This window comes from Hemiscyllium ocellatum, chromosome 7 (genome assembly GCF_020745735.1).
Source record: "Hemiscyllium ocellatum isolate sHemOce1 chromosome 7, sHemOce1.pat.X.cur, whole genome shotgun sequence".
NCBI lineage: Eukaryota > Metazoa > Chordata > Chondrichthyes > Orectolobiformes > Hemiscylliidae > Hemiscyllium > Hemiscyllium ocellatum.
This window is the reverse complement of record NC_083407.1, coordinates 106794458-106866546: the sequence shown is the minus strand read 5'-3', so window position 1 is coordinate 106866546 and position 72089 is coordinate 106794458. Positions and strand designations below refer to the sequence as shown.

The 72089-nt window shown below is 44.1% G+C and overlaps 1 protein-coding gene across 3 annotated transcripts; it reads right to left on the bottom strand.

Moving 5' to 3' along the window:
• Window positions 1–35858: 35858 nt before the first annotated feature.
• Window positions 35859–66634, bottom strand: zdbf2 (zinc finger, DBF-type containing 2). Of its 3 annotated transcripts, none has more exons than XM_060827633.1 (6): window positions 66581–66634; window positions 58469–58551; window positions 50557–50608; window positions 47214–47319; window positions 41140–41267; window positions 35859–39010 (listed from the first exon to the last, which is right to left on the bottom strand). In XM_060827633.1, the coding sequence occupies exons 3-6, from the start codon at window positions 50571–50573 to the stop codon at window positions 36082–36084; spliced, it is 3180 nt and encodes a 1059-aa protein (XP_060683616.1). In that variant the 5' UTR covers window positions 50574–50608; window positions 58469–58551; window positions 66581–66634; the 3' UTR covers window positions 35859–36081. The 3 variants fall into 3 exon arrangements, with proteins under 3 accessions (XP_060683616.1, XP_060683617.1, XP_060683618.1); XM_060827634.1 differs by having other exon boundaries at window positions 58469–58546; window positions 66581–66626; XM_060827635.1 differs by lacking the exon at window positions 47214–47319.
• Window positions 66635–72089: the final 5455 nt, after the last annotated feature.

Genomic DNA, 72089 nt, shown 5'->3' with positions numbered 1-72089 from the left:
ACATTACAAACGCATACACACAAAGTGCACACACAAACCCACACCTATATACACACACTCACACACACTGCAAACACAAACACACACACACACACACACACACACACACACACACACACACACACACACACACACACACACACACACACACACCCTATGTGAGAGAGTAACAGTAGGTTGGGTCAGTCGGGGTGAGGCGAATTGCCATGTAGTCATGGGAGTGGAGTGAATGAAGCCTCTTTCCATTTTACAACCAGTCTTAATGAAATACTTCCTTCTCAGTGTAAAATGAGCCTCTAATGGATGCCACTTTGATGATGGAGTGAGAGACAACCTCTATAACAAAATGCGATGTCAATTACTGCGAGGGGAGAATGAAAGTGTAAAACACTTAGTAATCAAATCCATCCATCAAGCAGCTCATCAGCTCCACCATCCAACTCAAGATCCAAAGATCCTAATGTAAATCTGATCTGCCTTGGACTCTCCAGAAAAAAAAAATCTGCAGGACTTTGCTGTGAGCAAAAAGACTAGGATTAAAAAAAATCATTTCTCATGACCAATCCACCTAACCTGCACATCCTTGGACATCACTGGTAATTTCTCATGACCAATCCACCTAACCTGCACATCCCTGGACATGATTAGCAATTTCCCATGACCAATCCACCTAACCTGCACATCCCTGGAAATTTCCCATGACCAATCCACCTAACCTGTACACCCTTGGATTGTGGGAGGGAACCAGAGCATCCAGAGGAAGCCCATGCAGACACAGAGAGAAGGTGTGAACTCCACACAGACAATCACCTGAGGGTGGAATCGAACACGAGTCCCTGATGCTATAAGGTAGCAATGCTAACCACAGAACCACCATGCCACTCTGGGAACTTGCTGTAACTATAACGTGATGTGTATTCCTTGGGGTCTGAGGCACCTTGTAAAATGTACCAGTCATGTCCAGGGATGTGCAGGTTAGGTGAATTAGGTAGAGGGGTTAGTTCTGGGAGGGATGCTCTTTGGAGGGTAGAACATAGAACATTATAGCGCAGTACAGGCCCTTCGGCCCTCGATGTTGCGCTGACCTGTCATACCAATCTGAAGCCCTTCTAACCTACACTATTCCATGTACGTCCATATCTATGTACGTCCATATGCTTGTCCAATGACAACTTAAATGTACTTAAAATTGGTGAATCTTCTCCCATTGCAGGCAAAGCATTCCATACCCTTACTACTCTCTGAGTAAAGAAACTACCTCTGACATCTGTCCTATATCTATCACCCCTCAATTTAAAGCAATGCCCCCCTGTGCTCGCCGTCCCCATACTTGGAAAAGGCTTTCCCTGTCCACTCTATCTAACCCTCTGATTATTTTATATGTCTCTATTAAGTCACCTCTCAACCTTCTTCCCTCCAACGAAAACAGCCTCAAGTCCCTCAGCCTTTCCTCGTAAGACCTTCCCTCCATACCAGACAACATCCTAATAAATCTCCTCTTCACCCTTTTCAAAGCTTCCATATCCTTCTTATAATGCGATGACCAGAACTGTACACAATACTCCAAGTGCGGCGGCACCAGAGTTTTGTACAGCTGCAGCATAACCTCATGGTTCCGGAACTCGATCCCTCTATTAATAAAAACTAAAACGCTGTATGCCTTCTTAACAACCCTGTCAACCTGGATTAGTCGTGCTGGAAAAGCACAGCAGTTCAGACAGCATCCGAGGAGCAGTAAAATCAATGTTTCGGGCAAAAGCCCTTCATCAGGAATACAGCCCGAAACGTCGATTTTACTGCTCCTCGGACGCTGCCTGAACTGCTGTGCTTTTCCAGCACCACTACTTCAGAATCTAGTTTCCAGCATCTGCAGTCATTGTTTTTACCTAACCCTGTCAACCTGGGTGGCAACTTTCAAGGATCTGTGAACATGGACACCGAGATCGCTCTGCTCACCTGAGGGTGGACTTGATGGGCCAAATGGCTGACTTCCACACTGTAGGGATTCTATGATTTAACCACAGTCTCTTTCCTTGACCATTTCATATGTACACAGGGTTTCAGAGCAGGAGTTATCCATTCAATACAATCATGACTGTAGACCTTACTCCACTTTCCTGTCCTCCCGCAATTTCTTTCAACATCTCTGTCTATCAAAAATCTAACTCAGCCTCAAAAAGGTGCAGTGACCCTCACTCATTTCTGGGGAATGAGAATTCCATAGTCTCTTCCACAACACCAAAAGGAAAGTGTCTCCTCATCCTTGACTTTAAAGTGAGATCTTTTATCTCCAACCTACCTGTGAGGTTGCGGATCCTATAACACTGGAAGTTGCCTCTTGATTTGCAATGATTCCCGTTTCGCAACCACATTTTGCTTGGAACTCAAACTGTCTGGCTAAATTTTAGATTTGTCTCAGTAGGACCCTAGCCGGCAGAACCATCTCTCCTCCCTGAGCACTGCGACAGGCTAAATCAGGCACTTCATAACCTCAGCATTTTCAATGACCCTGAGTTGAGCTTCCAACCTCAAGTCCATTGTGTCAACCCATCAAGCCCAATGCTGGCTGGCCTAACCATCTAGCAATGGTTTGATCATTCCCATTTTTGTCTTCAAACCTCTCCCCTGACTTCAGGAGTCAGTCACATGAATTCTCACGAGCTGAAGAGAAGGAACAGAGCTCTCATTGCCAACGTTCCCAAACCCCAGCAACACCTGAGTGCTCAGCTTCAAGCACGATAGCAACGTACACCAATTGGCTTGATCCCCAAGGCCCACCTTTTAGGCAACTTGAGACTCATCCTTCCTCAGCTCAGTGGGCAGATTGATTTTTTTTTCAAATGATTTCAAAAAGCAACGGGGACTTTAGAGCCTTCCAGAGACGGGCTTTGATTCAGAGTCAGTGTTCTTGTGAGGAAAGTTTGCACCTGTACCAGGTTGGAGTTTCCAAGAGTAAGAAGTTGGAACACCCCAGCACAGTGGCTCAGTGGATAGCACTGCTGCCTCACAGTGCCATGGACCCTGGCTCGATTCCAGCTTTGGATGACAGTCTGTGTGGAGTTTGCCGTTCTCCCCATGTCTGCTTGGGTTTCCTCCCACAGTCCAAAGATGTGCAGGTTACGTTGGCTGGCCATGCTAAATTGTCCATAGATTGTTGGTTAGCCATGGGAAATGCAGGGTTTCAGGGGTAGGGTATGGGTCTAGGTGGGGTGCTCTTCAGTGGATTGGTGTGGACTAAGAGCCATAGAGCCATAGAGGTGGCATGGAAACAGACCCTTCTGATGGGGGTATTGGCCTGCTTCTGTTCTGGAGGGATTCTTTGAGGACGAATGCTGAAAGAATGTCTCTCCTTGTGGGGGACAACGGAACCAGGAGCAGCAGTTTCAAATTGGTTGTGGGGGACAGGGTCACTCTCCCATTTAAGATGAAGATAAGGAAGAATACCTTCTCCTTCCCCCTCCCCCTGCCCACAGGATCTTTGGAAATCTCTTCCTTAGAGAGCATAGAAGACTGAATCAATGAATACATTCAAGGCTGTGTTGACAGAACTTTGATTGACAAGGGTGTCAAAGGTTATCAGGGATAGGCAAGGAAGTGACAATAAAGACCCAACTGGCTGACTTGAGCTCTTATTTCTAATGATCCAATGAGTGCTCATTCTCACTTCAATGGGGTGGGTGAGGAGGAGACACAGAGGCGGAGAGGCTGAACAGTGCAAATACTGACCCTTTTCTTGTTTACTCTCAGCTCCCGCCATTTCAAATCTTACATTTAGCAATTGCTTTGAAGGTATTTATCTAACCGCGTTAACCTCAAAAGAAGTCAGCTCCCCCCCCCCCCCCCCCCACCGCTTCCCCACCACCACACACACCATCTTCAGTTTCTGGCAGTAAGAAAAGTGCACTTTTCACAAGTTCACACCTGGTTCACGTGCGCTGGAGGTAATAAATGGGGTGGACTTCATTTTAATGTTTTATGTTTTCAAATGAGATTCCTTCACCATAAGCATAGCAGAGTGAGAGTAAATTCTCCTCTCTCATAGCGGCAGTTAAAGCTGCAATTAAAATTATTTATTCTTAATTTTATTAACACTGTCTCAATTATACCAAACTGTTGAGAATCAGAGCAAATCCCCATGTGCATGGATGTTGGCATTGTAAGCAGTGGGTCTGTGCACAAAAATTGCAGTCATACACAGAAAAAAAATCTGTGGTGTCTATTGTTCAGTTGTAAATAAGAGTAGTGGTCTTTGAGGAAGAGGACAGCGCAGCCAGTAAAGATCACAGTCAGGAACCAAATAATCCATGATCACAGGGGTCTTCAGACTAATAGAACACAAAGGAAGATAAACCATTAAGGGACAGATGTATGTAACCTCGCTTAATAGTAACACTCAATTTTATGGATTAAAAAATGTCGTAAAACTTAGATCTGTCAGTGTCAGTAGGCAGCAATTTAATTAAAATCAGGTCAAAACGAAAAGAGAAAAGGGGATATGGAAACATGAGAGGAATTCTACAGGCTGAAGTGGGATTTAAATGAAGCAAGCCCTCATATTGATTGCATCGTGTCCATCAATCCCTCCATAGCACCACCACCATCCATGCTATAAAAAACAACGCAGAGGCACAAAGCAAGTAATAAAAAGGACAGAAAGAAAAGGAAAGGAGAAATCACACAGGACATCAAATCACACATCAAACTGTTTACAGATCGGCAGGCCTGATGTGAAGGGGTAATAAGGAAATGGCACATGTATGTTGTATCATAAAATCCCTACAGTGTGGAAACAGGCCATTCAGCCTGTCAAGTCCACACTGACCCTCCAAAGAGCATTTCATCCAGACCCAGTCCCTCTACACTATAATCCTGCATTTCCCATGGCTAAGTCTGAACGTCCCTGGACAATATGGGCAATTTAGCATGGCCAATCCACCCAATCTGCACATCTTTGGACTGTGGGAGGAAACTGGAGCATCCAGATGGAACCCACGCAGACACAGGGAGAATGTGCAAACTCCATACCGAGGGTGGTGTCAAACTTGGGTCCCTGGCACTGTGAGGCATCAGTGCTAACCACTGAGCCACTGTGCATCCCTGGGTTGAGTGGTGTTGATGAGTTCATGTGCAGAGTCTGGGTTACGTGCTTGTTGCAATCAGGAGCTACGCAGAGTGATGGCTGGGGGTCCACCTTCCTTCCCATGGCACGGCTGACCAGGAAACTCTCTCCCTTTTACCAGTGCAGTGCATTGGAAAGATCTGGAGGTTGATACACATCCTGTTAGGCTGTGGAATTAATGCACCCTCCTTGTTAGCGAGTAGATCTCAAACCTGCAGGCTCTTGCTGCATGGCCACCTAAATCCTGTCATCTTTCCCAAGGCTGCTGTACCCTTTGTGAGGTTCCAGTCTGAATGGAGTACTTCAAATGAGGCCTAACCAAATTGAATGGCTTGTTTAGTTATGTCTTCCAGCACCTAAGAGAGCACAGTCATTTCTCAATAAACCTTTTGAGTTATTTTTGTATCTGTGCACTAGTTTGTAGTGATATGGTCTACCTGACACACAAATGCCTTTGTTACTCACAGTTCTTCATCACTTGTTGTTATAAAAATATTCTGGTTTGTTTTTCCTGGGTCCAAATAATCCAAGATGGCTCTGAAGCATGGCAGGCTCCTTACAGCAGATCGAATTCTTACACACCTTACAATCATTCTATTCTTTTACAACTCAACTCTAAGTCTCTTTGTGCACCTCCTCTGTAGCTGTAACATTGTATTCCTCTCCCTCTTCTATTACCCTAATTCGCTTTGTACAGCACGATCTGCATGCAAAACAAAACTGTTCATTGTACCTAGGTTTATGTGACAAGAATAAATCAAATCAAACCAAAATCAAAGTGAAAGATCTCATAATGTCCCAATATTAAATTCCATTGTGAGATTTCCCCTAACTTTAGATGGGTTCTTGGGACAGGACAATGATTTCAGTGCACCAAATTAATAGATTTTGACAAATAAACACATGGTGTTGCCTCCATGCTCTCTGATGTTTTCTCTTCTCTGCTTCCTCCTCTTGAGCTGAGATCCTCAAGGTCTGTAATTTTATCGCCCTACTCAGATCTGCCTAGGTGCCCTCCTCAAATAAAAACATTCTTCTTCAATCACTGTCTGCAGGTAGCTTGGGTACATTTTGTGTTTGCCTGTCTAAGTATGTGAACGACTTCTGTCTATCATAAGGCCAGGGTGAGAATGTTTAGGAATGCTTACACAGTGTTCACCTCCACTTGCGACTTCTCAGATACTGAAGCTGTTCATGCCAACCCACCTAGCTACCCTGGACAATATCTGGGGGACTTGGGCTGATAAAAGGCAGGTTACATTCATGCCACCCAAACACTAGGCTATGAGCGTGTCCAACGATGGATAATCTAACCATCGCTCCTTGACTCTCAACAGGAGTATTATCATTGAAATACCATATTCAATATCTGGGGGTTACTATTGACCAGAAACTCAATTGGACTTGCCATATAAACACAGTGGCTGCAACAGCAGGTCAGAGGCTCACCTCTTGATTCTCAAAGCTATCTACAGGTTGACAGGGCTGTTAAGAAGGCATATAGTGTTTTAGCTTTTATTAAGAAGAGGGATCGAGTCCCGGAACCATGAGGTTATGCTGCAGCTGTACAAAACTCTGGTGCGGCCGCACTTGGAGTATTGCGTACAATTCTGGTCACTGCATTATAAGAAGAATGTGGAAGCTTTGGATATGGTGCAGAGGAGATTTACTAGGATATTGCCTGGTATGGAGAGAAGGTCTTACGAGGAAAGGCTGAGGGACTTGAGGCTGTTCTCGTTGGAAAGAAGAAGAGAGGTGACTTATTAGAGACATATAAGATAATCAGAGGGTTAGATAGAGTGGACAGGGAGAGCCTTTTTCCAAGTATGGTGACAGTGAGCACGAGGGGGCATAGCTTTAAATTGAGTGGTGAGAGATATAGGACAGATTTCAGAGGTTGTATCTTTTCTCAAAGAATAGTAAGCGTATGGCGTGATTTGCCTGCAAAGGTAGTAGATTCGCCAACTTTAAGTGCATTTAAGTCGTCATTGGACAAGCATATGGACGCACATGGAATAGTGTAGGTTAGATGGGCTTCAGATTGGTATGACTGGTCAGTGCAACATCGAGGGCCGAAGGGCCTGTACTGCGCTGTAATGTTCTATGTTCTACGTACAATGTAAAGGTCAAGAGTATGTTGGAATGTTCCCATTTGCCTTGGTGGATGCAGCTCCAACAACACTGAAGAAGCTTGACACCATCCAGGAGAAAGCAGCCCACTAGACTGGCACCACACCTATAAACACTCATTTCCTTCCACCACCGGTGCTCAATAGCAGCAGTGTGGACTACCTACAAAATGCACTGCAAAGCTCCTTAGGTAATCACCTTCGAAACCCAGGACCACTTTCATCTAGAGGGACAAGGGCAGCGGATACAGGGGAACACCACCACCTGCAAGTTCCCCTCAAGCCACTCACCATCCTGACTTGGAAATATATCACCCGTTCCCTAAGTGGGTCAGAATCTCTCCCTAACACAGTGGGAATGCATTCAACACACCAACTCGGTGATTCAAGGAGACAGCTCGCCATTACTTTCTGAAGGGCAGTCAATGCCACTGCTGTGTACCCTGTGGATGAGAAAACCTTGCAGTCTCACTGGGTGTCAGCATCAATTCAGGGCTATATGTTCTGGAGTGGACCATGGGTTCGTTTAATCATATTGCTAGCCAAGGCATTGTCCCATTCCTTGCCGTCAAGCTGAGGGGAACACAAGTAGAAGAAAACAATGAAGGAGAAAGCTTTTCAAGTGGAAGGATTGGTTGGGTACAGATTTAAAATGACTGAAGAAAATAATTTTTTTTCACACAAAACTTTTGTGATGCAAGGGTGGCAGATCCAATTGCAACTCTCAAAAGGGATGAGAACATGAAGAGAAAATATGTGCAGGTCAAGAGGGAAGTGCAGAGGAGCAAGGGGAAAGGCTCTTCTATGTGCATGATGGACGAGTGGTTTTCTTTTGTGCTGCACCATTCCATTACATCTGAGCAATTCTTTGTTTCTGCAATGGAAAAGCTGCCCATAATTGCCCAGCTCTTGCCCATCAAAAGGAAATTTGATTACGTGAATCCACAGACCATTATCTGATTACCTGTTATCAGAGCCTTGGCATTTTCAAAAGCACTTCTATTTCAGCCTAACCCAATTATGCAGCTTCGTTTTATCTAGATTCATTAGACTTTTGGGTAATAAACACAAGACTTGGCTAGGAAGGTGTGGGGAGATGAATGGAAGGGTTGGTCAACATGAGACTGATGCTCCATCTAGTGGATAACCTTGTTACAGCAGGCATCTTTTTTTTTCGCTCTCCAGCTCTCTGCTAATTGTACCCTCATCAAAAGAACACAAGCTTAGGGTGTTTCAAAAACACCTCGCAGCCCACTTTCGAATTGCAGTCTCCGCTGTAATGAAGCAAACAGGCTACAGAATGCAGAGTGAGGTCCCACAAACAGCAGCGTGGCAGTGACCCAGAAAATTGACTTTGAATTGAGTTGAATTGCATTAGCTTTATTGTCACATGCACTCAAATGAGCACAGTGAAAAGTTTACAGTCATCACATTACAGCACCATCTTAGGAATGAAAGTATCTAGGTACAGGTTACTTAAAATCAAATTCTTCAAAAACAAAACAAAATTAGAAAACTAAAGAAATTGATAAGTAGAAATAAATAAATAAAGATTTTTGCTGCCACACACCAACTGGGGGGTGGAACATTAGGCTGGAGATCGACCAGTGGGAACTCTACTGTTCTTCTTCCTCTCCTTCAAGTGGTGAATTTTTATGTTCACATGACAGAGCTGTGGTTTAGCATCTCCTCCACAGGAAAGCAGATCTGGCACATTCCCATAGCACAGCCTTGGAACAACAGGCCATCTCTGAACCAGCAACTTGAACCTGCCATGTACCAACTCACTGCTGTGATTACAGCTGTGTGTTATAGACCGGCCAAGACCCCCTCAAAACATTACAAGTAGGTAGCCCAGACCCTAACTTTGCTAATTGTTTTAAGCAGGTGTAAAGTGGATATTCCTGGAGAGAATCAGCTGGTCAAATTACAAAATTACTGAATTAAACACAATAAACAGAAAACAGAATATCGAACTTAACCTATCCAAAAAACCCAACAGACTGTCCCAACTTAATGATGCTGTTCCAAATACTTGTAACAATCCCCACAGACACTGCTTGGCACAAAAGGAGAAATCAAACACAGGTTCTTACAGGATAAAAATCAGAGAGAGAGTACCGGCCCGGATCTGTTTCTTTTGGTCCAGCAGCCTTTCCTCACACTAAAAAACAAACCAAACCAGAGGAAACCTGAGCTGGGAGAACTGGCCACTCCCCTTTCATTGTACAAGTGTTTTTCTTTTAAAACTCAAAAGTCTTCTGCCTGAGGCAGTCTCTGTTAGTTATTATAAAATTGGCCCTAAAACCCTTCACCTCCAGATGTTTTGGAGTCTGTGTCATTTAAAACCTCTCCGAAAAAACCTAAGGACTGCATAACCTTCTTCAAGGAGCAGCTTCGTCACAAGTGTGCACGGGCGAACTGGCGCCAAAGGCAGCAAAAACCTTTATTTATTTTTATTTATCCATATCTTTGGTTTTCTAATTTTGTTTGTACTTTGGTGCTGAGCTACCAGTGATAACAGATAGTAGTGAGATAGAGGAGCAGGTGGAAAGGGACACCCCCTATCTGTCCCCCCCAACCACCATCACCACCACACACACACGCACACACAAGCTTTGGCTGAAGTTCTGACCCATTCCTATTATAGGAATAGCTTGCCTGTCACTGGTCAGAGACACATCTATAAAATTGCACCCATGGGTTCCTGCAGCCCAATGGTAGTGTTGCTATCTCTGAGCCAGAAGGCCAGAATTCACATCCAACCTGTTCCAGCGGTCTGACATAACTTGCCTGAATAACTTGGTTTAAAGGATATGTCCAGTTCTGGTCGCCCAGTTATAGGAAGGAAGGATATTATCAAGCTGGAGAGGTTTCAGATCAGATGTACCAGGACGTTGCCGGGTGTGGAAGGTTTGAGTTACAAAGGAAGGCTGGATAAGCTGGGAGTGTTTTCACTGGAGCGTAAGAGGTTGAGAGATGATCTGGTAGAAGTTTTAAAATCATGAGAGCTATAGATAGAGTTGATGGTAGTTGGCTTTTCCCTAAGATGGGGAATTTCAAGACTTAGGGGACACATCTCATTTCATCATTTTCATTCATTCATTGGCAGTCCCTCACAAACAAAGATGACTCTCTTCCACTCTCAGGATAAATCTGGAGGTGGCTATACAGACTGATGCGACTTCCAAAGGCCCTGTTACACTTGGGGCAGAAGGTCACTGCGGGAAGGGATGGGTGAGGTGTTGGTGTGGCTGTAGGAAGGGGTGTGTGGGGCGTTGGTGTGTCTGTGGAAGGGGTGTGTGGGGCGTTAGTGCGTCTGTGGTAGGGGGTAGGTGGGACATTGGTGTGTCTGCGGGAAGGGGTGGGTGGGGTGTTGGTGTGGCTGTGGGAAGGGGTGGATGAGGCGTTAGTGTGGCTATGGGACGGGATGTGTGGGGTGTTGGTGTGGCTGTGGGAAGGGGTGGGTGGGGCGTTGGTGTGTCTGTGGTAAGGGGTAGGTGGGACATTGATGTGTCTGCAGGAAGGGGTGGATGGGGCGCTGGTGTGTCTGCGGGAAGGGATGGGTGGGGTGTTGGTGTGACTGTGGGAAGGAGTTGGTGGGGTGTTGGTGTGGCTGTGGGAAGGGGTGGGTGGGGCGTTGGTGTCACTGCGGGAAGGGATGGGTGGGGTATTGGTGTGACTGTGGGAAGGGGTGGGTGGGGTGTTGGTGTGACTGTGGGAAGGAGTTGGTGGGGTGTTGGTGTGGCTGTGGGAAGGGGTAGGTGAGGGTTTGGTGTGGCTGTGGGAAGGAGTTGGTGGGGTGTTGGTGTGACTGTGGGAAGGGGTGGGTGGGGTGTTGGTGTGACTGTGGGAAGGAGTTGGTGGGGTGTTGGTGTGGCTGTGGGAAGGGGTCGGTGAGGGTTTGGTGTGGCTGTGGGAAGGAGTTGGTGGGGTGTTGGTGTGGCTGTGGGAAGGGGTGGGTGAGGGTTTGGTGTGGCTGTGGGAAGGGGTGGGTGGGGTGTTGGTGTGGCTGTGGGAAGGGGTGGGTGAGGGTTTGGTGTGGCTGTGGGAAGGGGTGGGTGAGGGTTTGGTGTGGCTGCGGGAAGGGGATGGTGGGATGTTGGTGTGGCTGTGGGAAGGAGTTGGTGGGGTGTTGGTGTGGCTGTGGGAAGGGGTGGGTGAGGGTTTGGTGTGGCTGTGGGAAGGAGTTAGTGGGGTGTTGGTGTGGCTGTGGGAAGGGGTGGGTGAGGGTTTGGTGTGGCTGTGGGAAGGAGTTGGTGGGGTGTGGTGTGGCTGTGGGAAGGGGTGGGTGAGGGTTTGGTGTGGCTGCGGGAAGGGGATGGTGGGATGTTGGTGTGGCTGTGGGAAGGAGTTGGTGGGGTGTTGGTGTGGCTGTGGGAAGGGGTGGGTGAGGGTTTGGTGTGGCTGTGGGAAGGAGTTGGTGGGGTGTTGGTGTGGCTGTGGGAAGGGGTGGGTGAGGGTTTGGTGTGGCTGTGGGAAGGAGTTGGTGGGGTGTTGGTGTGGCTGTGGGAAGGGGTGGGTGAGGGTTTGGTGTGGCTGTGGGAAGGAGTTGGTGGGGTGTTGGTGTGGCTGTGGGAATGGGTGTGTGAGGGTTTGATGTGGCTGTGGGAAGGGGTGGGTGGGGTGTTGGTGTGGCTGTGGGAAGGGGTGGGTGGGGTGTTGGTGTGGCTGTGGGAAGGGGTGGGTGAGGGTTTGGTGTGGCTGTGGGAAGGGGTGGGTGAGGGTTTGGTGTGGCTGTGGGAAGGGGTGGGTGAGGGTTTGGTGTGGCTGTGGGAAGGGGTGGGTGAGGGTTTGGTGTGGCTGCACGCTCCTTTCACTTTTTTCGCCTGGTTTCTGCTTTTTCCCAACAGCAAGTCTCCTGGATGCACCTCCTCCCCCACTTTGGACAGTCCTGTGCCAATGATTCCCAAGTGTCTGTGGCAATGCTGCACTTCACCAGCCAGGTCTTGAGGGTATCCCTGAAGTGCTTCCTCTGTCCCCCTGGGGCTCGCTTGCTGTTTCGGAGGTGGGAGTAGAGCACCCCTTGGGGAGTCTCATGTCGGTCATGGGGATACTGGGCCCAGCCCATCGCAGCTGATCAAGGGGGTGGGGGGTCAGTGCCTTGATGCTGGGGATGTTACCACCTACGTCTACATCAGTAGCTACATGTCAGTAGAATGCTGTCTTCTTCTTGAAGTTATCTAATTTTCTGCACTAAATAATGAGGCCAGTGATGTGGTAGTTTCAGACAGCCTGTGCTCAATCCCACTTGATCCAGGTTGATTTAAAGAAAAAAAATTGTAACTGGGGTCAGAGGACATTGTCAGGAGATACAATCCCAACCAATGCTTCTGCTGTTATTTTCTCAGGCTGCAATCAGAACTCCTGGAGATACAGGTTGGGATGATGTTCAGTATCCTGAGGATAGGGAAGTTACTATTGTAATTATTTTGTGTTTTATTAAAGTTTGGTTAAGATCAGGGTGGATTGAAATGATAAAACAACAGTGTATTAAAACAGAGATTGCAAGGATTGCTACATGGTGTTGAAGGAAATAATGTTACACTCCTTGTGAACACTGTTTGGTACAGTTGTAACTACAACAGTGTTTGCAGATGAACTAGAGCCAAAGTGCTCTGAACAAATGGAAATCTGCCTGGCAACAAATCGCAGATTACTTTGTGGATTCGTGACCAGTTACCAATGACAAAGGCCTTCTGCCTGCCAACAGCAAATGTGATTGGTTCTTAGATAGCTGAACATTTTGGGGCTGTTAATAAGATACAGAGAAGCCTTCAAACCAGCAGCAGCTCAGGATCTCTCTCTCCCGCTCTGTGTTCTCTGGAGTAAAAGCCATTTTAACGCTGAAGAAAACCAGTTTATCTTTACTTCAGCAGTTGCTGTAAGCTGTAAATTTTAGTTAATCAGGCCTGTTATCTGTGAACCAGCCTCCCTATTCCTCTTTGTAATTCAGGGGAAACAGGGAGAAGTCCAGGAAACAGCATTTATGATCAGCACAAGAAACATCTCAACGGATTTTGTGAATAACTGAAGTGCTTCCCTACAATTCCCTCCCTTTTTGGCGCCCATTCATACAGTGGTTGCAGATGAACTGAAACCAAAGCACAGTGGTAGTGTTCTCACCTCTGAGCCAGACGCCTGGGCTCAAGAGCCATCTGCAGGAGAGGTGAACTGTAACATGTCTGAATAGGCTGGTAAAAAATATCTGTAACAAAGCCAGTCCCACAACTGCCTGCCTCGTAGATTCTTCTTTTCAGTTTCAGTGATACTCTATCACATGACATTGCATGTCTGCCAATTACACAACCAGAGCTGCTCCATTGCTTAATTTTCATTGATACATTTCCATCTTTTGCCAGCACTGATCCAAAGTATTTGAAACAGTTCACTATCCACCACATCTTCCTTAATTGTCTATAATAGACTTGTCTTCACGTTCTCTAACTCGAACTGACAGAGCGTACAAAGGATCTTCGGTTTACTGATACCCATTCTCCAGTACTTTTGTTCAGTTGATGCTCAGTCAAGTAATCAACATCAACACGACCTAGGTCATTGTAACTTGCAAAACTTCATTGACCGTGCCACATCTTGTTTCATTTGCTCAGTTAGAACAGCCATGACAGTGAAGAAATGGATGGGGTCCACAGTCAATCCTTGGTGCAACCCACCTTAATCTGTCCATATATTTTGAAATGTTATACTTCCATCCATTTGCATACAATTCTGTACAATTGGCCACCCTTGACCTTCTACATGGTAGTGTCACAGATTTGGGAACTACCCTTGAAGGGGTCTTGGTGAACTATTGCAGTGTATCTGCCACTGTGCACTCGTAGTGGAGGAGATGAAGGTTTAAAGTGGCCAATCAAGTAGGCTGCTTTGACTTATTTGAACAAAAAGTGGTGTTAATTTTGAAAAATCAATTGCAAGTTTCTCCTCATATTCACTTGACTTTTTCCTGCTCATCAGGATCTATGAGTGGCATGGTGGCTCACAGCACGAGGGTCCCAGGTTCGATTCCAGTCTTGGGTGATTGTCTGTGTAGAGTTTGCACATTCTCCCCTCACGGTGGGTTTCCTCTGGGTGCTCTGGTTTCCTCTCACAATCCAAAGATATGCAGGCAGGTGAATTGGCGATTCTAAATTGCCTGTAGTGTTAGGTGCTTTAGTCAGAGGGAAAAGTGGGTTACTCTTCGGAGGGTTGGTGTGGATTTGTTGGGCCGAAGGACCTGATTCCACACTGTAAGGAATCTAATCTAAACTAAGTTTTATTTTGTATTTTGAGTTCCTTGATGTTTTATCTTTCAGTTTTACAATTTCCCCTACCTCCTTGGTTGTCCAGAGCTATTCACCTTTGGCAGTTGACTTGTCATGTTTTAAGGGAAGAAACTGGTTTTGTGTCAAGTTAAATTATTTTTGAACAGCACCTTCTGTTGTTTTATCCATTAACAGATTTGTCTCATACCACTATCTCCATCTCATTCCTCTGAAGTCAGCCTTACCCAATTTCAGACTCTTGGTAGTTTTTTGCATTTTTGCCCTTCCAACACAATATTTAAATACATTCACATTATGATCACTTTTAGATAATTGACCATACATAGAGTCATAAAGATGTACAGCATGGAAACAGACCCTTTGGTCCATGCCGACCAGATATCCAAACCCAATCTAGTCCCACCTGCCAGCACCCGGTCCATATCCCTCCAAACCCTTCCTATTCATGTACCCATCCAAATGCCTCTTAAATGTTGCAATTGTACCAGCCTCCACCACATCCTCTGGCAGCTCATTCCATACACGTACCACCCTCTACATGAAAAAGTTGCCCCTTAGGTCTCTTTTATATCTTTCCCCTCTCACCCTAAACCTATGCCCTGGACTCCCCAACCCCAGGGAAAAGACTTTGCCTATTTATCCTATCCATGCCCTTACATAATTTTGTAAACCTCGATAAGGTCACCCCTCAGCCTCCGACACTCCAGGGAAAACATCCCAGCCTGTTCAGCCTCTCCCTGTAGCTCAGATCCTCCAACCCTGGCAACATCCTTGTAAATCTTTTCTGAACCCTTTCAAGTTTCACAACATCTTTCCAATAGGAAGGAGACCAGAATTGCACGCAACATTCCAACAGTGGCCTAACCAATGTCCTGTACAGCCGCAACATGATCTCCCAACTCCTGTACTCAATACTCTGACCAATAAAGGAAAGCATACCAAACGCCTTCTTCACTATCCTATCTACCTGCGACTCCACTTTCAAGGAGCTGTGAACCTGCGCTCCAAGGTCTCTTTGTTCAGCAACACTCCCTAGGACCTTACCATTAAGTGTATAAGTCCTGCTAAGATTTGCTTTCCCAAAATGCAGCACCTTGCATTTATCTGAAATAAACTCCATCTGCCACTTCTCAGCCCATTATGATGTTAATGAATTCTGGGTCATTAATCGTTAAATCCAATATGGCCTGGCTTTCATAGTTTTCTGCAACATGTTGTAGAACCAATCTTAGATACTCAAACATTCACTACTAGCCCATCTACTTTACTTTTGATAATTCTAGTATTATTCTGAATGGCTCATAAACTTGAGCTTTTCCAAATCTCTGCTACCTGCATCAGAACTCACAAGTTCCAGTGTATCATCACCTCAGTACTTCTTGTCCTACAAGTTCATCAGAACCTCCTTTATAAAATTCTAATGTGTTCTAAAATCTCTGTAGCCACAGCTTGCACAAGCCTCCCAATCCTACAAACTATCCCAATCTCTATATGCAAAGGGATATTCACAAAGGGATTTTTTTTTGTTGTTGTTTGGAAGTTGGCCTGCACTGATGGTTCCCAAGAACCACTTTTGGGTCCGTTACTTTTCCTGACTTTTTATAAATGGCAGATACTGAAGTGTAGAGAGTAGCATTATAAAGTTGGCCGGCGACAAAATTTAGCAACATGATGACTTCAGGTTGATGGACAGAATCCAATGCAGCCAAATGTGGGTTGATGTTCTTTGAGAGAAGTATTATGGAAAGACAGTAGACAACAAGTGGTCCTGCAAGTTACTTGTGTCTATAAACAGATGAATAGAATATAAAAGCACAAACATTTCCCTTACAAATCACTGGTTACGTCCCAACTAGAGTATTGTGGATAACCCTGGGCATCAAACCTCAGTAAAGATGTAACGTGTGAGAGAAATTAGTTTCTGAGAACTGGAATCAGGAGGAAGTCATGACTCTTCTGAAGCAGGGAAGGAGTTCGGCGATGACTTAGCAGAGATTTTCAAGAACCTGTACGACAATGCTGTGTCTTTAAGAAATGTGTTTTGTCCTGGTTACTTTCAGAGTGAGATTGGGAGACCAGTGGAAAGCAGTCTATGAGAAGATAAACAACTTGTGAGGCCTTAGCTGTTTTCTTCTAAGGTTGGAACAATAGGAGCAGCCTGAGTGGCTGTGGTCAAGATCCCATCCACAGAACTGGGGTTTTTAGTTTCAGCTTACAGCAGGGCTGTTGGGGTCTGGAAGAAGTGAAAGCTATTTTTTGTCCCTCCCATGCTTATAGCCAAAAGTTGGAGTTGCTCTACCTGTTACGGGAGTTAAATGTGAGACAATCTGTGTTCTGAATCTGCCTTTTGCCAAGGATGTGTTTATGGGATGTCACTATTTTGCAACATTATTATTCTGTTAGGTTTTCCACTGGAGTTCAGCTATTCTAATTTCTTCTTTCTTTTGTAGTATTTTAACTATAGTGGATGAATAAAGTGCATTTTGCTTCAAATCCAGTTGTTTGACCAATCGAATTGCATGTGGAATGCAACACCTCAAAGTTACCTTTAAAATAAGAAAAGGTTAGGGTCAAGACTATCTTCTGAATATTTTGACAGGGTTTGATCTGGTCCATTGCATCTACAATTCCTGACACATTTTTCTTTGGCGCTTATAGAACTTTCTGCAGATGCACTCTTTGTGAAATGCCTTACCAGGGAAAAGGAAAAAACATAGCTGCACCCAAATATCAGAGATCAGAAATGATAGCATCAGCTGCAGCAAGCATTCAGCTCCTCCCAAGACTCCTGGCTGTGGCACAGAGATAAGACTTAGATAAGATTTTAATATCTGTACGTTTCTCATTTCCTTTGACCTTGTTTCCTTTATTTCTGCTATTTTTTTATTCTGGTTTTGTAAGCAAGTATGTAACCATGATGGTGCTGATTACATTGGTGGAGGCAAGAAATGATCAGGTAAGACCAAGGAGAGCCAATTCATGTTATCTACCTGGACTTCAAGAAGGCCTTTAACAAGGTGCTGCACGGGAGGCTACTGATTAAGGGCCCATGGTGTCAGAGGCAAGGTGCTGGCATGGATAGAAGTCTGGCCATCTGGCAGAAAACAGAGAGGGGGATAAAAGGGTCCTTCTCAGGATGGCAGCCAGTGACAAGTGGTGTTCTGCAAGGCTCAGTGTTGGGACCACAGCTTTTCACTTTATACATTAATGATCCAGATGAAGGAATCGAGGGCATTCTGGCTAGGTTTGCAAACAATACAAAGAGAGGTAGAGGGAGGTGGGGGAAGCTGGGGAGGCTGCAGAAGGATTTGAACAGGTTAGGAGAATGGGCAAAGGAGTGGCAGACAGAGTACAATGTGGGAAAGTGTGAAGTTATGCACTTTGGTAGGAAGAATGGGGCATGTACTATTTTCTAATTCGGAAGTCTGAAGTGCAAAGAGACTTAGGAGCTCTAGTCCAGGATTCTTTCAAGGTAAACTTGCACACTGAGTTAATAGTTAGGAAGGCAAATGCAATTATGGTACTTATTTCCAGAGGACTTGGTTATAAAACTAGAGATGTACTTCTGAGGCTCTATAACACTCTAGTTAGACCACATTTGGAGTGTTGTGCACATTTTGGGGACCCATAATCTCAGGAAGGATGTACTGGCCTTGGAGTGTGTTCAGAGGAGATTCACAAGAATGGTCCCAGGAATGAAAAGCTTAACATATAAGGAGTGTTTGAGGACTCTGGTTTTATACTCAATGGGTTTAGAAGGATGACGGGGATCTAATTGAAACATACCGAATACCGAATGGCCTGGACAGAGTGGACATTGGGAAGATGTTTCCATTGGTAGGAGCCGAGGGCACAGCCTTAGTATAAAAGGGAATGGAGATAAGGAGAAACTTCTTCAGCCAGAGAGTGGTGAGTCTATGGAATACATTGCCACAGACAGCTATGGAAGCCAAGTCATTGAATATATTTAAGATGGAGATAGATAGGATCTTGAATATCAAGAGGATCAAGGGTTATGGGGAGAAAGTGAGAGAATTGGATTGAGAAACTTATCAGCTATGATTGAATGGTGGAACAATGGGCTGAATGGCCTAATTTCTACTCCTATGTCTTATGGTCTGAGATGGTGCTCAAGATTGATGATTTAGTGGTGCGGGAGAATGGCAACACTATATAACACTCTTCACTGTATTTTGTAACAAGTTACAAGTGACAATAAATATATCAAAAAAAATCAGGATAATGAATGAGGGAACGGGATGGATGGAATGACACCTCTAATAGGGGTACTGTACACATGTGGTTTGCACATACACACAGAGAGCATTTGTGGACAGTCTGCAGACATTCTCTTTTGAAAACAATGACAGGGTTTCGAGAGAGTCAGTGCAGAACTATTCACTCTAGTGGTGGGATGAAGAACTAAAGGTTACAAGATTCAAACTCATTGTCACAGGGAAGACTAGGGGAGTTTTCCAGTCCTAAGCCACTGGAATTGTCAGAATCTGGAATTTTGTATCCAAAAGTTGGTGGAAGCTGATTGTACAAATAATTTAAAAAGCAATTTTGACTGTTATTTGATGCTGAGGAACTTACAGGCACTATAAGTGGGGATATGGAAACTATTCTTTGAAAGACCCACCACCAACATGATGGATTGAATAGTTTCCACCTGATTCATGTGTACAACTAAGAAATGCCTTGTGTTTGTTTGCTCCTTACAGTCACACTGCAATCTTTGTTTGTTTCTTCATATGCTACTGTACAGAACTGAACTGCTTCAGTGACTATGCTTGCATATAAAGATATTTTTGCAAATAAGATATATTTTGAAATTCAAAAAAAGATTCATCTGTATTCCTCCAATTCTGGGATCAGTGTTTACTTCCACCATCATTAAACCCAAAAATCTAACATTCCTAACCTTTCCCCTACATCAAACCTGCCTCTTAAAACAAGCCTTTAATTGTCTGTTCTAACAACTCTTAATGCAGCTTCATGTCAAACTCTAACTGAGAACTTTCTGTCCAGCACCATGGGATGTTTCACTTTGGCAACAACACCATGCAAGTGTAACGGGACTAAGTGCTAAATGCTTCATCGCTATCTGAATGCATTGGTTTATCTCGCTTTAATGGAACAGTGAGTATCATTTTTGTGTGAACTAGATGTTTGTGGTCTTTGGTCCCTGAGATCTAACAATGCAACCAATGAAGTATTTTTGAAGTGTAGTAAGTGTTGTAGAAAACATGGCAGTCAATCGCTGCACAGTGCAATCCCACAATCTGCGGGCACCAGTTGATGCTTCAGTAATAGCAGTTGTGCGCCATCTATTGGTCAGGGAATGAGGGGGACAGCTACTCACTTGAAAGAAGGCATTCCCAATTTTGGGAATCATCTGAATATTGCTTCAAGTTAAACTGCAGACATACAGTTAGCAAAGACAGGTTCAAAGCAGAAATAATTACATATATCAGGGAATTCTCATCACACAGAGTCAGTGGCATGTGGATGAAGCTCCCAGATTAACGAATGAGTTAAAACTCTGCAATAAATTAAGATACTGGAGTAGGGTAAGGGGTGGCAAGTGATTATGGGTGGACTAAGATGGGCAAATAGTCTTCATCTACAACTTTGCATTATCTCTCTTGTGTCAAGACACCTGGAAAGTGAGTAATATTCAACAAACTACTGCATTGACTAAAAGGAAATTTTAGCCTGTACAACAGGGCCATCCTGTGGAGACAGGGAATCATAACCAGTACCATACTGACCGTAGAAAGATGCTAACCACACAATTACAGGCAGGCACCTTCTGTGTTTCCTGCTGATCCTAGGTGAAACTAATCCCAGGAGGCCCATGCAATCTGCCCTCTTGAGCATTCTTCCAATTACCCATACCTTGCCCCTTGTGCACATCCTGCCCAATCACACTCTTTCCTCATGCACATTATGTGGTGTTGCAGGTGTTGGACTGGGGTGGACAAATTAAAAAATCAAACAACACCAGGTTATAGTCTAACAGGTTTATTTGGAAACACTAGCTTTTGGAGCATTGCTCCGTCATCAGGTAGCTAGCTTCATCAGCGACCTGACGAAGGAGCAGCACTCCAAAGGCTTGTACTTCCAAATTAACCTGTTGCACTATAACCTGGTGTTGTGTGATTTTTAAACCTCATGCACATTAAAATCATAGAACCGCCACAGTGTGAAAGCAAGCCATTGAGTCCATCGAGACTACAGTGATCCTCTGAAGAGCATCCTACCCAGACCCATCCCCTATCCTATCCCTGTAACCCTGCACTTGCCATGGCTAACCCACCAAGATTGCATATCCCTGGACACTATGGGCAATTTAGCATGGCCAATCCACCTAACCTGAACATCTTTGGGATGTGGAAGGAAACTGGAGCACCTGGAGGAAAACCACATAGACACAGGGAGAATGTACAAACATTATGCTCTCTCCATCCAAAGGTGTATCCTGCCCATTCACACTCCATCTTCCAGGACTGCACGCCCACCCCCCCCCCCATATTTACACTCCTCCTTTGAACAGTGATTAAAGAAACAATATTGACTCTGTATACAGTCACAGTTATGTACTTCTGCATTGTGACATTAGGAGATTAATGGCAACTGCATTACATTAGTAACACAGAAATCAGGCTGATGCTCTAGAAACATCACTTCAAATCCACTGGTAGAATCTAAATTCATTAATAAATCTGAAATTGAAAGCTAGTTTCAGCATGGCGACCACCTTTGTAGGAACTCTTCTGGTTCACTCATGCCTTTTGGCTTGGCATGATCTCAATGTGGACTTCTGGTCTCGCGATGCTTCCAGAATGGTTTCCCAGTCTCCAGAACCTCGAGGTGAAGCCGGCGCAGTCTGAACTCAAGACCCTGTGTCGACTGGAGGCCAGATGCAGGTGTGGACTGGTTTGAAATGAATATTTGCTTAATTGTTTATTTCTGTGATTTTCTCATTTATTCCCACAATCTGCCTTGCTGGACTTTCTTCTTTATTTTTCTAATTTTCTTCCCCCCTAAGAAACGGTGGCACTGCTGCCTCACAGCGCTAGAGACCCGGGTTCAATTCCCGCCTTAGGTGGAGTTTGCACATTCTCCCCGTGTCTGCATGGATTTCCTCTGGGTGCTCCGGTTTCCTCCCATAGTGTTTGGTGATGCGGTAAATGTAAGGGAATGGGTCGGTGTGGACTTGTCGGGCTGAAGGCCTGTTTCCACACCGTAAGTGATCTAGTCTCGGAGCCCATTGTGATTTCAAGATTAGAAGAAAGCTGGAGTAGATTTCGAAGTTGTAAATTTAACACACAAAGATGGACAGGAATAGGCTATCAAGTGTACAACATTCAGTTGCGATTCATCATGCAGTATGGCGCATATGCTCACTTGGGTGGCACGGTGGTTGTGGTTAGCACTGTTGCCTCATAGCACCAGGGTCCCAGGTTCAATTCCAGCCTCGGGTGACTGTGTGGGGGTTTACACATTCTCCCCATTTCTGCGTGGGTTTGCTCCGGTTTCCTCCCACAGTCCAAAGATGTACAGGTTAGGTGATTTGGTCTTGCTAAATTGCCCATAGTGCTAGATGCATTAGTCAGAGAAATATGGGACTGGGTGTGTGTTACTGTTCAGAGGGTTGGTGTGGACTTGTTGGGCTGAAGGGCCTGTTTCCACACTGTAGGGAACCTAATCTAAAAAAAACTCATAGTGAAGAATTTGTACCTAAGGTGGCAACTTGTAAACTTTTCACTGTATTCATTTGAGCATATAACAATTCAGCTAATTCTGTTCAATTCAATTAAGTCTTTTAAGGAAGGGGAACTGTTGTCCTTACTTGGTCTGTCTTACACATGATTCTCAATGCACAGCAATGTGCAATGGCCTAGTAATTAAACTCTCAGTTCAAGGGGAGGGCTTATATAATTAATGGTAAGAACAGAGAGACCAAGGGGTTCAGGTTCCTAATTCTTTGAAGTGTGTGTTACATATAGACAGGATGGTTAAAAAAGACTTTTGCTGTGCTTGCCTTCATTGCTCAGTCCTTTGAATATAGGAGTTGGGAAATCATGTTGAGATTGTACAGGATATGGGTGAGGCCTCTTAGAGTCATAGAGATATACAGCACAGAAACAGACCCTTCGGTCCAACCCATCCATGCTGACCAGATATCCCAACCCAATCAAGTCCCACCTGCGAGCACCCAGCCCATATTCCTCCAAACCCTTCCTATTGATATACCCATCCAGATGCCTTTTAAATGTTGCAATTGTACCAGCCTCCACCACTTCCTCTGGCAGCTCATTCCATAGATGTACCACCCTCTACATGAAAAAGTTGCCCGTAAGGTCTCTTTTATATTTTTCCCTTCTTATCCTAAACCTATGCCCTCTAGTTCTGAACTCCCCTACCCCAGGGAAAAGACTTTGTCTATTTACCCTATCCATGTCTCTCATGATTTTGTAAATCTCAATAAGGTCACCCCTCAGCCTCCGAATACTGTGTTGTAATTGTGGTTGCCCAGTTTCCGAAAGTATATATTTAAGCTGGAGAGGGCTGTGAGGAGATTGATCAGGATGTTGCCAAGAACGGAAGGTTTGAGTTATAAAGAAAGGCCAGATAGGTTGGAACTTTTTTCACTGGAGCGGAAGAGGTTGAGAGGTGACCTGATAGAAGTTTATAAAATAAAGAGGGATAAAGATAGAGTTCTTGGTGGATGTCTTTTTCCTAGGATGGGGGAGGCACATTTTTAAGGTGAGAGGAGAGAGATTACAAAAAAGTAATGAGGGGCAGCCTTTTTTACACATAGAGTAGTTCATGTGTGGAATGAACTGTCAGAGGAATGATAGATGCAGGTGCAGTTACAACATTGAAACACATTTCGATAAGTTCATGAATAGGAAAGATTTGGAGGGATATGGCCGTGAGCAGGTACGTGGGATGAGTTCAGTTTGGGAATAGGTCGGTGTGTACTAGTTGGACTGAAAGATCTGTTTCTGTGCTGTATGACTCTATGACTCGGTATAACAGCCATAACTCAGCAGTAATGCTTGCGCCCAGGTCAGTCTTAAGGTTCAAGGTTCAAAACTCACTCCAGAACTCTACCACAATACCTCGGCTGACACTTCAGTGAATTACTCAGGGAGGGCTGCATTATCAAGGTTGACATTTTTTGGATTAATTGTTAAACCAGACTTTAAGAGGGAGCTAATCAATATAGAATATAGTCTGTACTTTTAACCTACGGCTGTAAACAGAGAATGCGACCTTTTGCACAAGAGGGAACATCCCTCTGATATTCTAAATACCCCATCCTGGCAACCAATCAAAGCCATTCTGAAGTCAACAATGACTTTGAGGTTACATAGAACATAGAAAAATACAGCGCAGTACAGGCCCTTTGGCCCTCGATGTTGCGCCGACCAAAGCCTACCTAACCTACACTAGCCCAATAACCTCCATATGCTTATCCAATGCCCGCTTAAAGGACCATAAAGAGGGAGACTCCACCACTGCTACTGGCAGGGCATTCCATGAACTCACAATCCGCTGAGTAAAGAATCTACCCCTAACATCTGTCCTATACCAACCTCCCCTTAATTTAAAGCTGTGTCCCCTAGTAACAGCTGTCTCCATTAGCGGAAAAAGGTTCTCACTGTCAACCCTATCTAAACCCCTAATCATCTTGTACACCTCTATCAAATCTCCCCTAAACCTTCTTTTCTCCAATGAGAACAGCTCCAAGTGCCTCAGCCTTTCCTCATACGATCTTCCTACCATACCAGGCAACATCCTGGTTAACCTCCTCTGCACTCGTTCCAATGCCTCCACGTCCTTCCTATAGTATGGCGACCAAAATTGCACACACTACTCCAGATGAGGCCACACCAGAGTCTTATACAACTGCAACATGACCTCAGGACTCCAGAACTCAATTCCTCTACCAATAAAGCCCAGTACACCATATGCCTTCTTCACGGCACTATTTATCTGGGTGGCAACTTTCAGAGATCTGTGTACATGGACACCAAGATCCCTCTGCTCATCCACACTACCAAGTATCCTACCATTAGCCCAGTAATCCATCTTCTTGTTACTCCTACCAAAGTGAATGACTTCACACTTAGCTACATTGAACTCCATTTGCCACCTTTCTGCCCAGCTCTGCAACTTATCTATATCCCGCTGTAACCTGCCACAACCTTCTTGACTGTCCACAACTCCACCGACTTTCGTGTCATCCGCAAACTTGCTCACCCAGCTTTCAAGCCCCTCCTCTAGGTCATTTATAAAAATGACAAACAGCAATGGTCCCAAAACAGATCCTTGTGGAACACCGCTAGTAACTGCACTCCAGGATGAACCTATACCATCAACTACTACCCTCTGTCTCCTTCCAGCCAGCCAATTCCTAATCCAAACCTCTAATGCACCCTCAATGCCATACCTCCGTAGTTTTTGCATTAGCCTACCATGGGGTACCTTATTGAACGCCTTGCTAAAATCCATATACACCACATCTACTGCTTTACCCTCGTCCACTTCCTTGGTCACCTTCTCAAAGAACTCAATAAGGTTTGTGAGGCACGACCTACCCTTCACAAAACCATGCTGACTATCCTTGATCACATTATTCCTATCCAGATGTTCATAAATCCTATCCCTTACAATTCTCTCTAAGACTTTGCCCACAACAGAAGTGAGACTCACTGGCCTATAGTTACTCGGGCTATCCCTACTCCCCTTCTTGAACAAGGGGACCACATTCACTATCCTCCAGTCTTCTGGCACTATTCCCGTAGACAATGACGACATAAAAATCAAGGCCAATGGCTCCGCTATCTCCTCCCTAGCTTCCCAGAGGATCCTAGGATAAATGCCATCAGGCCCAGGGGACTTATCTATTTTCATCCTTTCCAGTATTCCCCAGACCTTTTCCCTACATACCTCAAGGTCATCCATTCTAATCACTTGTGACTCAATATTCACATCAGCAACATTGTCCTGTTCCTGACTGAATACTGACGAAAAGTATTGATTTAGTGTCTCTCCAATCTTCTCCGCCTCCACGCACAACTTCGCACTACTATCCTTGACTGGACCGATACCTACCCCAGTCATCCTTTTATTCCTGACATACCTATAGAAAGCCTTTGGGTTTTCCCTAATCCTACCAACTAAGGACTTTTCATGTCCCCTTCTCGCTGCTCTTAGCTCTCTCTTTAGATCCTTCCTGTCTACCTTATAACTCTCAATCGCCCCAACTGAACCTTCACGCCTCATCTTTACATAGGCCGCCCTCTTCCCTTTCACAAGGGATTCCAATTCCTTATTAAACCACGGCTCCCTCACAAGACCCTTTACTCCCTGCCTGACTGGTACATACTTATCAAGGACACCCAATAGCTGTTCCTTGAACAATCTCCACATATCATTTGTGTTCTTCCCTTGAAGCCTATTTTTCCAATCCACGCATCCTAAGTCATGCCTCACCGCATCATAATTTCCCTGCCCCCAGCTATAACTCTTGCCCTGCAGTGCACACTTATCCCTCTCCATCACTAGAGTAAAAGTCACCGAGTTGTGGTCACTGTCCCCGAAGTGCTCACCTACCTCCAAGTCTAACACCTGGCCTGGTTCATTACCTAGAACCAAATCCAGTATAGCCCCATCTCTTGTTGGCCTGTCTACATATTGTGTCAGGAAACCCTCCTGCACATATTGGACAAACACCGACCCATCTAACGAACTCGAGCTATAGCTTTCCCAGTCAATATCTGGGAAGTTAAAGTCCCCCATAACAACCACCCTGCTACTCTCCTGAATCATCCTCGCAATACTTTCCTCTACTTCTCTCGGACTATTAGGAGGCCTGTAGAAAACTCCTAACAGGGTGACCTCACCTTTCCTATTTCTAACCTCAGCCCAAACTACCTCAGATGGCAAGTCTTCCTCCATCGTCCTTTCCACCGCTGTAATACTATACATTACGGTATGTTGTACATTACTCTGAAGGTTACATACACTGGGCATGAAGATCCTTTGAGTATAAGAGTTGGGAAGTCATGTTGAGATTCTATGAGACATTGATGAGGCCTCTTCCGGAATACCATGTCCAGTTCTGGTTGCTCAGTAAAATGAAGGAAATTATAAAGTTGCAGAATGTACAGAAGAGATTTACCAGGATGTTGCTGGGTGTGGAAGACTTGTGTTAGAAGGAAAAGCTGGATAGACTGGGACTTTTTTCACTGGAGCATAGGTGTATGAGAAGTGACCTTATAGAAGTTTATAAAATAATGAGAGGCATAGATAGAGATGATGTTAGTTGTCTTTTCCCTAGGATGGGGAATTTCAAGATTAGGGGGTACATTCTTAAGATGAGAGGAGGCAGATTTAAAAAAGACTTTTTTACATCAGGTGGTTCATGTGTGAAATGAACTTCCTGAGGAAGTGGTGCATGCGGCTTCAATCACGTTTAAAAGATACTTTGAATATGTACATAAATAGGAAAGATTTGGAAGGATATGGTCTAGGAGCAGAGTGGTGGGAAATGTTTAGTTTGGAATTATGACTGGTTGGACCAAAGGGTCTGTTTCTATGCTGTTAGACTCTATATGACTCTTTGTAGGGCCTTTTTGTGGCAGTGAGAAAAACTAAGAGGGTCACAAGCCTAAATGGAATCTAAACACATTTCCATTGTGCAAGCTGCATTCTACATCACTTTGTTAATTTGCTTCTTCAGAGTCCAATATTGACAACTGGCAATAACAGCAATGTCCTATTAAAGCATCCTTGTATTAATTCCATTCCTTCTATGTTCGCTGCTCATTTTTCAAACCCAAAATACATTAAGTGTAGGAGACAAAGATAATTTGCCATTTGTCTGCCCGGTAACATAAGTTAGCATAATTCAAGTTTTTCTGCAAATCATTACATGCAGCCACTATAGCTACTGCTCCCCTTATTTCAGTGTTAACTGCAAATTGATAAAAGGTGTAGAGTGATAAATGGTTCCGGATGGGAAAGAGTCCAGAACTCCCCTGCATCAATATGGAACACAACTTCATGATGGTCAGCAAGAGGGCTAGAAGTGACATGAGAAGAAACTTCTTTACTCAGGGGGTTATCAGGATTTGGAAGGCACTGCCTGGGAGGCATAGAGGTAGATTCCATAGGAGGTTACAAAAGAGAGTTAGAGATGTATTTGAAAGGGATGACGTTAGAGGGCTACTGATAGAGCTGGAGAATAAGATGAGGTGGGTAGCTCTTTCAAGAGCTGGTACAGAAACAATGGGTCAAATGGCCTCCTGGACTGTAAAATTCTATATCTACAGAACATAGTTTGAAAAAAGGACAGATAAGATGTTGTGGTCAGATTGAACAACTGATGCTACTTACCCACTAATTTATGTGCATAGGAAAGCTATTGATGAAATAAAGGCACACTATATATCAGATTAGCCACAATCTCATTGAATGGCAAATTGTACACGATGGGTTGAATGGCATAGATTTGCTCTTAATGTCTTATGGTCCTGTATGGATACAGGTAGATAGGTATATGATAGATTCAGAGAAGACCTATAAAAATAGCACATTATAAATAAACACAATATGCAGAGGGATCACAATACCAAGGTTTGCAGACAACATGCTAAAGCAATATGGTTAACTGTGAACCTTAGCAGACATCGGGAAGAAGAACAGATTAGTACATTTGATGAATGGATGTTACATGAAACTTAGTACAGAACAAATGTGAGGTGATGTTCTGTGGAAAAGGGAAAAATGAGAGGAAAATGCACATAAATGGTAGAACTTTGGAAGATGTGTAGAGGAGCAAAAGATGCACACACAGAAATATTTTACAAAGGGAAGGTGCAATCAAAAAGCTGTTTAAAATGTGTGTAGGATCTGAAGCATGGAGCACAAAACCAATGAGATGATGACAAACATGCACACATTACTGGTTAGGTCATTTAGAATATTGTGTTCAGTTTTGGCCATTTACAAAAACAGATGAAAGGATTGTGATGCCCAATTAACCCAAGCCCGTTGACTACAATCCAGGGAGCATGCCAACTTTATGTTGCCTGGTCATTGAAATGATCTGTACCCAGCTAGCGGTAACCAAATTATTTCATCTGCTGAATGCATCAGTGGGGAATCAATACTGTGCTCATCTCATGCCAACGGAAAGCTATATAGTAACCTTCTGAAGTGCAATGTTGCTGCCAAGAGCCAAATTGAAGGGAAGGGATGAGAATCACAGGGGACATCGTGGGTTCCAGCCACTTCAAATACTGCACTAGATGCTCCAGTAAAGAGGTAGGATGGAGAAGAGTCATCTACGTTTGCAAGAAGCCCTCTGAATAAATGCAAAAAGGCAGCGGGAACAGATGGTAAAGGCTGGGAGGTCAGCAACAGAGATCTGGATGTAGTGTGGCAAAAGTTCAGTGAGTGATCCGAATGCACCTTTAAATCTTTCTGACCAATGAATATCCCCTCAGCTGCTGCTAACATCAGCAGGTTTCCATACTCGCCTACTAATTAGGCCTCAAATACAACACTTACATGGTCTACCATACAGACAGCATGGCTGCAACCAACTGACAGACACGCAACTCAACACGCACACACCGCCTGCAGTTCAACCCTGACAGTCACACCACCCAAAACACAACACACTTGTACAAGTTTAGCACACCACCAGAGTTGCCAGAACTAATTGGAGGGTATGAGGCACATCCTGACCCCAATGGGAAGGGGCATGTCCACATATCCTCACCCCAATGGAATGGGCATTCAATAGTGGTGTTGGCCATTATTACAATGCCCACTGCTGAAGGCACAGTCAGTGGCAGGGCTCAAACCATCAAACCTGACATCACACTCATACCTAATCCTTCACCCAGATTTTATTCCCACTTCTGATTTGTAGGCTGCAGTTGGTGAGGGTTTGCACCTGTGAGGTCCTCCTCACCAGCACCATTGTGCCATTTTCCTTTCACATGTCTGGGCAGTGCAGCCTGGCCAAGCAGTAGAGAAACACAGAGGTGAATAATTGTGCAGACACTTGCCTTCACACTTGCAGTGATCTCACTGCTTCCTGCCCAACATCTCAGTTGTGACACGTAAGGTTACTTGCTGCTACACAGCTTCAAGACTGGCATCATTATGTTTGTGGAGTATGGTGTGTTTGTAGCTTCTGGCAGTCTGTCATAATCATACCACAAGGAAACACATCCTTCAGTCCAACCAGTCCATGCTGACCATAATCCCAAACTAAACTAGTCCCACCTGCCTGAGCTTGGCCCTATATTCCTCCACACCTTTCTTAATGATATACTTTTCTAAATGTCTTTTAAACATGGAGGTGATAAGGGTCACCACTAGAGCCCCTGTTGACTGCATCAGCAGGAAGTACTCCCAACTCCAGCTCCTCAAAAACCATGTTAGGGAACTGCAGCTGGAGCTGGATGAACTTCAAATCGTTCAGGAAGCAGAGAGCGTTGTTGAGAGGAGATACTGGGAGGTAGTCACACCTTAGGAACAAGAAGGTAGATGGTTTACCGTCAGGGGATGGAAAGGGAACCAGCAGGCTGTGCAGGGAACTCCTGTGGCTGTTCCTCTCAATAATAAATATACTGTTTTGGATACTGTTGGGGGGAACGACTTACTGGGGTAAGCCATGGGGTACAGGTCTCTGGTTTGGAGTCTGTCATTGCTGCTCAGAAGGTGAGAGGGCAGAGGAGCAGAGCGTTAGTCATTGGGGACTCCATAGTTAGGAGGACAGATAGGAGGTTCTGTGGGAACAAGAGACTCACGGTGTGTTGCCTCCCAGGTGCCAAGGTCATTGTCTACAGAAATAGTACCAGAAGACTGGGGGATAGCAAACGCTGTTCCGTTGTTCAAGAAGGGGAGTAGAGACAACCTTGGTAATTATAGACCAGTAAGCCTTACTTCAGTTGTGGGTGAAGTTTTGGAAAAGGTTATAAGAGATATGATTTGTAATCATCCAGAAAGGAATAAGTTGATTAGGGATAGTCAATATGGTTTTGTGAAGGGTAGGTCATGCCTCACAAACCTTATTGAGTTCTTTGAGAAGGTGACCAAACAGGTGGATGAAGGTAAAGCAATTGATATGGTGTATATGGATTTTAGTAAGGCATTTGATAAGAAAGGGGGTAAGGAAAAGCTAGGGAACTATAAGTTGGTGACCCTGACATTAATTGTGGGCAAGTTATTGGAGGGAATCCTGAGGGACAGTAGTTACATGCATTTGGGAAGGCAAGGACTGATTAGGGATCGTCAACATGGCTTTGTGCGTAGGAAATCAGATCTCAATAATTTAATTAAGTTTTTTGAAGAAGTAACAAAGAGGGATTGATGAGGGCAAGGTAGTGGACATGATCTATTTGAACTTCAGTAAGATGTTCAATGAGGTTCCTCATAGCAGACCATTAGATACAGGAGCAGAAATTAGGCCATTCAGCCTATCGAGTCTGCACTGCCATTCAATCATGGCTGATAAGTTTCTCAACCCCATTCTCCCGCTTTCTCCCCATAACCCTCGATACTCAAGAACCTCGTCTTAAATATACTCAATGACCTGGCCTCCCCAACCTTCTGTGGCAATGAATTCCATACAGTCACCACTCCCTAGCTGAAGAAGTTCCTCCTTATCTCCATTTAGGTCTGCCGTTAACTCTAAGGCTATGCCACTGGGTCTAAGTCTCTCCTACCAATGGAAACATCTTCCCATCTACTCTATCCTGGCCATTCAGTATTCTGTATGTTTCAATAACATCACCCCTCCGAGTATAGTCCCAGGGTCCTCAAAGGTTCCTCATACGCTTTGTCTTTCATTCCTGGGATCATTCTCGTGAACGTCCTCTGAACCCGCACCAGGATCAATACATCTTTCCTGAGGTATGGGGCCCAAAATTACTCACAATACTCTAAATGTGGTCTGACTAGTGCCTTATTAACCCTCAGAAGTATATCCCTGCTTTTATATTCTAGTCCTCACATGATGAATGACAACATTGTATTTGCCTTCCCAACTACTGACTCAACCTGTACCTTTAGCTTAAAAGAAACCTGGACTAGGGGTCCCAAGTCCCTTTGCACTTCTGATGTCTGAATTTCCTCCCCATTTAGAAAATAATCCATTCCTCTATTCTTCCAACCAAAGTGCATGACCTCACACTTTCCCACATTGTATTTCATCTGCCCACTCTCAAATCTTTCTGCAGCCCTCGCACCTCCTCAATACTACCTGCCCTTCCACCTATATTTGTATCATCTGCAAATTTAGCAAGGTTAGATCACACGGAATAGAGGGAGAAATAGACATTTAGATACAGAACTGGCTCAAAGGTAGAAGACAGAGGGTGGTGGTGGAGAGTTGTTTTTCAGACTGGAGGCCTGTGACCAGTGGAGTGCCACAAGGATCAAAGCCGGGTCTACTGCTTTTTGCCATTTATATACATAATTTGGATGTGAATACAAGTAGTATAGTTTGTAAGTTTGCAGATGACACCAAAATTGGAGGTGTAGTAGACAGTGAAGGAGGTTACCTCAGAGTACAAGGGGATCTTGATAAGATGGGCCAAGGAGTGGCAGATGGAGTTTAATTTTGATAAATGTGAGGTGCTGCATTTTTGGAAAGGCAAATCAGAGCAGAATTATACATGTAATGGTAAGGTTCTGGGGAGCATTACTGAACAAAGAGACCTTGGAGTGCAGGTTCATAGTCCCTTGAAAGTGAAGTCGCAGGTAGATAGGATAGTGAAGGCGGCATTTGGTATGCTTTCCTTTATTGGGTATAGGAGTTGGGAGGTCATGTTGCAGCTGTATAGGACATTGGTGATGTCACTTTTAGAATACTGTGTGCAATTCTGGTCTCCCTGCCACAGGAAGGATGTTGCGAAACTTGGATGAGCTCAGAAATGATTTACAAGGATATTGCCAGGGTTGGCGGGTTTGAGCTATAGGGAGAGACTGATAAGGCTGAGGCTATTTCCCTGGAGCGTCAGTGGTGAGGGGTGATCTTATAGAGGTTTACAAAATCATGAGGGGCATGGAAAGGGTAAAGAGACAAGATCTTTTCCCTGGGTTAGGTGAGTCTAACACTAGTGGACATAGGTTTAAGATGAGAGGGGAAAGATATAAAATGGATCTAAGGGGAAACTTTCTCATGTTAAGGGTGGTGCGTGTATGGATTGAGCTGCCAGAGGAAGTGGTAGAAGTGGGTACAATTACAACATTTAAAAGGCATCTGGATGGATACATGAATAGGAAGGGTTTAAGAAGGATATTGGCCAAATGCTGTCAAATGGGACTAGGGTATCTGGTCAACATAGGTGAGTTGCACCGAAGGGTCTGTTTCCATGCTATACATCTCTATGATTCTATAACTGCTGACTGTGTAGCTCACAAAAGGGAGGTTACATTAGACCACTATGAATTACGACACCACCTCTACAACAGATTGAGTGGCTCCTCTAATGTCGACCCAGCAATGGAAGTGTCTTCGCCTGCTTTTGTCACCTTGCACGCAGCAGTGTGGATTTTGCAGTTTTCAGGAATCAGCATCTATGCCATCAGTGGACAGCTCTAAGCATCAAGTAGAGTCATATAGCACAGATACAGACTCTTCAGTCCAACCAGTCCATGCCGACCATAATCCCAAACTAAACTAGTCCCACTTGCATGCACTTGGCCCATATCCCTCCAAACATTTTCATTCATGGACTTATCCAAATATCTTTTGAATGCTCTTATCCACATCCACCACTTTCTCTGGGAGTAGATTCTGCAGACGAACTACTATGTAAAAGAAAATTGCCCCTCATGGCTTTGTAAAATCTTTTGCTTCTCACCTTAAAAGATATGCCCCCTATTGTTGAAATCCCCAGCCTAGGGGGAAGACACCTACTGTTCACCTCACCTATAATCTTGTGGTCAGCATTTGCTGGAGCGGTGGCTCAAACACAGCCGACAAACTTTAGTTAAAAGCTCTGGACTTGCTTTGAGAATGAAATGCTGTCAACTGTATCTGAAATGAGCTCCACAGTAGATTCTCTAATGCAACAACAGATGGATAAACAATGACACAGTGCAAGTTTTCCAGTCGGAGCTTGGGAGGAGCCTGTGGGAAAATATTCATGGCCACAGTCACTCTCGCAGATGCTGGCAATGCAATCCCTGCCTTGTTTTATGGAAAATTTCACTCCATGATACCTGCACAATCCAAGCAGAGAATTGACACTGTTCATTGACATTTACCAACATCCATCCAAGACAACTTAGAAAACTGTTCTGCTGTGCACTCAGTGACAGAAACATATTAAAAAAACCTGTTTCCAGCAACTTTCCTCAGAATCAATGGTTTACTCAGCAGTTTTCCTTGACCCATATGCTAGGATTATCTTATTACACAGGGGACTTGCATTAGGAAGGATCTGAGGAAGTGTCACTGGACCTAAACCATTAACTCCGATTTCTCTCCACAGATGCTGCCAGACCTGCTGAGCCTTTCCAGCAATTTCTGATTGCGTTTCTGATTTTGAGCACCCGCAGTTCTTTCGGTTTTTATTTCGACTTCCATCAGGAGTCTGTGGACAGTGGTCAGGAGGAGGAGGTTTTCATGGTTTTATCCATTTCCTACCAGATCATAAGAAATAGGAACAGGAATAGCCCCGCCAGGTTGCCCCATTGTTCAAGAGGATCACGGCTGACCTGACATCCCTCACATCCACTTTGTTACCCTTCCCCCTACTGATAAAGAATCTGTTTATTTTAGTCTTATATGTGGGCACACAGGAACTCTGCCCCCATTGCTCTCTGACACAAGGAGCTCCAAAGACACACAGTCCTCACCATCTCAGTCTTAGATTGTGGACATGCTCGCCCAAGGATAACACAACAATCTCCCATCTCGCTGTTGATGGCAATATGCTGATTCCGTGGCCAGAGGAAGCTTACGCCCTGCTCCTCGGATGCTGCTTGACCTACTGACCTTCTCCAGCACCACACTCTCGACTCTTGCAAGGGCAGCAATGCCTCAGGGACAGGGGTGTCCAAGCTGGTTTCGGCAGACATCTTGGATGTGGCCTTTGATGAGTCTAACTTGCCAACTTGAAGAGAGAAGTAGTGAAAGCACCTGACTCAGGCCTCCAAGACTAACAGAGTTCACTGATTCAGAAAAGCTGTTTCTGCTTACCTGACTGCCCATAAAGAGAGGCCAGAATTACAAGGTGGCAATTAATAAATCCAACTGAGAATTTTTCTTTGGAGGGGGTTTGAGGCCTTCTTTAAACAAAAACTAAGATGATTGTGGTTGGAATGTAAAGGCAGGTAAGGTGAGGATACAGCAAACTTTCTTTTAACCAGCACCTTATGAACCCCACTTTCAATAGACTGGCAAAACATATATACCTATAAATTACTGAACAAGTGTAAATATACTTGTTCAATTGAACAGCCACATAAAATATCAACAGTTGATTCATTTCGAGTTAATTTCCCCTGAAATACCGTCGTGTCCGAATCGTCAGTTGAGGGCGAGTGAGAAGCTGCTGGCTTTCTTTGAGGTGAACTTGCATTATTATGTAAGTGATCTACACTGTAAATAAAGTATAACTGTGATGGGTATAGCCCCAGCATCACATTTCTATTAGCGCGTTTTCACTTGTGAACCTTTTGATTATCCGGAATATTTGATCAACCACTGTTGGTCCTGTGGGGTACCAGTTAATAAAACATTCCCTTTTTCAAGTCACCACATTCAGAGATGTCATGGAGTAGGTGGGACTTTAACCCGGGCTTCTTGGCTCAGAGGTGGGATAGTTTGGTAAGATGAAACTCTTTGGCTAAAAACTTAGCCCAAGTCGCCTTTCCTGAATGTGAATGCTACCCGTTTCCCTCTGGAGGTATGGAGAGAGAGAGCGAGAGAGAGCGAGAGAAAGCGTACACGCGCGAGAGAATGCAGGGAACAGGAGGAGGAGGAGGAGGTGGTTAGAGGAAGAGAATTGAAACATAGCAGCTTAGACCAGGTGGACCAAGTAGTCCCAAACACCCTAAACATAAAGATTAAAAGTTGGCACAACGGTACTGTCCCTAGCCAGAAGGACTAGGTTCAAGTCTCACTTACTCCAGACACGTGTGATAACAAGCCTGATTAGCCGGTTTCAAAATAGCTAAAAATAAAAACCGTGTGAGGTGCTGTACTTAACAAAACACTCAGTGCTCCAAGGTCTGAACACAAGACACTGTTAAAAAAAAACGCCAGGGCTCTTTATAAAAATACAGGCTGCAATTTCTTTTTGTGTGTGTTTCAGCTGCAAATTCCCTGAAGTACTTCATACAAATAGAACTTTTAAAAAAAACACGCAACAATTCAGGATGAAGAGAGTGGAAGGGAAGGGAAGGTGAGAAATGGGCCTTGGTGATGGTGGACAGTCAGAGACAGACAGGAAGCTGCTCCAGCCCCACAAATGGAGAGCAATGTAGGGCAAGGAGTTCACTTTCTCTTGCGGGCGGCCTGGCGGGGGCTTTGCCGGGGTACAATGACTACCTCGGCCTCCCTCCGTACCACCTTTCTGCCCGAGGTGGTGTCCCTAGAAGCAGGCCTGAGGCGGGGCCTACGGCTGGGTGGGGGGCTGGTGGTTGGTGGGCCCGTGTCAGAGTGGGATGAAGTGCCCCTGAGGCCGGGCCGTGGCCCCAGGGTTGGTCTGACAGGGCCATCTTCCCTGCCCCTGCCCTCCCCATTCTCCTCCTCCTCTTCCTCACACCCCGCCAACTGTCCTTCCCCGGAGGCTTGCCTCGGACCCTCCTTGTCCAAAGGCCTCCGGCTCCTGGGGCCCACGTACACCTGGAGCTTGCCAAACGGTGACTCGGGTGTCTCTTTCCTCAGCGGCGACAGGAGGCCGCTTTTGGCGTCTGACAAGAGATGGCGGCAGCGGCGCTGAGGAGGAGCGGGCGGCGGAGGCCTTAGCCCACTGTCCGAACCCAACAACGAGCGGGACAGTGACGGCTGGCGGGAGCTGGAGGCGGTGCCAGTGCTTTTGGACGGGCACTCGCTGCCAGGGCTCTCCCCAAGTGGCCGCTCCTTGACAGAAGAGGATGAGGCAGCAGCGGCCGTCGTAGGCCACAGGCCTAAGGCCTGGTTGTTACCCGGATGCGGGAGAGCAGCGGCAGCACAGGCAACACTTCCTGCGGCCTTGAGCCGCGGCTTTTCGGTGAACTGTCCCATGTTGATATCCGGGCTCAGGCTCCTGAACAGCTGCCGCACGTGGTGGGTGCCTGGCGGCGTCTTGACGATCCTGTTGGTGGCCGGGTCATAGTATCTGACTGGTGACTTCTTGTACTTGTACTTGGCCGGGCTGGCGCCGTCATCAGATGCCTTTGAGGTCCTCTTGCCCTCGTGGCAGGCGGCCCGTGTGGCCGACGCGAAATCTGGCGACGACAGCACGTAGATGACGGTCCTTGGCTGCACCGGGCTCATGATCTTGCTGTAGGACCTGGGCAGCCTCACCGAACACAGCCTAGCCTTGGCACCTGGTCTCTCTTCGGCCTCAGCCTCACCACCTGCCCAGACATTCTCAGGCTCCTGCTCCACCCTCCGTGACTTCTTCTTGACCACTGGATAGCCAGCCTCGCTGGTCTGGGTACCGTGGCTCACCTTCACCACCTGGCACCGGGATGCCAGGCGGCAGTGCCTCAGGCCCGGTTTCTTGCCCGGCTCCAGCTTGCAGGGACCCGGCTCGGGCTCGGCCTCGTTGTTGTCCTCCTGCAAGTGGGGTAAACCCCCAGCGGTTTCAGCTGAAGCCTTGGAGTTGGCCTGTGACGGGTCTTTGTTGCTGGCCTGGTGCTTCTTGCGTTGCTTCCTTCCGCGGTTGGCCAGTGATTCACTGTCGAAGTAGCACAAGTATCGCCCCTCCTTGAACTCCTTGACCAACGCCTCCACCTTCAGGTCATCCTCCGCCATGATTTCCGACCAGGTCTTCCCCGCGAATGACGCAGGCACATATGGCAGTGACCGGAGCTTCTGCTCACCTTCGAGGGGCTGCGGCCTGGTTTCCACCTGCTCCACCTTCACGCCGTTCTCAGTGTGGGCGGGATTCTCCTCTTCCATTTTGTCGCACTCCTCCGGTTGGAAATGCAGGACGGAGCTCAGCTGGGTTTTGTAGCCTCTGTCTTCAAGGGTTATCTGGGTGTCCGTCAGGAGCTCCAGGTCCTTGCTCGCTATCCGCGAGCAGTCCTTTTCCACCTTGACAGAGGTGTCCCACTCGGAGCTGCTGGTTGACTTCAGGTGCCCCAGGTGACTACCAAGGGAACAGATGCTGCCACCAGAACTGCCATCTTCACTAGCAGCTGGCTTCTGTCCCCCTGCTTTCCTTTCATTGGATAGGCTTAAAGACAGCATTTTCTTGAAGCAAGATGCTGTATCCCGCACCGCCTGTCTGTTACAAACCGCGTCATTACTGTTCAAAGGGGCACCCAGATGGTGCTCTCCTTCAAGAGGCCATTTCCTGCCTGGCAGACTGCCCTGTAGGCCTGTCTCTACCACTTTCCTTTTCTTCTCGAGCTGACAATAAGTCGGCATCCCTTTGACCTCCGCTGCTGAATTCTCACTGTCACTCTCCTGACATTGCGACACCTGCCTGTTGCAGTACTTCTGAATGACTGTCTCGATGGTCTCGGAGACCAGGTCCTCTATGCGGTCCACGATTTTCGCCTCTTTGAGGGTACTGAGGCAAGTGACGGTGCTCCTGTTCTGTAGCCTGCACTCCTCGGCTTGGCTTGGCCCACCTGCGCAGCGCGGGCTGCTGGCCCCGGTATAGTCCCTGAGTTGAGGAAGAGGAGACCCTGCTACTGTGCCCTGAGAATTAACATTGTGCAATCTGGAAAACCGCAAAGCTGGCCCTGAGGAGACGTTAGGAAAGTTCATTTGAGCGGGACTCCAGTTTTCACGTTGCTCACATCTGGGTTGGCTGACAGCCACGGTCTTATCATGGTCCTTTATTCCCTTCCTTGGCGTAGGTCGGTACAGACCTAAACCGATACGATGGCCATGCCGATCCACTTTACCGCATGGCAGGATACCCTCACTCAAACCTAAAAAAGCAGCCCTGCGTAAGCCTTTAGGTGTAGGGGAGCTGATGTCAATCACATGCTCACCATACGCTGTTTCTTTAACAGTGGTATCTTTGTGAATCAGTGGAGCGCCAATAGGCATTGGAGATGATACATTGGCTTTAGCCCGACTGCAAGCTGCTCCATTCTTCCCAACCATCAAGTGTGCTGATCTGATGGATTCGTTATCGGTGCTGGGCAACTCCTCTCTGGTCCCAATGGTCTCCTTGTCATCTTGACAGGAGTGTATGTCTGCGAGCTCCTTCCTGGGGAGAAGTGGGGCATTAATTGACGGCAGATCCATGTACGTTGACCTGAGAAGCACAAATTTTTTTTAAAAAATGTTAACAACAGTTTTGTAATGCAGGACTTTAATAGCTCTTCATTCTGTACCCTTTCATAAAGTTCAGGACAGATCACATTTGGAGTATCGTGAGCAATTTTGGGACCCTTGCCTCAGGAAGTATGCATTGACCCTAGAAGGCCTCCAGAATGTTTGAGGACTCTGGGTCTATACTCGATGGAATTTAGAAGGTTGAAGGGGGGGGGGATCCAATTGAAACATAGAGAATATTGAATAGTGTGGACTTTGGGAAGATGTTTCCATTGGCAGGAGAGACTAAGACCCAAGGGCATAGCGTTAAAGGGAAGATCCTGTAGAAAAGAGATAAAGAAGAAGAGTGATGATTCTATGGAATTCACTGCAACAGAAGACTGTGGAGGCCACGTCATTTGAATATATTTAAGGCCAAGATAGGTAGGTTCTTGACTGTCAAGGGGATCAAGGGTTATGGGAAGTAAGCAAGAGAATGGAGTTGAGAAACTTATCAGCCATGATTGAATCGCGGTGCAGACTTGATGGGCTGAATGGCCTAATTTCTGCTCCTGTGTCTTATGGTCTAAACGCAAAAGTATCCAATTTTAAACAAACAATCACAACAATCTAAACAACAGGAGACAAGTCAACTGTGATTGGCTAAAGGTGCTACTGTAAAGTAAGAACTAAGGAATGATAGGCTCTTTGATAATTCAAATAAAAAGACACAAGGCTTGAAGATATTACTTTTCTTTGGCATAAATTGTTGTAATAATTTGAAATTTGGCATTCTTGTTTTGTCTTGATTGGTAAAATGTCTTGTTCTGCACAAGGCATATTTCTTTTCAAGAATAGTGGAGTTGCAAGTAGACAGGATAGTGAAGGCGGTGTTTGGTGTGTTTGCTTTTATTGGTCAGTGCATCAAGTATAGGAGTTGGGATGTCATGTTACAGGACATTGGTTAGATGACTTTCGGAATACTGCATTCAGTTCTGGTCTCCCTGCTATAGGGAAGATGTTGTGAAACTCGAAAGGGTTCAGAAAAGATTTACAAGTATATTGCCAAGATTGGAGAGTTTGAGCTCTAGGGAGAGGCTGAATAGGCTGGGACTAGTTTCCCTGGAGTGTCAGAAGCTGAGGTGTGACCTTAGAGTTTTATAAAATCATGAAGGACATGGATAGGGTGAATAGACAAGGTCTTTTCCCTGGGGCGAGGGAGTCCAGAACTAGAGAACATAGGTTTAGGGTGAGAGAGGAAAGATATAAAAGAGACCTAAAGGATAACGTTTTCACGCAGAGGGTGGTACGTGTATGGAATCAGCAGCCACAGGAAGTGGTGGAGGCTGGTACAATTACATTTAAACAGCATCTGGACGGGTATATGAATAGAAAAGGTTGAGAGGGATATGGACCAAGTGCTGGCAAATGGGAATAAATTAGGTTAGAATGTCTAGTTGGAATGAATGAGTTGGATTGAACGTGCTGTACGTCGCTACGACTCTGTAGCAAGGAAAGCAACACTCCAGAAGAAATAAAGATTGAGCATTTTGGTTCATGTCAGTGTTAGTGGCTTAAAAAAAAAACTGGTATGGTAAATTGGCAAACTATGGCAGCTTGAAGTACACTGTATTTGAGCATTCATCAGTAGACAGGGAGGATCATCTAACATCTGAATAATTTTTGTCTACCCCAAAACAGACAAAATGCTCAAAAAGGAGAGGAAGTGCATTTTACACAGCACCTTTCATGACCTCAGCTCCTAAACCACCTTACATTCAATAAATTTCGAGAGAACCCCGGATGATTCTTTTAACTGTTAACAGTTCTACTTAGCACTGTTCTGCAATCTTACAAGCATTGAAAAGCGATAGGAAGAGCTTCACGAGGTATTCTTTTTTTTTGAACTATTAAAACATTCTTGCTGCTTGCATCTAGGAATTCACACAGGCATTGGCAAATATGTCAGTCTCCTTAATCAGATCATAGATCTATCTTATATGCTGCAAGTATGAGACAGTGTGTATGGACATTGACTAGCTACACAGACAGCTCTCATGACAGTCAGCTGCTAAGTGGTGGAGAGTTACAATGTTCAGAGTAACATGTCTAAGAGTGCCCTTTGTTTACCTGTTGTCTTTATACCGGGAAGGGTGGTACTGGATGACATCTTGCAGGAAGCGTTCCATGAGGCTTTTAGCTGGTCCCTGATTCCTGGGCTCACTGGCAAATTGCCTGTGCCGAATGGTCTGGAGGTGCTGAGCAAAAAACAAAGCACAGAACATTAAAGTGAACATGACTTGGCCAAGATTATCCCTAATTTCACTGCAGCTACCTTCACTCCATCTCACTCCCTCTTCAAAAGAGGTTTGACCTTGGTTGGGAATTTGTACCCAAGCATATGAGAAGTTCGCTCCTTTGACTGGCAGCACTGCCAGACATGGCTGTTCTTCAGCCTCACTCTCAGAACCTGTTCCTATTCCCTTCCATGGGCTCTCTTACAGACAGCATTCAGCACGAGAAAGCCTATCTTCCTCTCTGCTGAGCTGCCACAGCTAGTCTGAGCCCTCTGCTACCCCAACTCTCACCAAGTGCTTCAGTAGGATCAGCATAGGTGGGCGGCACTGTGGCTCAGTAGTTAGCACTGCTGCCTCACAGCGCCAGAGACTTGGGTTCGATTCCACCGTCGTGGAGACTGTGTGGAGTCCGCGCATTCACCCAATGTCTGCAGAGTTTTTGCTGAGTGCTCCGGTTTCCTCCTACAGACCAAAGGTGTGTGTTTTAGGAGAATTGGCCACACTAAATTGTCCATAGTGTCCAGGGATGTGCAGGCTAGGCTGGTTAGCCATGGGAAATGCAGGGTTACTGGAATAGGATAGGGAACTGGGTCTAGGTGCGATATTCTGAGGGTTGGTATGGCCTGAATGGCCTGTTTCCACACTGTAGGGATTCTATGACAGGTTGGGAATGGAGCCTGGGATTTTCCTGTGCTATATCGACAGCTGCAAACTATTACAACCAACTCGAGTGAATGGGAGAGGTTCTACACATTCAGCTTTAAAAGTGTGTCTGGACTTTTTTTCCACCTGGAGTGTGTGCACTTCCAGAGCTTAGCAACATTTTTATTGGACTGTCACAAGATACAAACCGGACTGAACACACACATTTCACTTTGATGGAGGCGATGGAGTCCCCCCAGTTCAGCTTCTCTCAATTTATCAACGATCAAACCATGAGGTGGGCCTGAATCTGTCACTGCCAGCACAAGGCATGACCATCAGATCTACAGTGCTCAACGATCAACGATACATTTCTCAGCGAGTCACCTCTGCTTCTTAAATTTCTGCATCCAACTAGGTCTCTCAAACAGCACTGCGATAGAAATGCAGTTTGAAGGAATAGATATCAACCAGGATTCTGGGAAATCACTTCAACTCCATGAATGATGAAGTGGGATCTTTCACATCCGTTCCCCATCCCTTTCTTTAACATCTCATCAGAATTCAGCACCTCAGGTGGAGGATTGTATTTTATATTGCATGAGCACCAGATATCCCAGAGTACTTTGCAGCTAACATGACCAGTGGTGTCCCATAAGGTTAAGGGCTGGGACTCAATAATTTTCGGTTATTAACAATTCTGAGGATCAGGACAGAAAACCCCACACTGAGATATGGAGAAACTTCTTTAGCCAGAGAGTTCTGAGTCTATGGAATTCATTACCACAGAAAACTGTGGAGGCCAGGTCGTTGAGTATATTTAAAACACAGACAGATAAGTACTTGATTGCCAAGTGTATCAAAGGTTATGGGGAGAAGGTGGGAAAATGCAGTTAAAAAACCTGTCAGCCATGTTTGAATGGTGGAGCAGACTCAATGGGCTGAATGGCCTAATTTCTCCTCCAATGTCTTATGGTCTTATGAATTAATTTGCCAGTGAGAAATTGGCAGCACTTTTAGCACTGTAGATGGAAGCACACAAGAAATTTTGAAGACTCAACTCATTTGTCAACACTGTCAATCTGATTTCAAATGTAGCTTTTTTTGAAATGTCAACCTCTGGCAGTCGGAGACCTTTAAGAGTAAGGGAGCTGGAGTTCAAGGTCTATATGTTCCTGTGAGGGTGAAGGGCAAGGTTGGCAGAAATAGGGAACCCTGGACGACAAGAAATATTGAGGCTTTGATCAGAAAAAAGGAGGCATGACTCAGGTACAAGCAGCTGGGATCAGGGGAATCCCTGGAGGTATACAGGGAATACAGGAGTTTACTGAAGAAGGAAATCAAGAGGGTGAAAAGTGGGCACGAGATAACCTTGGCTGAGAAGATTATGGTGAATTCAAATAGGTTCTTTAAGTTTATTAAAGGAAAAAGAATAACTAGAGAGAATAGGGCCCTCAGACCAAACAGGACATGTATGCATAGAACCACAGGGTCATGGACAAGGTCCTCAAATGAATACTTCTCCTCTGTGTTTACCATGGAGAAAGCCATGAAAACTTGGGAACTTGGGGAAGTTCATGGTGATATCTTGGGGATAGTCCATATCACAGTAGAGGTGATATTGGGTGAATTAGATTGTATGAAGATGGTTAAACCTTTTGATCCTGACCAGATATATCCAAGAACACTGGAAGAGCCTAGAGAAGAAATCGCAGGGGCCCTGGCTAATATATTTGCATCACTAGCCACAGGTGTGATCCTGGAAGACTGGAGGGTAGCGAATGTGCCATTATTCAAGAAGGGCTGCAAAGAAAAACCTAGGAACTATAGACCAGTAAGTTCAACATCTGTGGAGGGTAAGTTATTTGAGAAAATTCTGAGGGCTAAGATATGCAGGCATTTGGAAAGACAGGTTTGATTAGGAGTAGTCAGCATGGCGATGTGAGTGGGAGATCTTTGAGGAAGTGACCAGGAAGGGCGATAGACGTATCTATATGGATTTCAGTAAGGCCTATGATAAGGTTCCACATGGTAGGCTGCTCTGGAAGGTTAGATCGTATGGAATCCAGGATGAGCTGGCAAATTTGATACACAATTGACTGATGGAAGGAAATAGAGGATACTGGAAGAATTCTTGTCGGACTCGAGGCCTGTGACTAGTGGAGTGCCTCAGGGGTTGGTGCTGGAACCATGGCTGTTTGTTATCTGTATCAAAGATTTGGATGAGAACATACAAGGCATGATTAGTAAGTTTGCAGATGACACTAAAATAGGTGGTATCATGGACAGTGAGGAAGGTTATCTGAAATTGCAGCAGGATCTTGATCAGATGGGGAAGTGGGCCGAGAAATGGCCATGGTGTTTAATATAGATAAGTGCACTTGGAAAGTCAAATCAAGGCAGGAATTTCATGGTGAATGGCAAGGCCTTAAAGAGTGGAACAGAGGGATCTTGGCATTCAGGTGCATGGTTCTCTGAAACTGGAGTCACAGGTAGACAAGACAGTGAAGGTGGTCTTTGGTACACTGGCCTTGATCAGTCAAGGCATTAAGTATAGAAGTTGGGAAGTTATTTTGTAGCTGCACAGGATGTTGGTGAGAACGCACTTGTTCAGTTTTGGTCACTTTGTTATAGGAAGGATGTTATTAAACTAGAAAGTATACAGAAGAAATTTGCAAGGATGTTACCTCAATGGTCTGAGTTACAGGGAGAGGTTGGACAAGTTAGGACATTTTTCTTTAGAGCATAGGAGACTGAGGGGGGATCTTATAGAAAGGTATAAGGTCATGAGAGGCATGGATAGGATGAATGCAAGCAGTCTTTTTTTCCCAGGACTGGGCAATCAAGGAAGAGGGGGCATCGGTTTAAGGTTAGAGGGGAAAGAGTAAAAGGGAACCTGAGAGGCAACATTTTTACACAGAGGGTGGTAGGCATATGGAATGAGCTACCAGTGGAAGTGGTTGAGGCAGGTACATTAACAACATTTAAAAGATATTTGAATGCATACAAGGATATGGGCCAAGTGCAGGGAAATGGGGTTAGCATGGATGGCCATTTTGGTCGTTGTGGATCAGTTTGGGCTGAAGGGCTGTAGGACTCTATGACTCAACCTGTTCAGATGCAGAGCAGGTGGGTGTGACCATGGGCCTCCTGGCTCAGAGGTAGGGACACTACCATGGTGCCACAAGAGCACACAAAATGGATTTCAATGTAGGCAAATAGAGATGACTTGGGCTTTAAGGATAAAAGAGAGTACTTTTGACATGGTAAATAGCCATCAGTAGTAGAGGACCGAATAGACTTGGAGATCTGATAAATCCATGAAAATATCACAAAATGTTACGGAAAGTAATCAAAATCCCAAATGGAATGCTGATCTTTGCGTCCAGAAATAAATACAAGAGGTCAGTTCTTCTTTAGCTAAACAGCCCCCAAGAAACTAAACCTAGTTTGAGACACTATCCTCTGGAAAGAGTATAAATTGCTTGAGTGGGCACAGTGCTTATTTACCCAAAGGATTAAATTACTAGTATTGTTCAAAATAGGACTGGAATTTAGAGAAAAAGGGCTGCTTGTAGTTTTCAAAATGCAAAAGGAAATTGATAAGGCAGAGAAGGGAAAACTAGTTCTAATTGGAGATTCCAAGACCAGGCAGAAGAGTCGAAACTTTAGAGCCTGATGTCACAGCAGTGAAATCAGGAATTACATCTTTATAAATGTATTCACTCCTGGGCATCGCTGGACAGATTAACTGCCTGTCCCTAGTTGCCCCTTGAGAAGGTGGTGGTGAGCTGACTTCTTGAACTGCTGCAGGTAGACCCACAATGCCTTCAGGGAGGGAATACCAGGATTTTCAGCCAGCAACACTGAAGGGACAGTGACATATTTGGTCAGGATGGTAAGTGGCTTGGAGGAGAACTTGCTGGTGGTGATTTTCCCCATGAACCTGCTACCCATGTCTGTCTGAACGGAAGTGATCATGGGTTTGGAAGGTTCTGTGGGATCCTTGCTGAATTTCTGCAGTGCATCTTGTAGATAGCACACACAGCTGCAACTGTGCATCGGAGGTGGAGGGAGTGGATGCAGTGCCATTCATGCGAAGCTTTGTCCTGAATGTTGTCAAAGCTTCTTGGAGTGTTGTTGGAGCTGCACCCATTCAGGAAAATGGGAACTATTCAATTACATTCCTGACTTATGCCTTATAGCTGGTGGACAGGCTTTGCGAAGTCAGGAGGTGAGTTACTCAATGTTCCAAGCTTTGGCCTGCTCTTATAGTCACTGTATTTATCTGGCAAATCCATTTGAGTTTCTGGTCAATAATAACCCCTCCCCCCCAGGATAGTAATAGTGGGAGATTCAGTGGTGGTAAGGGGTAGTGGTTAAATTGTCTCTTTTTGGAGATAGCCATTGCCATTTGCATGCTGTGAATATTATTTGCCACTTGTCAGCCCAAGCCTTGTCTTGTTGCTTTTGAACATGGACTGCTTCAGTACCTGAGGAGTTGAGAATGATGCTGAACTTTGTATGGTACAATCTTCAATGAACATCCCCACTCCTGTCCTTATGACGGAGGGAAGATCATTATTGAAGGAGTTGAAGATGGTTGGGTCTAGGACACTACCTTGAGGAACTCCTACAGAGGCATCCTGGGGCTGATACAATTGAATTCCCATAACCATTGTCCTATGTGCTAGTCCTTCTCCAACCAGCAGAGAACTTTTCCCATTTTCCATTATAATGGGAACTTCTGTTTTGAAGGGAATGGAGACACTAGGCCACTGACAATCACTGCTTCTGCTCTGTGACCTATTTCGTTATCCACAGAAACTGGTGGACCCGTGGAGTATCTCCAATGTTTTATTTCAGATTTCCAGCTTTGGCAGCATTTTGCTTTCATGTTACCATGAAATCTACTGATATTGGTCAAGAGAAAATACATGAGCCAGGAAAGCAGAGAGAACTGCTTTGCTTTGCTTCACTTCACGTAGTGCTAGGTAATCCTTTTCAATCACCTTGTGGAAGTTGACAGGCTATCAGCTGGACAGCATTGCTGGCAATGCAGCTTTCCATCAGCACTGCACTGGTTTACCAGTTGAGGTTAAGTACTGAATTCTCTGGCATTCAGCTTGAATCCATGACATTCCTGCTCAGAAGTGGATGCACAAGTAATGAGCTAAGAGGACGACCACTGGGGCCTGCCTTATCAAGCTATGCTGGACTCAATTTATTTTTTTGATAATTATTTAGCACTCACACTATCCTTACCTGTTCCAGACAGGTATACAACTCTTTACAGCAGCCGCAATAGCCTCGCCTGCTCTGTTTCGAGAATGTCTCTGGTATTGGCTGTTCCTGGTGTGGTCCATCGCCACTGCAAAGGCCAAAAGCAGCACACTAATCCTATTAGACACACATCATGTAGCAAGCTGACCTGGGCTGAACCAGGTATTGTTTTAACAAAAACACCAAACAGTAGCTATTGTGTGCAAGGATGAAGAAATCGCCATCTCTCATTCCATCAATAGGGTCATGTCCCCGATGAGAAAATGATGCGGTGTATTGGTTGTGAGACTCTTGGACTAGTAATCCAGAGAATGGAGCTCAAACCCCATCATGATAAATCGAAAATTTCAACTGTGCAGATTGTCTGGGAAAATGAAAATTTGATATTAATGGAAATTATCTTCAAGGCATTGTCTAAGAACTGCCAATAGATGCCTTTTAGGGAAAGAAAGCAGCCATCATTAACTGGCCAATGTTGTAACTGCAGCCTCAAAATAATAAACGCAAAAACACCATAGATGCTGGAAATCTGAAATAAGAACAGAAGTTGCTGTCGAAAGTCAGCAGCTGTGTCAGCAACTTTGGAGAGGGAAAAAAAAAATCAGTTGACAATTTTTTTTGAATCCAAAGACTCTTTGGCGAGTCTGAAATCCAAAGAAAGTTTTGGGGCTAAAAAGGTCAAAATGTTTTTCTCTCTCCGCAGATGCTGACAGACCTGCTGAGTTTCTCCAGTGTTTTCTGGATACAATCCCACAATGAAACGACCCACCCCCCAACCCTCCAAAATGGCTGGTAAGCAATGCAGTTGTCGCATCTCCTCACCATAATTAGGATGGGCAAGAAATTCCAGCCTTGCCAATGATACATCAGAAGGTGATAAAGGGAAAGGAGCCTTTTAAGACCTAGAACTGTTCTGTCAGACTCTCTGAAATTTTAAATGATGCAATGGGAAGTTTCTTCCCACTTTATTGAACAGAAGTTGGAATTGCTTACATGTCTCAGCCTCTGTCTCTACTGTCTAGTCACTGCCTTTCTCTCCAAAGACACCTGATGGGCTGGGCACTGTTTCTACTTGGTGTCAGGTATTCTCTTTCAGTTCCTCAATTTTCACTTTGAATTCAAACATTAGTCTGACGTATCCCATAGTGAAGGCACTCAGACCCCCTCCTAGCCCCTCTCACTTTCTAGCTGTGATGGGAACGAGCTTCTACAATCAGGAACGAGGCATGGAGGATATGACTCAAGATCAACTATGTCATCAAGAAACTCCAGATATTCCTGGAGTTATTCATGCTGTAGCTGTCCTGATGCTGTTATTGGGTGTGCAATGTGTTAAAACCATTCCATGCAGTGTTCCCTTTGAAGGATTTAATATGTGCAGTGTAGCATATACAAAAGGGAAATCATTGCTCCTGCTGCTACGGAGTCTATTTTAAAGTATGCAACAGAAGGCAAGAAATTATCGCATCTTGGCAGCAATGTTCCAGCAGGATGGTTTTGACGTGCCTTATTTCATCAGCAGTGAATAAATGGCCTAGCCCCATTGATAAGATTGCAGTTTTAATTTTAAAAGGTCAACAGGATGGAGCCTACTAAGACAAATAATTTTGCACGTGCAACTATAGATCCAAACATAAGAAGAGTGTCATCAGATACATGCAAGGGGAAAATCGGCCCAAGGCTCTCTATCATTGTCTACTCTCCATTCAGTATATGTGTTGGGATTCCTAAAGTTCCATGCAATATAATGCTGGCCTATTGAAAACTTCATAAATCGGGCCGGAGACATTTGTTCACTGTGCAACCTTAATGTTGAAATTAGGCTTCATCAAAACCAGCCTACGGAATAATGCCTACCTTGATCAGACCCATTTTTCAGCTTTTTGAATAAACTCATGAACAGGCCAAGGACTGTCACTTTTCATCCTGTAAAGAGTCATGTCTACCCCAGATTGCACTGTACGATCAAGGTACCAAATCAGTCATGAACGTAGCTGTTTCACACTGCTACTGTGTGGAAGTAACATGAGTGGTGTTCACCATGGAAAGGATGTTATTGTCCAGTTAAAAAGATGCCCATCATAAAACTGAGAAATATTGTCTATGAAGTTCAGTGCTAGTATGGTGCCGTACATCCCAAAAATTGATGGATCATTTCAAACAGCATGGCCCTTTATTCTCAACAATATACAGACCATATCCAACTAGCCCATGTTCACAAGACTCAACAGTATCCCACATCGGCTGCGATTCCATAATAGGACAGGTTAGCAAATGTCCCCAAAGAATTATACTGATTTCACAGTCAGCTATGTGTGCTAGAAACTGCATATATATTAATATACATGTGCAGATAAAGAACATTGTCACACAGTGCCCATTTCAACTCAACTGTAAAGGTGGCTGCTCTTCTCTGGTTCATTTCTCAAGGCCATGTCTTGATCAAGTATGTTGTCTGGTTTAAAATTTAAGCATAGGCTGGCAGTCTTCTGCCAGTCATCATTAACTGGTGTATTCTCCAATGCGATGCCTCGACCAGAGTCCGCTCGCTAACCAATCAGTGACTCTTATCCCAGTTCTGAGGAAGGGTCACCAGAACCAAAGCGTCAACTTTGACTTCTCTTCAAAGATGGTGTCAGACCTGCTCAGCTTTTCCAGCAACATCTGTTTTTGTTTCTGATTTACAGCATCCGCAGTTCTTTCCGTTTTTATTTAGCATTCTTATCTCATACAGTTCAAATACTTTTCCCATTTGCTTTAGTATCGCTTTGCAAATTGACTTGATGTGTACAAAACAGAAAGCTTCAAAGTGCATTTCCTCAGTAGATACCACATTGCTGATATTGTTCCATTTCTCACAACACATGGCATCAAAATATCTATCAAGCTTAGGAGTGGCATAATTATGAACCCAGACCTATTAGCATTCAGCCTAATTTCAATAAGATTCTTACGTCCAGCAGAGGAGATCAAAGGATCCCAAGCTGATGACTGACACATCACCCAGTCCTTTCACGGATTATTCACGGATGAAAATATTTCAATCGCTGCAAAACTTTATTCATTTTGCTCAAACTATTCTCTTCCCAAGAGAAGACGCTTTGATATTTTGCAAGATGTGAACTCATCCCTCCAAACAAAACCTTTGGACAGTTAGTTCCTTGACACGGATGGAATTTTGATAATAATTACTCGATATTGTTTTCAATTCCCCTCAGCTATCCAGCCAGATACTCTGGATGCTGTCCAGTCAACCAGCTTCCATACCCAATAGATCCCTACCCCTTGCAATTTGCCACTGGTCTTATAGAGCTGTCACACTTACCTGGCACTGTCATTCATCTCTGCAAAGGACTCACTCTCTCCTCTTGATGCACCTATCAAATTGAATGGAAACCAAATATAAGGTTTTGTCGGTTTTTAACTTCAGGTACTGCATTATGTATTTGTTTAAGTAGAGCAGCCAGAAGTAGCTTGATGCAGGATTGTACATATATTCCCCAACTATATAGAGTAGGCCAAATAAATCAAGTATCAGTGGGAGAAGATCAGATGTTTGAGGACTGGTCATAGCGTCAGAATCATAAAGCATGGAAACAGACCCTTGAATTAGTTCTAATCCACACAACCAGGCCCCCAAACTAAACTAGTCCCACCTGTCTACACTTGGCCTACATTCCTCCAAACCTTTCCTATTTATGTACTTATCCACATGTTTTAAACATAATTGTACCTGCATCCACCATTTCCTCTGGCATTTCATTCCACACATGAACCACTGTGTTTAAAATAAAAGGTTGCCCCTCAAGACCTTTTTCAATCTTTCTTCTCTCACCTTAAAAATGTGCCCCCTAATTTTGAACTCTCCAAACCCTTGGGAAAAGACACCTGCTATTCACCTTATCGATACGCCTCAAGATTTTATAAACCTCTACAAAAGTCACCTCTCCTATGCTCCAGTGAAAAAAATCCCAACCTATTTTTACAACTCAAACTCTTCATTCCCCTAGTAAATCTCTTCTGAACCCTCTCCAGTTTAATAATATCCTTCATGCGTACACAATAGGCTGAAGGGCTTCCTCCAATGCTAAAGACCTGTGACTGTTCAGGAGATAATTGCGGTCATTGTACATTAATGATTTCGGATTACTATAGATGATACCAAACTCAGACATGTCTGAAACTGAGGAGAACCTCAAAGAGATGTTAAGTTGGTGGGCTGGGAACATTGGTGGCAGCTGAAGCTTAATGTAGAGTGACAGGACAGATTGGGAGAGCAGTTTATAAAGCATGCTCGCCTTTAGAAGGGGTATAGAGTAAAGAGCAAGGAAGTTCTGTTGAACTTGGAGAAGTCACTAGCTAGACCGCAGTACATCCAGTTGAGATGCAGCACCTTATGAAGGACATGACAATGCTGGGTCCATTGCTTTTTGTCATTTCTATAAAAGATTTAGGTGTGAATATAGGAGATATGGTTAGTCAGTTTGCAGATGACATCAAAGTTGGTGATGTAGTGGACAGCAAAGATGATTGTCTCAGAGTATAGATGGGCCAACGGTCCGAGGCATGGCAGATGGAGTTTAATTTAGCGAAATGCGAGGTGCTGCATTTTGGTAAGGCAAATCACAGCAGGACTAACTTACTTAATGGTAAGATCCTGGGCAATTTGGCTGAACAAAGAGACCTTGGAGTGCAGGTTCATAATTCCTTGAAGGTGGAGTCACAGGTAGGTAGGATAGTGAAGGTGACGTTTGGCACACTTGCCTTTATTAGTTGGTGCATAAGGGGCCTGGGTATGGTAAATAGACATGGTCTTTTCCCCCAGGTGGGGGAGTCCAGAACTAGAGGGCATAGGTTTAGGGTGAGAGGGGTAAGATATAAAAGGGACCTAAGGGACAACTTTTTCATGCAGAGGGTGGTACATGTATGGAATGAGCTGCCAGAGGAAGTGGTGGAGGCTCATACAATTACAACATTTAAAAGGCATCTGGATGGGTACATGAATGGAAGGGTTTGGAGGGTTATGGCCCAAATGCTGGCAAATGGGACTAGATTAATATAGTCCTGTGGTTGGCAAGGACAAGTTGGATCAAAGGGTCTGACTCGAAGGTTCACAGGATGAAGAACTCAGATGTGAATACAGAGTGGAGGGGCTGGGACTGTTGCTTGGAGAAGAGAAGGCATGAGGAGATTTGCTAGAGGTATTCGCCATCTTGATATGTGGTGTCAGAGTAAACACAGAAAACGTTCTCTCTCATGAAAGAATAAAGAATGAGGGGGCACAGATTAAAAATAGGTGGTAGAAGCAGCAAATGTGGTTTGAGGACAAACATTTCCACAGTAGTTAGGGCCTGAATTATATTGCCCGAGTCTGTCGCGGAGGCAAGTTCAATTGAGGCATTCAAAAAATGTATTGGGTGGTTATTTTAAGAGCAAGAGTGGATCATGGGGAGAAGGCCCAAGAATAGCACTCGCTGAGAGCTTAGAGAGCGGGTGTAGACAAAATGGGCCAAATGGCCTCCACGCGTACTAACAATTTTTAGATAGCAACCTCATCCTTCCTGACTGCAGATTGCTCCACAGGACAGACAATGCTGTTTGAACTGGTTATGACCATAAATGCAAGAAATGCAGCCACTAATCAATGCACTGAAAATTGTCACTATAAGCAGCAAGATCATCAGACACCTTTTGTTAAAGCATGATGTTAGTTGTGGGGCTAATATTAGTCAGGATACAGAGATCCCCTCAAATAGGAGTGACATGAAATCTTTTACAAATGGACAGATTGGTCCTCATCTGGAAAATGGCACCACTGATGGGCCAACTGAAAGACTGCAGCACGATATATTGTGTCTCCAAGTTCCAAGTTTCTCACTCAGAGGAATGCTACAATTGAGGAACAGCTACATGACAGCCTAACCCTTGCTCTTGTTGCTTGTCAAGTGTGGCATACCCCAATTATCTGCTGTCTTTCTTCTATTATGAGAGAGATTACACTCCAAGAGTATTTAAAATATTTGTAAAGCACTTCGGCATTGCCTGACTTCATGACAGGTACTTTGCAACACGCAAGTAGTTACTGTTTGAAATGGAATCTCTGAATGACGTCTATGTCCCCTCAGAGCATATGCTTCCTCTTGTGCCTATTTCTACACTGTGCACTATTTTTAAACTGGGCAGCTATGGAACTGATTAAAATCCTTACTTTCACATTCAATCAAATATCATGGAGATAAGCGGAGAAATGAGACTTCCACTTGTGGGGAGAGTTCGAAACAAGGGGCCACAAATATAAGGGAACCACTTGGAAATCCAATAAGGGATTCAGGACAAATTGGTTTACCCAGGGAGTTATGAAAATGTGGGTTCTTACGACCCCAAGAAATAGGTGAAGTGATCAGCTTCCATGTAGCGTAGGAAATGCTAGATGAGTGCAGGAGGGAAAAAGGAACAGGTTGGCATGCTGATAGGGTGAGATCAATAAGGAAGGAAGTATGTTTATAACACAAATACCAGCATGGAACGCTGGGTAGAATGGTTTGCTTATGTTGTGTTTTGGTTTATCGAAAACCATAGTGTCAGAATAAGAGGACCTGGAGAAGAGTTGTTTCTGACAATTTATTTTCCTTACAAACTACAGCCTGAGACAGAACAGTGATGTCAACATCCCGATGTCAAAATACAACTTTCTTTAGCTCCAGTTGAATTTGGGGAATGGTGGTGGCATACTATCACCGGACGAATAATCCAAAGGGTTAATCCTATTAGGAGAAGGGTTCAAATCCCACTGAGGCAACTGGTGGAATTTTAATTCAATGAATTAAATCCGGAATTGGAAGCCTGTCTCAGTTTCATGATCACCATTGCTATCAATGATGGTCATTAGGATGGCATGGTGGCTCAGTGGTTAGCACTGCTACCTGACAGCACTGACGTTCAATTCCACCCTCAGTCGACTGTGCGGAATTTGCACATTTTCCCGGCATCTGCATGGGCCACCTCTGGGTGCTCCGGTTTCCTCCCACAGTCCAAAGATGTGCAAGTTAGGTGGATTGGCCATGGGAAATACAGGGTTACAGGGATGGGTGGGTCTGGGTAGGATGCTCTTTAGAGGGCCAGTGTGGACTCGATGGGCCACTTGGCCTGCTTCCACGTTGTAGGGATTCTATGACGACATAAAACCATCTGATTCATGAATGTCCTCAGGGGAAAGAAACCTGTAAGCTGTCTGGCCTATGTGTGACTCCAGACTCACAGCAATGTGGTCGAGTCTGAAGTGATCTGTGAAGTGACTCTGGCAAGCCACTCAGCTGGAGGGCAATTGTGGGTGTGCAACAAAGCTTCTTGCCCACTGTTATCAGATTTCTGAATGGACCACTCAAATTTTAAATTGATCTCTCTCTTCGTGCATCTTCTCAGCCGCCTTAACACTGTATTCCTCATTCTGTTTTATTAACCTAATGCCCTTTGTATGGTCTGATCTGCCTGTAGGGAATGCAAAACAAAACTTTTCACTGTACCCAGGTACATGTGACAATAATAAATCAAATTAAAATAAAAAAACGCTGACCTTGTCAATGACACACACATCCTATCAAAGAATAAAAAAAATTACCTTGATCATCTCTGTAACAGTTATCAATTATTAATAGAAGAAAATATAACTAATTAGACTACACACAAAAATATTGCCTTGGGCATAAAGCACTTGGTCGCAGCCTTAGATTATAAAAGGCACTATAAGTACAACTTATTTCCTGCCTCAGCTTAAGATCATTGCTTTCTTATACCAGTAATATCTCCAAAGACAACATGAAAGACTCAAGCAGTAGTTTGTCGATGAAAGTGGTGGCTATGTAAAACTGTACAGCTTCAACCCATGATGTTGTGCTGAACGTGACACCAAATTAGCCTAATCCCTTCTGTCTGCCCATGGTTCACATCCCTCCATTCCTTGCTTATTCACTTATCTAAAAGCCCTGTAAATACTCTATCCTATCCGCCTTCACCACTATCCCAGCAGCACGTTTCAGACTCCTACCATTGTCTTAAAAACATTTGCCTCTCAAATCTACTTTGAAGTTTAATGCATGCCATTTAGTAATAGGCATTTTAACTCTGGGAAAAATATTTTGACTGTCAACCTTATCTATGCCTCTCAATTTTATAAACTGCTATTAGGTCTACCCTCAGCCTCCACCACTCCAGAGAAAACAACTCTAGTTTGTCCAGCCTCTAAGATTTCATACTATCCCTCTGTTGAATTAAACTGAAGGGACATGGAGGAGTCAGTGAATGCCACGGATTCTCTATCTCAGAGAGCTGTCAATGCAAAGTTATTCAATACTTTCAAGGCCGACGTAATATTTTTTAGACTTTCAGGGAAGCATGGAGGAAATGGGAACATGCAGGAAGGTGAAGGTAGCCAGGCTCAGAGCCAGATGGCCTCCTATTTCTTAGGCCTGCCTGCGTAGTAGGAATTTTGAGTTGTTTCCAGATAGCTGTCTTTTGCAAACTGCAACACATACATACATACAAACAAACAAAGGTCTGAAAAGCATGAAAGCAGACACTGAAGTTAAGTGATTCTATCATCCAACATGTCTCCCCAAAGAATCATAACAGAATCATTATGGCATAGCAGGACATGTTGCAGGATTTGAAAACAGAACGTTTAGGATATAAAGAACTTGGTAAATTATATTCATGTTAATAGTAGCTCTGTTCCAGGTAAAACCAGAAGGTGCTTTGCGTGTAACTCTAAATTGCACATAACCTATCCCTGTCTGAGTGCGAGCAGTGAATGGCAATGACCAATACACAAGTGAAGGGGAAACAAAACTTATGAATAAGATTACCTGAACTCCCCTTCTTCCCTTACATGTACATCAAAGCCTTACTTATCCTGTTTATAAAGATGATGCTTTGAGAATTTTCAATCCTAGTTTTAACAGGAAACTAAAAGATAATTCAAAACTCTGAATTAATGACAGAGTCGTAGAGTTATTCAGCAAAGTTCAACTCATCCATGCCAACCAGATATTCTAAATTAATCTAGTCCCACTTGCCAGCATTTGGCCCTTATCCCTCTAAACCCTTTCTATTTATATACCCATCTGGATGCCTTTTAAATGTTGTGATTGTACCAGTTTCCACAACTTCCCCAGGCAGCTCACTCCATACACGCACCACCTTCTGCGTGAAAAAGCTGCCCCTTAGGTCCCTTTTATATCTTTCCTCTCTCACTTTAAACCATGTTCTCTAGTTTTGGACTCCCTTACCCTAGAGAAAAAGAACTGAGCAATTCGCCCTCCCCATGATTTGTATAAACCCCAATAAGGTCATCCCCTAGCCTCCGAGGCTCCAGGGCAAATATCCCCAGCCTATTCAGCCTTTCCCTGTAGCTCAAACCTCCAAACCCGACAACATCCTTGAAAATCTTTTCTGCATCCTTTCAAGTTTCACAAAATCCTTCCTATACCAAAAATTTCTGTTTAAAATGGGGGCTGCTGGATGCATGACAGTGAGGGGAAAAAAAAGGATCTTCCACAGGCTGTTGAGAAGATTAAAGACAAGACAGCTGCAAGATCTTAAAAGTCTTGAGAGAAGTTATTATAAACAGCAAACCGAACAGCGTCATTCTAATGTACAACCATGGTGGTGGTGTTTTGGGACGGGGGGGGGCTAGTGAAAACAGTGAGAGAGACGAGAATGGAAATGTTATGAAAAATGTCTTTGCCAGCAAGAAAGGGTATAAAAATCAGTGTTTTTACGTTTGAGGAGGTAATCCACACTCTCCTATTATTTTGGAGAAGTTCAAAAAGCATTGGTCTGTTTATTGTAAAAAAAAATTCACAGTTAAAACAAGAATTCAATATTCACCGTATCTACGTTCTGCAAACAAGAAGCCTACTATAGCAAAAAGCTTATGGGTGCACTGGCTCTGATAACTTACAGCAAAGCTACAATGTCAAACCCAGCCAGGAGCAGTTCCACAGCCCCCAGCCATTCTGCAGGGAGTTGGCCTTATGGAGTCATAGAGATGTACAGCACGGACTAGAGGACAATCTCTACTGACAACTGCTATATCCTTGACAAGAGGGAAACAAGCTAGGTGTTCAACCCTGTCACAATAGTCCAAAAATCAGCATCCATGCTGTCATTTTTGTGTGTATGTAATTAGAAGAAATCAACACACATTCAGGCATATTGAACCAAAGCAATTTTGCTGATACAATGCTTTCCATCTCAAGGGAATTAATTAAGTGCATTGGTTAAACAAGCTTAAAATAAAACCCAGAAAACCTAGACCACTCTTACTATTGAATGCTTGATATCAAATATCCTGAAAATAGGAACGTGAGATGTTGAAAATGGAGTCTAAAGATTTAAAAAGACTAAAAGCAGCCGATACCATTGCCTCACAAGGCAGCTTGGCACATCGTCAGTTGTTTACATAAGGCCCTTTAATGACCTCCCTAGTGAAGCTTATTTAGTGGCTTCTTTCAGTAATTGCAAAAATATTCTACTCAGCTATTGTAGTTCATAAACACTGCTTCCAAGAGCAGGGGGGCTGTGCGCCAAAAATAAAAGGGAACGATATTTTTAATATCGCCTTTCTTAACCACAGGACATCCCAAAATGGTTCACAGCCAACAAAACCTTTATTTTGAAGCTCAGTCACTTGTGAAATTGGTTGCCCTGTTTCCCATGTTAATAAAGGCAGACAGAGCATGCTCAGTGTAATGCATCACCCAAAAGATGATACCTCCGACCTCTCCACTGATTAGCACACCCCGTGCGACAGTGTTGGAGACCCTGGAACAGGAACCTGAACTCATGACCTTCTGAACCTGACAGTAGAGTGCTCCTGACTAGAGGGCAGCTGACACAGGACATGTAGTAACCCAAACCCACCGAGTCAGCAGCAATGCTCTGCCAAGGAATAATATGAATGGATGAGTGACTTCATTTAAAAAAAAGCAGACAGACACACATTCTAAGAATTTGCTGAGCATTTACACAGCAGAATTGAGCCCTCCATTTTATAAAACCTGTTGCTCAATTACTGATCAGTGCAACCGAGTGATTGCTGAGGAAAGAATAGATTTCGCACAGTGTTCCAGCATTGGGATTGACCAAGGAAGGGACAACAAAATCATTAAGTTTGAAGGAAATCTCACTTAATGCAGAGGAAATGGGAATCTGTCGACTCCTGGGTTTTGTTGCCTTACCTTTCTCTCTCTGGAGTGCAAACAATTCATGGATTTGACCTGGTTGGTACCTCACCCCAAAAAGGCATTCTTCAAGTGCTGCTCTGAAGAAGTGAATATGAACAAGTTACTCGTGCAATGAGCCCGACCCCCGAACCCCACAGGTCACGGGATATTGAAGCATGAAGAAACCCCCTCACTACTTTCTCAGAAGGATGCATTGCGGACAGAAAATAAAACCCAAAAAATGATCCACCTGTATAACGCAGTACTAAATCAGCTCCAACCACACTGAGCCAAAAAGACAGAATTAAATTGTCCTGAACCATGAAGTGGTCTCTGTTCCAACGGCGTATTTTAACGCAGATTTAAAATTGGTCCTGAGCTACAACATAAAATATAATTCAGCTAATAGTGAGTGTAAACGTTGCTAGCAAATCCATTCAATCGCTCACAGAACTAGGAAACATGCCAGGTCAATCTGAGCACCCCGTGTTACTGAAAGAAACTGGGTCAGAGTGTTACGTACAGTACATGAATGAATAATATCTAACCCATTCAAACAGTTGCACCAATAGTCATGTGAGGAGGGTACATTAATCAGTCAACAGCATATAATTATACAACACAATGCAGTACAATATCCCATGTCACTTCACAAAACCAGAGGAAATGTGACACCCAGCCCACGTAAGGGGACATTCGAACAGAACTGGCCAAAGAAATAGGCTTTCAGAAGCATCCAGGAGATGGAAAGAGGCAGAGGTTTGGTGAAGTTGTTATGCTTGTGCCTACAGCTTTCTAGACTCAGTCACCAACAGCGGAGTAACAAAAGAAAATGGATCGGACTAGAGATCCGGAGATTGGACAGGTAAAGTCATATGCCCACTTACAAATGAGGATGAGCGTTTTAAAACTGGGCTGTTGCTCAACTGGTAGCCAATGTAGGTCAATGAGTATAGGATGACAAGAGAACAGGGGCCCTTACCTTTGTCACTAGGGAGTGACATTGGACTTGCTCTGCCAGTCGATTTGTGTGTCAGGGCTGGAATAACTCGATGCCCTAATAAAGATCAGTTTTTTTCTTAACATGTCATAGTTTGTGGAAATTGCAGTGAACATTAAATTGCAGCAAGCTATTTTGTGTAATGGTGTCGCTGCCGAGACCATGTTGCACAACAATAGACGGAGAATGTTTACAGCAGAAACATTCTAAACCTACACCACACAATAGACCAGGGGAATGCTCATAATATCAACATTCCGAGCCAACACCGCATGCCAAACACAGCCACACGGTGGGGAGGGCTCCTGCCCACCGTGCCTCACTGAAAGAGCTCTCCAATTAGAACTGCTCTTTCACCATCCTCCTGCAGATATCTCTAATGAAAGCATGAACTCAATTCCCTCTTGAATGTTGCTATGAAATCCACTTTCATCGCCCTTTGAAGTAGGTGCATTTCAGCAAACAACGCACTGAACCAAATGACCTCCCTCACTTGTTCTCTTGCACGTTATTGTAAATTTCTGGTTACCGACTCATCTGCTGTATCAAAACTCTTTGTAATTTTGAATGACTCTAACTCTCCCTTGAACCTTCTCTGCTTCAAGGAGAACAGTCCTAACTTCTCCAGCCATGTTGTGCTGTCTACTGGAACTGTTCAGAGACATGTCCTCTTGTAACTTTGCAAAGGCCGCTTTTGGATTATACTGAAACCTAACCTTTATTCAGAGAACAGTGCGGTTAAAAAAAATTGAAAGCTAAATTAGTTTTTAAAGTTACAGCAACTGAAATTAAAAGATGCACCGTTTGATTAATTTTTAATACTTTAGATTTCATTCAGAGACCAAGCTGCGCACCCATCTTCATCCAAAAACCAAGCTAGGCCAACACATTAAAATCCAAAATTACATATAGCTAGAGACAGCATTTGACTTAACTTGGAAATGAAAATTGCAAGTGACATGAAAGTTGGTCACGTGGTTCACAATGATATCAATAACTCGGTTGGGTGAGAGGCAAATAGAATTCAATCCACAGAATTTTAAGCATTTTGAAGGAAAGCAACCACGGAAATACCCCAAGGAAGATACTGGGAGGGACAGAGGAAGTGCATGCTCACAGATCCCTGAAAGTGGCAGAACAGGTAGGCAGGTGGGGCATAGGGACGACATAGGAAATAGAGCTGTACGGCTCGGAAATAGACCCTTCCGTCCACCTTTTCCATGCCGACCAGATATCCTAAATTTATCTAGTGCCATTTGCCAGCAGTTAGCCCACATTCCTCGATACCCTTCCTATTCATATACCTATCCGGATGACTTTTAAATGTTGTAATTGTACCAGCCTCCACCACTTCCTACGGCAGATCATTCCATACACACACCACCCTCTGTATGAAAACATTGCCCCTTTGGTCCCTTTTATACACTTCTCTTCATTGTGTGAAGTTTTGCATGTGAAGCAGGGCATAATGCTGAAGCTATACAAGACGTTGGCCAGTCCACAGCTGAGAGCTATACTTACATTCATAACACAGCTGCCATAGTTAGAGTGCAGAGGTTATTTACAAGAATATCAGCAGGGTTTGAAAGTTCCAGGTCGGAGGAGAAATTAGAAAGGCTGAGATTGTTTTCCTCAGTACAGAGGAGGCTGAGTAGTGGCTGAACCAAGGTTATGAAATGATGAGGGGCTTGGTTAAAATGGACAGAGAAGACGTCTTTCCAGGGGCTAAGATTTAAAGTGATCAGTAGAAGACTTAGAGGGGATATGAGGAAACTGTTTTTCACCCAAAGCGGGAAATAACTGTCAAATTAGGTGGGTGAGGGAGAAACCCACTCACTTTGAAAGGATCCCAGCTGTGCATCTGAAGCTTCATATCCTGTAGGGTAATGGACCAGATGCTGAAGGGTGTGATTAGAACGGGTGGCTGGTTTATTTAGCTGGGGCAAACACAATGGGCTAAACAGCCTCTTTTTTTTTGTACCGTAACCAGTTTATAGGTTCTAAGAACACTAACTTGTTTATTTCAGTGTGGGCATCACTGGCTGGTCAGCATTTATTGTCCATTCCTAATTGCCCTTAAGAAGGTAGTGGGAGCTGACTTCTTGAACTGCTGCAGTCCACCTGCTGTGAGTTGATCCATAATGCCATTATGGAACGAATTCCAGGATTTTGACCCAGCAACAGTGAAAGAATGGTGATATATTCCCAACGCAGGACGGTGAGTAACTTGGAGGGGAACTTGCTAGTGGTGGTATTCCCATTTGTCTTTCCAAATTTGAGGAAAGACATTCTGGCTATTGAGGGAGTGCAGCGTAGGTTCATGAGATCAATTCCTGGAATGGCGGGACCATCTTATGCTGAAAGATTGGAGCGACTGGGCTTGTATATCCTTGAGTTTAGAAGACTGAGGGGGGATCTGATTGAGACATAAGATTATTAAAGGATTCGACACTCTGGAGGCAGGAAACATGTTTCCGCTGATGGGTGAGTCCCGAACCAGAGGACACAGCTTAAAAATAAGGGGTAGGCCATTTAGAACAGAGATGAGGAGAATCATCTTCACCCAGAGAGTGGTGGCTGTGTGGAATGCTCTGCCCCAGAGGGCAGTGGAGGCCCAGTCTCTGGATTCGTTTAAGAAAGAGTTGGATAGAGCTGTCAAGGATAGTGGAATCAAGGGTTATGGAGATAAGGCAGGAACAGGATACTGATTAAGGATGATCAGCCATGATCATAATGAATGGTGGTGCAGGCTCAAAGGGCAGAATGGCCTACTCCTGCACCTATTGTCTATTATCTGCTGCACTTGTCCTTCCAGACAGAAGCGGTCGTGGATTTGAAAGGTGCTGTCCCATGGTCTTTGACAAATTTCTGCAGGAACCCAAATGGACTATTTGGCCTTTAAGCCTACGCAATCTTTTGTGAAGGTCATGGATGATTTTATTGTGATCTCAATAAACTTCTGTTCTGCTACTGTTCCCACTCCTGCATACCTTGATTTCCTGGTCCATCAAAAATCTAATTCAGCTTGAATATAGGATCAGAGCACACTGTTAAGTAAACATTTTGAAATCAGTCTTATCCACAAACACTGTCAGCATTAAGCAGCAAAACCATTGTTGGGGGCAGAGTGAAACTCATACACCTAATAGTCAACTCGTCTGGTATTGACCAGCCATCCCAAAGTGACCTAGTCCCATTTGCCAGCATTTGGCCCAAATCCCTCGAACCCTTCCTGTTTGTGTAGCCATCCAGCTGTCTTTTAAATGTTGTAGTTATAACCCCCTCCATCACTTCCTCTGAAACTATACATGTCTAAATCAAGAACACTGAACACAAGCCTAAAATACTTCAAATGCAATGCAAACTATTCCAAGTGCGAACAACTTTGAATATATTGAATATGCATCTTTTTAAAAAAACTGTTTGGTCTAGTTGGTCTATATTAACTCAAATTTCCATCTTCAAAAGTGCAGAATAAGTGGTCACCCATATAAGACAAAGATGAGGAGGAATTTCTTCTCCAAGGGTAATAAATCTGCAGAAATATATACTGCAGAGTGCACTCAAAGCTGGATTATTAATTATATTCAAGGCTGAAATAGACAGAATTTTAAATCAGTCAGGGAATCAAGGGGCATGGAGACAAAGGCAGGAAAGTGCAGTTAAATCAGCTATTATCTCATTGAATGACAAAATAAACTTGATGGGCCAAATTTGTCCCATGTCTGTAGCCATCACCAACATATGGAATGGTGGGGACAAATAAGATTCCTTATGACGATAAGTGCCACATTCTCACCACACTCCAGCCACAATTTCTTCCTGAATCTAATACTGATAAACTTGAGTTTTATTTTGGATAAATTCAGAGAGAGAAAATAATCTGATCACAACCTAGGATATGATAAAAACACAAGCTGATCATAATCTTCTTGCAGAGTAGTAATTAAGTCAAAGTTGCACCCTTGGTTTTCAGTGCATTTGGGAGATATAGTTGACTACACAACATACTGGAGACCATCCTACAACTTCAGACAATCAGAGCTCAGCAATTGCACACTTTCTGATCAGAAAATTAAAGGGTGAAGGTCTGGTCCGCTGTCTGGATTATATACTAAGCCTTACTCCAGTGCTACCTTTTCAGTTTAGATCTAAAGAGGTCCAATCTACTCACAAGTGGACAGAAAAGATTAGTGATACTATTGCAAGATTACTCTTCCTGGAGCCCGGGGCATTGCTTCCCCTCTATCATATACCCAGGAATAGATGATCTTGGTTGACAGAAAAAGGGATTTTGTCTAAGTTTGTCTTGCAATAAACGTTATATTTGCAAGAAATACAGATGATCTTTTCATCATATTATCACTTGGATGTATGCAAATTGTTTCCAACACAAACAGTTGCTTAATATCAAAAAGTACTACATTGTCTCCAGATGCTTTATAGCCATCGGGAGATTATATAGTACCTTGCACAAAGTGCAACATTTTATTTCAAATTTAACATTTAAAAGAGTAGGAGTTCGGACTAGTTTTCCCAAATATTGAAACTGCAAATTCATTAAATAGCTTATTATTAAAACTGCGTTAATGGTCAGTTAAATGTGTACAGCCTCGCAGTTCGCACTTTCAAAAACAGACTGAAGTGATAATTGGTGCAAAGGTAGTCCCAATCTAGGGAGAAAAAAGACGTGTTTAATTCATTCACAGGCTGGGCCAACATTTAGTTCCCATCTTTGGCTGCTGTTGAGGTGGTGGTAGTGAGCTGCTTTCTGAATCTCTGCAGTCCATGTGGTGTAGCTACATGCACAATACTATTGGAAGGAAGTGACACAATTTTAACCTGGAGCCACTGAAAGAACAGTGCAATAGTTGCAATCAAGTATAGTTTATGGCTTGGAGAGGAACTGGTGTTTCCCAAGCATCTGCTACCTTTGTGCTGTTGTAGGTTTGGAAACTGCAAACGAAGGAGACTTGGCGAGTTGTTATAGTTGGTCTTGCAGATGATATGCACTGCAACTGTCAGCAGTTATGGCTGCATAGGTATACAAAAGCAACATCAACATTAGATTTGAAATTTGAAGGGTCTGTTCAGCAGTCTAATAACAGTAGGTAAGAAGCTGCTTTTGAAACAGTTGGTCCACATGTTTCAGCTTTTATATCTACTGCCTGATGGAAGAGATTATAAATGGGGTGAAGTTTTTGATAATGTTGACTGCCTTTCTGCAACAATGAGATGATGCACAGTCTTTAAAGAGTGAGTTGTAACAGAATTACCAGCATCTAATCTTCTCGGATGGCAACTTTTACCTTATTACTGTGGCCAAAGTCCCAGAGGATTATCAGGTTGTTCTCACAGGAGATGAGTGGTGTGGCCTAAGGCGAGGTCACAACTCCTCAGGTAAGGTACAGGAATTGAACCGCTGCTGTTGGTGCCATACTGCATCATACACCAGCCAGTAAACTCCTATCCACAGTAGTATCCATGCATTAACACATGAAGATCACTGAGCCCATCAGCTATAACCCAACCATTTTCACAATTCCAGTTTGAGGTTAAAAATAGTACCAATTTTTGTATTTTCTTTGGTCTATAACTTCAAAAGATTACCAGTACTCGTATCACATTACTTCCGAACATCTCACATCTGACAACTGAAGGGCTCTTGTGGTGCAGTGGTATTGTGCTTAAAAATGTGTTGCTGGAAAAGCACAGCTGGTCAGACAGCATCCAAGAAGCAGGAGAATCGACGTTTCGGGCACAAGCCCTTTGGACCCAACCAGGACAACCAGTACCTACAACAAAGCTGAAGCCTCCAGCAACAGACCTCCCTCCGGATCCTCTGCAAGAAGGGCTTATGCCCGAAACGTCGATTCTCCCGCTCCTTGGATGCTGCCTGACCTGCTGCGCTTTTCCAGCAACATATTTTTAAGCACTGATCTCCAGCATCTACAGTCCTCACTTTCTCCTGCAGTGGTAATGTGCCTACCTCTGGGCCAGGAAACCTTGGTTTAAATCCCACATTCTCTCAAAGTGTGTAATAAAATCTCTGAACTGGTTAATTAGAAAATATCTGCATCGAATGACAAACTTGGAATCACCAATACCTGACAGTGCAAAACCTACCAGGCTGCCACTGGATCCCTGCCACAAATTCAACATTAAAAGATGGACACTGCAGCTTAATACGAGACTGCACACTGTCAGCTGTCAACTGCAGACCTCAATTCAGTTAATGCAGGGAGAGAAACACTACTTGCTGGCTTCGAAGGCGCTAACACAAAAGTAACTCCCCCCCCCCCCCCAAACGATAGGGGAATTGGATCAAATTAAAATATCTTTATTCGAAATAGGCCTAGCTTCTGCTGTCAAACGTGTGCACAACATTGGTTAATCTTCGGGCGGAGACGAATAGAATTTTGATTTGATACCAGATGTACAAGCTTTGATCAAAATCATTTGCTTACAGCTCAAAATATATTTTACAAGACCATCAGTTACAGTCTTTAAACACACAGGAAGCAGAAAGTTTACATTGACTGTTAGACGTAATCAAGCTCAGCCAGACGTCTTCAGTAAACGCAATTGCTTATTCTGTCTCTTTAGGAATGGCCTGCCTTAAAAGCTTCAGAAAACACGTTTAAATTGTCACGCTTGAGCTGCACGAGTAACACTGGTCTCCTTCCCCCTTCTCGACCATTGACAGCTCAGCAGTTGCTTACAGACCGGGAGGCGGGGGGAGTTGGGAGGAGGATTAAGATTCCGGTGTTGAGGTCAAGCGAATCAAAACAAATAGAATTCGCGTTAAAGAAGATGGGTTGCCTTGGTGGGTGGAGTAGACAATTGTTCAAATGCATTTCAACACTACCACCTCAGCTCCCCGTGCGAAAATAAAACCAACTCTTGAGCTGATGTGTCCTCCCTTGGGGCTTGAAAGATACACCGTGCAAGTTGCAACATTGAAAGTAACAAGTAATTGAGCGTTCCACGCGTGGTACTTCGGGTTCGCCTCGCTCGCGCGCGCGCACGTCTCTCCCAGTCAAGTAGTCACTTCCCACATTGAACACCACCACCTCCCCCCTCCACCCCCAGGCCCCCAGATACACAGCGTCGCCCCCTCCCCTTACCGTGCCTTTCGAGCGCGCTGAATGTGCTTCCACCCTCACGGTCAGAGTTCAGCTGCTTCCTGCTCTACTTCCTGGCCACTCTTAAAGGGGCTGCAGGGCGATTTACTGGCCGCCGACGGGGAAAACGCGGCCGCGCCCACCGTTAAAGGGATCCTCGACTTCATGTTTGCTACAGGCCCGGGAAGGAACGCCCGGATGGCTGCCACTTAGAAAGCCGAGGAGAAAGAAAAGGCAAATTTCTGTTCCTTTCCCATCCCCACCAAGCACAGCAGCTTGACGTTTAAAAAAAAAGAACAAAGCGCTGAAAGCACTTGGAAGTGCCAGCAACTGGGGAAAAAAAAAGCAAAGATGAATATCTGAAAACAAAACCTGCCATCGGTTTTGGCAGAATGCATTTCAAAGTGTTTCATTTGATTCTGGATGCTCGAGCGTAGTACAGATATTCAAAACTGACCGGGAATTACAGGGAAGATCCTGGACAGGGATAATTTCAGTATTTATTCCGCATTAGCAACTGCAGATGGGACACATTTAGGAATGGACCATAATAAGACCATAAGGAGGAGCGTCGCTGGTCGGGCTGTTCAGGTCCAGTTGGAACAAGTCAACGACCAAGGCTCACCCTCCTAATTTCTCAACACAAACGGTGTGTTAGATTCTCAGTGCAGCCGTGGTCACACTAAGATGGTGGAACTTTTGCCAGGTAATTGTCAAGGCAGACGACAGATCTTGAAGCAAAAAGGTCGAAGATTGCGACACTTGGAAGAAACAACGGACGAAACAGCAGAAAGATACTAAACATCCTTATCACTTAGATTCGAGAATTAGCGTTTAAGATCTGGATTCAACACTCAGCTATTTTCTGATCGGGATTAACAACAATTAAATGCCATCCTACTGCTAAGATATTGACAATTCTGCAGCTATGATAGGCACTGATGAACGGCAAACAAGTCGATCCCTTCATTGTGAATTAAGGCATTGACGAAGCCAATGCGACACAGCACTGATGATCATTTTCCCTCAAATCAGCGAAATCAGTGATTTTTCTCTCTTCTAGGACTCTTACTCCTGAGGAGTTAGTTGAACCCTGTCATGTACGGATATCAAATAAGTCGAAACACTGTTTAAGATAGGTGAACTAATTGCTGAGATAGGACTTGCTCGGAGCGAGTGTTTCACTCTTACAAATCATGCTACTTGGTGGGTGATTTAGTCGGGAAGCATCAACTGCAAAGACACGGGCGCCGACAGGGCTCAGTACTGTCACTACACAACGTGCAATTGGTCAGTAGAAATGGGAGTTCAGTGGTTGAACAAAAGTTGTCAACCATTAAACTCAAGGCAGTCTGGATTGCACCGGCTCTTCCAGCATTTACCCCTCAAACCTGCAGCTCTGCCAATAAGTGTTTTGTCACAAAAAAATTGCTGCAGCTTAATTTGAGTGTTCTACACATCGTTGTCATGGACTAAAAGGTCAGTTCTACAGCTTAAAGATTTTATTTGAGACATTCTAGCAACTACATTTAGTATAATGCCATCACCACGTTATGACAGAACACATTTAAAGTACAAAACAGGCTTTGTGCATGATTCTACGAATATATTACTGCAAAAATAACTTGCATTTGTACTGCACCTTTGACAACCTATGTCCTTAAAACATTAACTTTTCCAAATTGAAACTAGGCAATCAATACAACAGGACAACATCAGAGTCAAAGTTGTGTAGAGCAAGAAAAACTAGTCATAAGAATAAAGAATAAATTTAGCCAGTTCAATGTATAACTAATAATGTTAGCTAGCGCTGGAACAATTTAAAAAAAACCAGGGTCAGACAGGGCACATCTTAACTGAAAAATGGCACTCAGCAGTGCAGCAGACCTTGAGTACACATTGGACGTGACTAGATGGCACTTGAAGTCTCTGAACTGGGACTCAATCTAGTACCAACAAAAAGATGGCATTTAAAATGTAAATGATTTCACTTTCACTTGGTTAAAGTGTGCAAGTATGCACACCAGTGAAGCACACAATCTGCAGAAACAGCCTGAAAAAGGCTGAGTCCAGAGCGTGGTGCTGGAAAAGCAAAGCAGGTCAGGTAGCATCCGAGGACCAGGAGAATTGACATTTTGGGCATAAGCCCTTCCTCAGGATTCCTGCTGAAGGGCTTATGCCCAAAACACACTCCTGCTCCTCGAATGCTGTCTGCCCGCTTTGCTTTTCCATTACCACACAACTCTGATCTCCAGCATCTGCAGTCCTCAACTTTCTCCTTTTAAAAAAAAGGAGAGGCTTTCCATTATGAAAAGCTCAGTTAAGAATGCAGAAACCATTTTCTATTGCAGGGAATAACGCAACTACTGATCAACACAAGTTACTAAGAAATTCAGTAGGGAATTCAGAAGAAACATTCACCTATGCAGGAAAAACATGGGGCTTGTTATATGCAATGGTTGAAGAAAGAGTTTGGATGCATTTAAGAGGAAAGAAAAATCAGGTGGAAAGATGGAGATTATTCAAGGAGAACACAAGTACTGATACTGGCAGCTCATGGAATGGCCTAGTGAACAAACCTAGGCAGCATTGTACAACGTAGGTGATAGTCTATGTCCATGGTGGGCGGCACGGTGGCAAGCACTGCTGCCTCACAGCGCCTGAGACCCGGGTTCAATTCCCGACTCAGGCGACTGTGTGGAGTTTGCACATTCTCCGTGTCCGCCCAAGTTTCCTTCGGGTGCTCCGGTTTCCTCCCACAGTCCAAAGATGTGCGGGTCAGGTGAATTGGCCATGCTAAATTGCTCGTAGTGTTAGGTAAGGGGTATGGGTGGGTTGCGCTTCGGCAGGTCGGTGTGGACGTGTTGGGCCGAAGAGTCTGTTTCCACACAATCTAATCATATCCCTTAGTAATTTTAATGGGCAAACTTGTGGCAGACAGTGAAAGCAATTGTGAGATTATTTTGCATCAAAGGATCCTTTCTAGATGGTACATTGTGAAATACAATGAATGTCCAAGATGACTTGGTGGTTCAGGCATAAAGATCTTGAAGGTGCTACACAAGTGCAGAAAATGGCACAGTGGCTAGTACTGCTGCCTCAGCACCAGGGACCCAGGTTAAATTCCCACCTCAGGTGACTGTAGAGTTTGCACATTCTCCATGTCTGTGCGGGTTGCCTCCCACAATCCACAAAGCAGGCTAGGTGAATTGGCAAAGCAAAATTGCCCAGTGTTAGATGCTTTAGTCAGGGGCAAATATAGAGTAGGAGAATGGGTCTGGGTTGGTTACTCTTCAGAAGGTCAGTGTGGACTTGTTGGGCTGAAAGGCCTGTTTCCATACTGTAGGGAATCTAATCTAATCAGGAGCAGAGTACAAAGAAATTTTACTGCAATTACGAGCAACTGTACCAAGAACACTCACTCAGGAGTACTGACAGCAGATCTGGGGACCACACCTTGGAAGGAGTAAACACAACATCCATCTTAAACCTGCTTGATTTTGAATTTTAAGAGGCTAGAGATGATCTGATCAAAGTTACAATATTAGCAGAAAAAAACAGTAGATAAAAAAAGCCATTTCTATTGATTAGGGATTCTAAGATAGAAACTGTCTAAATATTAGGGAGCATGCACTGAAGATGTGTAAAAAGTGTTTCTCAAAGGGTGGTAGATATTTGGAAGTTTTTGACAAAACATGAGATGTAGGATCATTCACTAACTAATTGAGAATAGTTTAGATTAAGAGATTGAATTATAGGCAGGCATATGGAGTTAAGCCACAGATCAGCCATGATTTCAGTGAATGGTGGAACAGGCTTGGACGCTAACTCTTGCTTACATGCTATACATATTGTTAAAGACTTTACAGCAAAGTGCCAATGTTGCCTCAAGACGGAGAGTTGAATTGCCAAGTTGTGCCACAACATTGCTAGTTCTTTTTACCATTTCTAGCACTCTCAAATGGACTGAAAAAGCTAAAACTTGCTCATTGCAAGTAAATCTCAAACGCAGCAACTTGTAGACAAAAGCCCAGTAAATGCAAAAATCCACTTCGTTCAATACTTCAGTGTCTGTGGAAATAAATTATTTGTTTGAACATCCAAATTGAAAAGGGAAAAAAATCATTTGGAAAAACCAGGAAAATGCAACATTATCTACCAATTAAGCTGGTTAGTTGTGAAGTCCTGCGAAAAAATTCCTGGTGATTAATCCAAAACCTAATGGATAACACTGCAATTTCACCACTTATCCTCATCACTGTACCAAGTACAAAAGTATTGGAGTCGATCATATTATTGACGTCTCCCAGCCAGGATCCATTCATTCAACAGGCTAACTGAATCTGAGCTGCACTTTGCAAAGATAAACATCAGTAATATCAGATAATGCTTGGAATTCTTAGACCTCAAACAATGGTACAGCAAGGTTTCAAAAGCATTTTTAAATGTGGAGAATTCAAAGATATTCAAAGCTAATTTTTCAAAGACTTTGCAGTAATCACTGGCTTCCATATACCTGACCTGAAGAAGCAGGTTTTTCCACACTGATGCACAATAACCCGGTGACTTATCTTGCAACGTGGCACAAACCCCAGCTCAAGTAATCATTCATGTCCTAAGTTGGACTAACAGCCTTCTTTCCTTAAAGCCCCTGGGTGCCTAGTAGAATTGATCACCGTACACCGGGAAATAACTTGTTTCAGTGATACCACTTTCCCCATTCCAACAATGGAAAGCAAGCTGTTAAATCTACCCATTAAGTGTAAATAGTTCAGCCAAATAGAAGTCACCATGCAAGATTACAGATTAATCTTGCAATTTCATTGCTCTTGAAATTGTGCAAGTGATATGACCCTGCAGTATTTCAGTGAAAAAGAATTTTCAAGTCCTAAATGGACCAGAGCTGAAAAGCAGACTCCCAGCATCAAAAATGTGTTATGAAGATGGCCACTTGTCTGCATCAGCTCTCCAAATGGGGCCATTCCTGCGCAACTCTGTACAGTTGTCTGATCAGACAAATCAGATCTCATCCTCTAGAATACCTTGACCATAACACCAGTGATTACATCACAGACTAACACCCTTCACAAATCTTTTCCACAGCATATTTGCTTCTTTTGCCATCTTCAAATCTGATCTTTCTTATTAGTTCAATTTACCACTGGGAACAGTGCCAACTCTAATGCCCTTGGTTTTCATAATTGCCAAACTAATCATTGAAAAGTTGCATTGATTGATAGCTTCACCTGCTTGATATCACACTCAGCCATGGAAAAAGAACTTTATTTTAAACAATCAGCAATGCATTAGGATTTGGCACAGCTGACGATCCTGAAAAAGTATTTCAAATGTTCAGTAATTGACAGTCAGATTGGTGTTAGAAACTCAACTTATGGCATTTCTAACATGGAGAACCAGAAGGGCAAATAGTCAATGAAACTGATCTCAATTGTGCTTGGTGAGGGGATGGAGTCAGTGTAACTGGTGACAAAATAGTTCACCCATGTTTGTA

Coding starts and splice junctions, on each gene's coding strand:
- zdbf2 (XM_060827633.1), bottom strand. Junction 41,268..47,213: donor TGTATACCTGTCTGGAACAG/GTAAGGATAGTG, acceptor TTTTTTGCTCAG/CACCTCCAGACCATTCGGCA. Junction 39,011..41,139: donor TCCCGGTATAAAGACAACAG/GTAAACAAAGGG, acceptor TGTGCTTCTCAG/GTCAACGTACATGGATCTGC.